Below are 59612 nucleotides of genomic sequence, written 5' to 3'. Positions count from 1 at the left end.
GTTTTTTTCCATTCTGCCCAGATTTCATCAAACAGCCGATCCCGCTTCGTCCGTGGTCCGATCGAGCTGAAATTTGGAGGATAGGTTCATGACTCAGTGTCGCACAATCTGAACGGTGGAGATTAGATTTTGAGTTCGGGAATAGTGTTTTGTACCCGTGAATAGTAACTGGGTTTTGGAACTCGCAGGGATTTTTTAAGAAGACGACGTTGAAACTTTGAACAAAAGTTTCTAAGGCAAGATTCTATCCTTACTCTTTCCCTTAGGCTTCATACTCTTTTCACTCTTAAATGATTCCAGGATTAATGAAGATTAAACCAAACTAAAATGATATCTGTTTTGCTATGAAACTGGTAGTTACAGTAGTGTTGTATGCTTGTTCAACCTAGACTAAGCATGTTTGTGGATGCATTGTGGTTCTGTGGTTCACGTTTTCCTTACCACTGCTAGTATAAATTATTGGAAGGATGGGTCTAGATGATAGCTATCTTAACTTCTGTAATAGCAACTGTTGGAACTTAAATACTAGGAGGATTTGAGTTTAACACTAGATCGGTTTTGTGGAACACTATAATTTGAGCATGTCTACATACATACTGTGAATATTGTTTTGATGCTTACATTATCACAGTTAGTATCAACTGTGGAGGTTAGGATTTTGTGATACATACCCTACATATCTGTATGTCATTTGTAAGGTGTTAAATGGAAGTTTTAATTAATTCTGTCTTTATATCAGACTAAAGGGAACAACTTAAATTGGGCATGTATATGTTGTTATTGTGACCCTGTTTATCAATGTTTATTTTATCACTGCTAACATTGAATGTTGGATGTTGGAATTTAGTTGATATATACTTGATTTATTGGTATTATTGACTACTGGAGGATTGGAAAGTAGGCACCGGTATGGGACGGTGGCATACTAAGGATGGGTTTGGTTTTTAAAACAATATCATTACCCACCTACTTGGAATAAGGATGGGATTAACTAAAAGTTAAGTCCCGTGGATTTGTATTGTCATGGCAACTACTTGTTGAGTGGCAATACCAGGGATTTTGGATGGATTTTATATATGTACTGATATGGTGCCTCGGTATGAGCTTGAGCCTCAGGACCGATGGCTAGGGAGCGTATATGCATCGGGATGTGTAGCTGGCTACGATGGTTGGAGGTGTACCCTGTTTAGGTATAGGTACATATGCCCACTTCGTGTGCGTTTTAGCATGTTACCTCTATTCAGGTTGAGACCGGCCTGTAGTCCAGTGAGAGTCATTTAGTGTGACTATATATATATTTACGGACTATCAGCTATTGTTGAATTGTTTAGGATGTACATGCGTATCGGGCCTCTGTTTGGATTGTAGTAGTATAGAACTTGCGCGTGGGCCTGACCCACTTCTATTTTTTCAGGTACACGACAGTTCCAGGCTTAGACGTGTTCGTGCTGAGCAGAGGTCTCTATTCACTCTTCCGGCGATGTAGGGCTCTCTCTATAGTTTTATTTCTGGACGTTTATTACAGTTGTTCTATCTTCCGTTTGGATGTTTAATAGGGGTCCACTAGAGATGGATTCCCAAGTTGTAAACTGATGGAGTTTTGGAGTTTGGGTTTGATGGATTTTAATAATTATAATTTTTTGCGGATTCTATTTTTAGTTTCTTCCAGCTTTAATTTCATTTCTTAATTTATTTTGTATTCCGTGTTCATTATAAAATATTAATTGTTTGATATTCCCTCGGGTTTGGGCCTGGGCCTGATCAACCCCTGTCTCGAATCCGAGGGGTATCACAGATATTTTGGAGTACTCAATTTGAAATTTATTTCATTATAAATTTTAAGTTAGTCCAACCAAACACTGGAATTGGTTATTATCATTTCATTCTTACACATTTCATATTTACAACCAAAAAATAGAATAAGAATGGTCATTCCATTCTGTTCCGATTCTCATTCTATTCCATTATTGCACACTAAATGCTACAAAATCATATAATTAAGTTTCATTAATTAAATTAAAAAAATTATGGCCTTCCTCATATTTTTAATTAACGAAACTTAATTATATTTTTAAAAATATGATTTTACAACGCCATAAAGAACAAAGTCCATGACAAAGTAAAATTCATAGCACACTATTGTTTATAATGGGACACTGTAATGTTTCCCATTTTTCCATTTTATCAATTTCGGGTATTTTTTAAATTTTTTGAATTTATTTATTTATTGCGTCGTTTTGTGTGTCGGACGCAGTAGGGTATGCCGTGTGAGTTTCGAGAGTTGTTTAGGGCATTTCGTCGAGTCCAGGACTCTCAGAAATGCATTGTTGGCCATTTAGGCATTTTTTAGATTTTCGGACTGAGAAGTCCCGGGTGGGATCTGCACCCGGATTTTTCGTACTTGAAATTTTTTTTCGAGATCATTACATTTCATATTGTATTAATTGGAGTGTGTTTATGTGGTTGTATGTTTAATTACATCATTATAGCATGTTTTAATTATATAATTGCACATGGGGGCATTTTCTCCCACATTGACCAAGGATGATACATAAGACCACAAGACCACATTTTTAGTCATTTTTCCTCTACTTTGCAGCCGAGAGCAGCCATTTTCTCTCTAAAACTCTCTCTTTCTTTCTCGATCTCAAATTTCGAGCTTCTATTTCACTTTCTTCTACTTAGAATTGAACTTTGCCATAAAAGGCAAAGTTAACGAGTATGACGAGGGATACGATTTGATTGGAGCCGATTTTCATTTGGGCCACTTTGGAATTTTTTATTTTGGGGCTTTTACTTGAATCTCGAGGTAGGGGATTCTAAAACTCAAATTCTTTGATTCTTGTGAATTAATCATTTTATATGTGCCACGATTATGTGAAAATGTGAACATGAAACTTGTTGGTTAGGGTTATTGTTGCAAGAAATGATACGCATGTTTTATGTGTCATATATATGTTGAAATTCATGCCTACGTGAACTATTGTGAAATGAAATGCTTGATGGATGATGTTACATGAAGTACTTGTCTAAATGTCATGAATGTTAAGTTAATGTTGGAAACGGGGTACATGAAACAAAAACTTTGAATAAAATTTAGAGTAGATTCCGCTAAGAATTTTTTGCGAATCTATAAACGAACACGTTCCTCTCTACAAGGAGATGAATATGGTATATTTATTTTTTCAAATCCGTTCCGGGTGAATAAAAAATTAGCTCCAAAGTGAGGTATTTGATAATCCTAAATGTATATGCAAAATGTGGGAAGTGCTTGTCCCACATAAAAAAATTGATAAAATCAATTGGAGTTTAAATAAGGCCTAAGGGCATCTAAGTTTTTAAGAGGGGGAGGACCTAGGCAAGCTTGGGTCCAAACCATCTACCACACGCGCGTGCCCCACCCAGTCCGGGCTTGGGCTTGGTTGTAAAGTATGTTTAACTTTTTATTAAATGAAATTGACCTGTGTTGGACTTTATTTTAAATTGTGGCTGGGCTTAAGTTGGTTTTTCATTTGAAAGGGTGTGACTGGTCTGAACCAGTGCACCTTGCACCTGGTTCAAACCAGTGCTTTAAATTGAATTCAAAATAAAATCAATTTTCAGTTTTCTATTTTGAATGAACCAATGTGACCCATGGTTGGACCCATCAGAAAAAGGCACTTTACTGCCTATATAAACCCTTCTTGGGTTTATTTCCAAAGCACACTAATTTAGAATTATCTTCTCTAATTATTAATTATCTTCCTCCTTTTCTCTTCTTGCATACATGGTCCGTGGGTTCGAATCTTAGTCTGTGAGAGAATACTACACCGAGTCGATTCGTCTATTTCTTCGGTTTGCAGTGCTACTACCGAAGGAAGACAAGTTGTTGTATTATGAGAGATAGACACCACTAAGTCCATTAGCACCATAGTGGGGTGAATCTGTCTTGAGGATATAAAATCAAATTCTAGCATCGACTTTTAATCAAGTTCTCTTATTTTATAGTTTTTATTTTATTTCTTATAACTATATTTTATAAGAAATTATATATATATATATATATATATATTTGTTTTATAATTATATATATATTATATCTTTGCATAACAATTAAATATTAATACTATAGTATATGGTATAGTTACACCATATATTTTATACAACAGTTAACTATGTGGAAATTAATGTATTAATTATCTTTTAAATATGCAAGCACGATTACATTTTAATGTATGAGATTTTATGTTGGTATAATGATGGCATTATTGAGACACTCGTGTATAGACATTGGACAAGCAATGGGGAATTGATTTTGAAATGAAAATAAATTGATTTGGGGAAAAGTTTTGAAAAGGTATTGTGAAAATCAGACGGCAATGAGACGCCTTGTAGGTGTCTGTAGCGTTATTGGGACCTAGAGGGAATTAGGGAGACTACCCTAGCGTGGTTGAGCTACCTAAGCCCCAAACGACGCTAAGGAGTTGCCTTAGGTCAGGGATGTTGAAGAATATCAGCGACCACAAGAACGAAAAATAACGAAGCAGAGGCGAAATAAGGATAAATGTTCTAACCAAATTCAGAATGATTTCGTTAGCGAATTCAATTATACAACATCCCTTTATCAATCTAAGTTTTAAAGTTTTGAAGTTGCTCAAATAGCACAAGAGGCACGCAAAGCAGATAAAGAAAAGACCAAACAACTAAGCTTCAAAGCAAACTAAGAGAGATTGAAAACAAACAAAGAGTTGAATAAATGTTAATCATGTAAAAAGATCCAGAATCGATGCCAACACAAGCAGGGAAAACATGGCTAATTGAATGCCAAAATGAAATATTAGAATCTATATGCTCACGCGGTAACCCAAGCTTTCCATAGAATTATTTCAAGCATTCCACAGGATTATCTCAAGCATCCATATGATTGTTCTGTTTTTCTTAATTGATTTTAATAATGGTATTATATTATTATTATTATTATTTTTTAAATTCATGTCGTATTGTATTATTTTTTATTTTTATAATTCATAATAACTATTGTATTGTTTAAATTTTTTGTATGATATAACCGGTTTAAAAATATAGACGTTAAAAAAAAGTTAAAAAATAAAATTTATTAAAATATTTTAAAATATTAAAATTTGTTTGGAGAGTAAAAGTATACCATTGAAGCATATTCGATAACTAAAATTTAGATTCTAAAATACTGACATGGTTATATAAAATGTTGACGTAACTATTGAAAAATGCTAATGGTACTCTTATTTAAAATAAAAAAATAAAATAAAAAGACACGACTGCAAATCACAAGCCAAGTCATCGCCGCCGTACCAACAAAAATATCTTTGATATTGACTGTTCTAACTTAAAAGACAGGCTCATTGACTGGTCTCTATTGGCCGATCAGTCTGCACGCGGTGTCGTGTCTTATTATTGGTGCTCGAGCCGACAAGCCAAGCCGTTCAGAACGAACAATGAGTTAAAAGATTTGCGGAATTGTGATTAACCAGTTCTCTGGGCGAACGTGTTCTAAAACAGTGGGGCTTATTCAAAAACTTAGGCCCAAACCTGCAAATTTGGGCTACTTCAAAGTATAATCCAGACAATTCAATTCATGTCTGTTTACAACATCATAGACTTAGCAAATCATTTGTTAAATAAGTGTATAATGTTGTTAAATAAGACCCTTAGCGAAATGATCTGACACGTATAATAAGAGTATATTAATAAAACATATACTCCGTATAAAACTATTTTTTCTTCCTTTCAATTAAACTAATAAAAGTATAAAATATTTTTCCATTCATTGTTTTTACCGCCATTCTATTCTCCTTTAAATCCTTTTTCATTATTTTTCTCACCCCTCTTACAAAAGTAACTTAATAGTTACTTCAAAATCTTGTGCATGTCTACCTTCTGAAAATAAAAATAATTCTTGTGTATGTCTAAACCGGTATAATCAAGTTAACGCATGGATATTTTAGAAAAGTAAATCTAAATCTCATTATAACTTTTCTCATCCATTTAAAAAAAAATTTGCTGCCTTTTTCTTTTAATGTGATTTTTTCAGAACAACATCTAAATTTTTAGATACAATTTTTTTTCTTCTTTTTTATATATTATGTTTTGCTGTGGTTCATTTGGCTTAATTTGATTAGAGAAAAATTTAGTGGTGACGCGTAAGCAAGTGCATCTCTTTTATGTTAACATTAACTAACTTTTTACTTATGTGTCACCATACGATTGGGCCGGGACCAATAGTTTTTGGACTACTTAATAATTCATCCATAAGTACTTAACTTTCCCACAAAAAATTTCTTCAGGGAAATTTTGTTTTATTGAGAAAAGTGTATTTATAAATTTTTTTTTTAAATAAAATATATTGGTGCATAAATTTTGATAAGAGTAGTATCATATTCTGTATATCGCTGAAGTTTTTTTATATTTATTTAAATTCTTATATTGTTTTTTCCATTAAAAATACAAAATTATTAAATAAAAAATTATTTAGACCAATTATCATATTAAATAAAAATATAGACAATTTAACTAAATCATAATTAACATTGATACTATCCAAACTATATAAAATAAGACTTTTTCACAAATTTTAAATTTTTTTTTTTTACTGATTAAATGAATGCAAAAAAAAATTATTTTGCTTCATTTCATATGCCTTCCCAAAAAAAATTAAAGATAAAGCAAAAAGATTTCTTACCACAGGATCATAAATTCACAACATCTCCGCCATTAAAAACAAGTGCTCATAACTTGTTTACTCTATTTATCGCACAAGAAGGAAAAAGATTTACCTTCCCAAAAAAAAAAAATTACTAGTACCTTCCAAAACAAAGGCAAAAGATTTCTCACCTCATAGATCATAAATTCACAATCATCTCCACCATTAAAAGACTGCTCACTTCTACGTGTTTCTTTTATGCATCGGCACTATTAGGAACGGCGCTTTTTATGTGTAGTCCACAGTAAAGACATATATTTCACATTTTTCATAGCCATTCACAGCTTCGTACCTCCGATCACTCTCTGTGCATCAATCAATGGCTAGTAATGGTGGTAATTCTGCAGCAAACGACGCCGTAGAGCTGGAATTCATGCGCAGAGAGGACTCCTCTTGGCACCCTTGCCATGTCTCTCTAAGGTTTGAGTCCACCTTTCTCAGCTTCTCTCAACTCTATTTTTCTGTTCGTTTACCTAGAAAATATTCGAGATAGAGTTGATTATTTGTTTTCAGTTCATGTCGTGATCGTATGACTCTCGTACATTGTAGATATTAGATAATTAGGGCGAGAGTCTGGAGACATTTGACATTTGTTCTATTAATTGCTGGAGAGAAAAAAAGACTTTCATTTTTCTATAAATTGTATAGTGCATTTAAATTAAATGATTGCATTCCGAGTTTTTTTTATTTTTTATTTATTTATTTTTTTTCCCTTTTTGTAACCCTATTTTACTAGTTTGATCAAATGCAATCAATTTATGCTTCAATTGCTTCTAAGTGGATGTGAATGAGTATTTCGTCTATAACTAGAAAAGAACTAATGCGATTTCGGTTAGATATTGAATTGAAAGATTGTTCCCAAATTATCCATTGACAGTGGTCACCGGTCACCACTTAAATTAATTCCCTTGCTTCGGCAACCTGAAACTGAAACAATATGCAGCACTTGTATAAAAAATGATTTCATGGCTCTTTATTTGTGCAGCTCTAGTGGTCTTATTGTAGACTATGGGGGCAATGACTCAGAAGATATGATAGTGGATAAAGAAGAAGCATTTGCGCGACTTCGTGTTCGTTCTGTTCCTTTACAAGGTGATGATTGTTCTTTCATCCAGGAAGGTGAGCATGTACTTGCCAACCAAAAGTCACAATCTAAGAATCTATTCTTTGATGCTGAAGTAGAAAAGGTACATTCTCTTACTTGGTCTAAAATTAGTAGTATTTGTGGTGTGTGCATTCAGTAAAATGGAGATACTGAATTTTGTCTTTTGCTAAAATATAATATTGTGATGATATAGTAGCACAAATGACGTTCTTGATGATAGAACAAGAGCATCAAATTGATGGTTTAGATTGGTCATTGGTGGCATCACTGTGAATGTGGTGATGGGACCTCACAGTTGGAAATGGGACCATTATGTATTGAAATACTGCTCCCTTCCTGAATAGTTTACCTGGGTAGTACTTTGCAAATAAAAGAAATATCTTATGTTTTGTTAAATTGGGGTAGTGATTTTATGGGCAAGATTTAGTAAATCATCAAATGTGTGACCAAGCTACTGCCTGAGCATAGCTGATAATTGGCCCACTGCACTTCAGGGGACAACTGAACAATGCAAAGAAGACATCTATTGTTGAGTTAACGACACGATTGATTGAATTTCAAACTTCCCAACTAGTGTTGTTAAAGGCGCGCCTAGGCTCCCGGCTCATTCAGGTTCACCTTTGACAACATTTACGCCTTTAAAATGGAATAGGAATATGCTTAATAGTAATTTAATTTTCAATTGTGCACCTCGCTTCACTTAGGCACGCGCTTCGTCTTGCGCCTAGGCTCCAAAGGACCTCTAGCACCTTGTGCGCCTTGAGCCTTTGATAACACTGTTCCCAACTAGCCATTAAGTTAGTATTCCCATTTGCCTGGTATCATTATCTTTTAAATTATATTGTTATATCTTACTCTCTTTTACTTTATAAATCCTAATCACTTTGTTTGACTACCATTAATCAAAATAACTTCATTGATTCTAACACGTCACTATTTTATGGTTGTATTAAACTTTTTTTTTTTTCCTAGTTGATTTTATAACTTAGAGGTTAGGAGGATTAATTAGGAATATTAAAAAAATAGTACACTGGATTTTGAATGGGAACAATTATTTTGGGACAACCAAAAATGGAAAGGTGGACACTTTTTGTGGGACGGAGGGAGTATATATGACTTTCTCAAATTGGAAAGTATTTTCTTTGGTGGGACAAATATGAAAGTATTGTTGATTATTAACAAAAAACTGGTGGAGCTGGACTGAACCGAACTGGATTGTATCGGTCTGGTCTGGTCCTGAACTGGTTCTAAAACCATAGAACCGTTAGTTAACAGTTCGGTTCTCGGTTTGGGGTCCAATGGGACCAGACTGAACCGAACCATTAACTAAATGTATAGATATATAATTAGATATATAATATTATATCTATAATATATAAATATAGAGATATATAATTATATATCCAATATTATACCCATAATATATAAATATAGAGATATATAATTATATATCTAATATTATACCAAGGATTGTTTTAGGACTGTATATCGAGGAGTGTTTTAGAACTGGAAGAATCTTGCAACCTTCATTATTAGAATTTTGATGGCAGTTGTAGGACTGTATATTCTGAAGTCAGCTAGCGACTGTGTTTTTAATGTCAAGATGCGTAGTTTATTGGAAACTGACAGGTAGATAGCACATTTCAATGCACAACAGAATCTGATTGTGTAATCCATTGCAAATGAAGATACAAGATGGCTGTGGTGCTGTTATTTTGTCCTATTACCACTCGGTTTCATTGCATTGTATTATTTTTATTTTTTTACTTTTATTTTTTTCTATACTTTTTTTAATTAAGGCTGTAATACGAATCAAGCTACTTAGAGCATCAGTCATACTTGGTTAGAGGCTTTCTTGAGATTCACCAGTGACATACGACTCTATAAACTTGAAAGGAAAGAAATATGGAGTAAACCTTTTCTCTGTATTAGCACACAATTCACAAGTTTCATGGGTTCTCTTTATAGGAGAGAGTACACGCACATAACTAGCTGCCTAATTAATAATTTCCTAATTTACAGCATTTGACTAATATTCTATTTACAGCAAATATCCTCCAAATATTATATTTACAGCTAATAATATTTGGTAGTATTACTACCGAATCTTTCCTTTTCAACACTCCTCCTCAAGCTGGTTTGAAGATATCCTCCATAGCCAGCTTGCCAATTAGTCTGTCGAACTGTCTTGTAGGAAGTTACTTTGTAAGCACATCTACAACTTGCTCGGTAGTAGGAATATACGGCATACAGATCAATCCTTTTTCGAGCTTTTCCTTGATGAAGTGTTTGTCTACCTCTACGTGCTTTGTTCTGTCATGAAGCACTGGATTGTGAGCGATTGAAATAACAGCTTTATTGTCATAGTACAATTTCATAGGCAACGGATTAGAGACCTTTAATTCATCCAGTAGTCTCTTAATCCATAACACCTCACAAATTCCATGAGCAATTGATCTAAACTCGGCCTCTGCGCTGCTTCTTTTTACTCCGCCAGGTGACAAGGTTACCTCCAACAAAGGTGTAGTAGCCAGAAGTTGACCGTCTATCAATAGCACTCCCAGCCCAATCCGCATCAGTATAGGCTTCAACTTGCAAATGCCCATGGTTTTTTAACAGTAAACCTCTTCCAGGGGACCTTTTAGGTATCTGAGAATTCTGTAGACTGCATCAAAGTGTTCTCGTCCAGGTGAATGCATGAACTGGCTAACCATGCTGACTGCAAAAGCTATATCTAGACGTGTATGTGAGAAGTAGATCAGTCTTCCAACAAGTCTTTGATACTGCTCTCTATTCATAACTTTTTCATCTTTAGAAGGCTGTAGCTTAAGGTTGGGCTCAATGGGTGTCTCGGCTGGTTTACATCCCAGCAGACCTATCTCACTAAGTAAATCAAGAACATATTTACGTTGATTCACAAATATACCTTCTTTGGATCTAGCAAACTCCATTCCAAGAAAGTATTTTAATGCACCCAAATCCTTGATCTTAAAGTCAGCTGTAAGTCTCTTTTTCAGTCTCTTCAATTCTTCATTGTCATTACCTGTCAAGACTATATCATCCACATAGACAATTAACACTGCAACCTTGCCTTCTCTACTATGTTTGTAGAACATGGTATGGCCAGCTTGGCTCTGACAGTAGCCACAATTCTTCACAGCTCTCCCAAATCTCTCAAACTAAGCTCTAGGGGACTGTTTGAGACCATATAAGGATTTTTTCAGTCTACAGACTTTATTAGGTCCCAATTTTCCCTCAAACCCAAGTGGTAGATTCATAAATACCTCCTCCTCAAGATCTCCATTTTAAAAGGCATTTTTTTACATCTAACTGGTATAATGGCCAGCTGAAATTCACAGCCAAAGATAACAAAATTCTGATTAAGTTTATCTTGGCTACAGGAGCAAAAATTTACTGATAATCAATTCCATAGGTCTGGGTGAACCCTTTTGCTACTAGTCTTGCCTTGTACCTCTCTATACTACCATCAGTTTTACATTTCACAGTAAAGACCCACTTGCAGCCTACTGTTCTTTTCTCCTTAGGTAAATCAACTATCTCCCAAGTACCACTTCTTCTAAGAGCGTTCATCTCTTCCATCACTGCTAACTTTCAATTCGGATCATCAAGAGCTTCCTGAATGTTTCTCGAGACAAACAAGTGTGAGATTTTTGATGAAAAAGCCCTATGAGTATGAGAGAGTTTTTCATAAGAAAGGTATTTGGCAATGGGATATTTTGGATTTAGATATTTGATTCGAATACCTTTCCTAACAGCTATAGGAATATCAAGGTCTAGTGGTTCTTGGTTAGGAGAAACAATAGGAACTGAAGATGAGTTAGGAACATAATTACCTGTGATATCTGGAGGTCCAGTTTCCGGAGGTTGAGATTGATCATTTCCAAGAGGAATAGGCTGACTTTGACTCTTTTGATGAGGTATTTTCCGAGTATAAAACAGAGGCTCAGTAATGGGAACTTTAGTACCCAGTTGTAGTGATTATTCCCCTGTTTCAGATATAGTAATGTCTGGCACTATATGACTAGGATTCCCTTTATTGTTTTCATTGGTTTTATCACATTGTTCCTGACTTTGAATTTCGGGAATAATAATAGGATAAGGTGAAGGAGTCAAAATCACACTTGGTAAAGGAGTAGGAGATAAATCCCAAAAAATTTATTCCATCACCTCATTCTCCCCATGAAGAGAATTTTTGGAAAAGTAGGATTTATTTTCAAAGAAAGAGACATCCATACTTACATAAAATTTTCTTGTTTGGGAATTATAGCACTTATATCCCTTTTGATTAGAAGCATACCCTAAGAAAACACATTTTTCAGCTCGAGGATCAAGTTTGGACCTAGTAGTATTGGGTATATGAACAAAAGCTATGCAGCCAAAAACCTTTAGAGGTAAATCCGAGTATATCCTTGATAATGGAAAAATTCTTTTGAAACATTCTAATGGCGTGCTATATTTTTAAACACGTGAAGGCATTCTATTAATCAAATACGAAGCTATTAAAACAGCTTCCCTCCAAAGATATTTTGGAACATTCATTGAAAACATTATAGCACGAGCCACTTCAAGTAAATGTTTATTTTTTCCTTCAGCAATTCCGTTTTGCTGAGGGGTATCCACACATGTAGACTGATGATGGATACCCTTTTCTTTCAAAAAACTCCCCAAAATTTCATTAAAATATTCGGTTTCATTATCGGTGTGAAAAATGCTAATTTTTGCTTGAAACTGAGTTTCAACCATTGTGTAAAAATTCTTAAATTTTTTTTCAACCTCAGACTTTTCATTCATCAAATAAACCCAACATAAACGGGTATGATCATCTATAAAAGTAACAAACCATTTTTTCCTAGAGATAGTAGTGACTCTTGAAGGTCCCCAAACATCACTATGTATTAAATAAAATGGTTTTGAAGAAGTATAAGGTTTTGGCAAATAAGTAGTACGATGACTCTTAGATAAGCAACAACTTTCATAATAGAACAATGAACAATCCAAACCTTTAAATAAAGTAGGAAACAAATGTTTAAGATATGGAAAGCTAGGATGTCATAGTCTTAAATGCCAAAACATTATTTGTTCATAAACAGAATAGAACTAACACTACTAAGGCCCTGAGCCTTTTTATTACTGGAGAAGTCCCCATCAAAGTAGTAAAGTCCATCTATTATCTTAGCACTGCCAATCTTCTTCCCCGAGCTGAGAGCTCCGGTCCTGAAATCACAGTAAGAATCACAGAAAATTACACGACAATTAGATTCTTTGGTTAGTTTATTCACAGACAAAAGGTTACAGGCTAGTTTAGGGACATGGAAAACAGATTTAAGATCTATATTCTCGGATAATTTTATCAAACCTTTTCCTGCAATAGGTGAGAAACTTCCATCTACAATTCTAATTCTTTCAAGGCCAGAACATGGTGAGTAAGTGCTAAAAAGATTGGAAAGGCTGGTCAGATGATTAGAGGCTCCAGAATCGATGATCCATGGAGTATAATTTAGACAACAAGAAAGAGCATTAAGTGCACTATCTGTTTGTGCAAGAGAAACACTAGGAATACCAGATGAGGAATTAAATTTCAGCACTTCAGAAGGTGATCCATCTGCTCCTTGCTTAAGGGACTTGTCTCAGCTTCATTAGCAGTAGGAACCGCACGCCTATTTCTATCACCAAGCTTGCTACTCTTCCAATTTGCTGGTTTTTCGTGGATTTTCCATCAGTTCTCCCCAGTATGGCGCGGTTTGTTGCAGAAGTCGCACCAGACCCGTGGCTTCTCTTCAGTTTTTCGCTGAAAATTGACTGCTTTATTAGCAGCAGTCTCTGCAACAATAAGGGCAGAATTCTCAACAGGTCCCTGGTAGTCTTCTTCCCCAACATTACATGTCTGCGGCTCTCTTCTCTTCGAACCTCAGCAAACACTTCACCAATTAGAGGAAGTGGAATCTTGCCAATGATCCGTCCTCGTACTTCATCAAATTCCACGTTGAGCCCAACAAGGAATTTGTAAATGCGATGAGCCTCCACGGTCCGTTTGTAGTGATTGGCATCTTCAGTGGATTCCCATTCATAATCATTGAACAGATCCATGTCCTGCCAAAGGCGCTTAAATGAATTGAAATACTTGGTGATCGAGTCTTCTCCCTTCCGAATCTCACCAAGTTTTAGAGTCAATTCGTAGATTTGAGACTGATTTCCCAAATCAGAGTACATTTGATTCATGTTGTCCTAGAGCTCCTTGGCCGTGGAATAGCACATATAGTTGGAGCTAATATCCTCGTCTATGGAGTTCACAAGCCAAGTCATCACCATTGAATTTTCTGCATCCCAGGTCACGTATGTTGGGTCCTCCGATGCTGGTGCCTTCTTGTCTCCCGTCAGGTACCCGATCTTTCCCCGCCCTCTGATGTACATCCGAACGGACTGGGACTACCATAAATAATTGTCACCATTAAGGCGAATATTGGTGATCTGAACCGAGTGAGAATCAGTACTGGGGGCTTGGGTTGTCGGATTGGTTAATTGGGTTGTGATAGGCGAGGTTGACATGGAGGAAACGTTAGACATGGCTGATCAGCGAAGAAATTGTGCAGAAAAGAAAATTAGGGTTTTTTTTTTTTTTTTTTAGAGTGGCTCTGATACCATATAAACTTGAAAGAAAAGAAATATGGAATAAACCTTTTCTCTGTATTAACACACAATTCACAAGTTTACACGGGTTCTTTTTATAAGAGAGAATACACGCACATAACTAGCTGGCCTAATTAATAATTTCCTAATTTACAGCATTTGACCAATATTCTATTTACAGCAAATATCCTCCAAATATTATATTTACAGCTAATAATATTTGGTAATATTTGGTAGTATTACTACCGAATCTTTCCTTTTTAACAAACTCAAACTTGGCTCAATGAGCATCCTAGAACTTTAACAAGACTTAACGACTGGAGCTCGAATTCCTTTCTGCTTGAGTAAAAGTATACTCGTAATATCAACGAGCCAAGCTCGAGCTTCATCTCGGAGCTCTTTTTTTTTTTTTTCAACCTGAGCTAGAGCATCCTTCTACTTGGCTTGACTCAGCTCGTGTAGAGTCCTAGTTTTGATTATCTGACTATTCTTTGACACTCATTTTTATTATTTTATCACTTGCTTTCCATAAGTAATGTATAACATAATGTTATGGGAATTCCAATGAAGTCCAGGTAAATCATACGATCCTTGCTACTTATGTCACCCCTTTAAGAAATTGTGTATTTGTGTGTGACTTTCATAGTGTACAATGGTCATCTACTTTGATGTCCAACAGATGTGCGGAAATGCCTTTGCCTTGCTAATTCTATTCACATTCGATCTCAATGATTACCAGGTACTAAGGGTAAGACACTCAAAGAAAGTCTACTGTCGATGTACTTTCTTGATCAAATGGCTTCACCAAGACCTTAAAGGAGGAACCTCGACTGTTTCATCCAGCTCAATCATGAAACTGGCTGCAAAAAGTGTCAATATTCATCCAACTGTTTCTGCATTTTTGAATTCTGTGAAAACCTCGAGTTGTTCTGGCACATTTTCAGCAACAACCATTCTTGAAGACAGTGACTGTGAAATGGATCTTCATGAATTCTTGGAAAAGCAAATAAAGGAGATAAGCAGTTCTGCTTATGCTTCCAATACGGAGATTTCAAAGGACATTTTGTTGGGTGTTGAAGGTAGGCACCTGCAATCATAATTATATCATTCTGATTAATATTACGGGGTCTGGTGCTTGTTATTTCTTTTAAAATTTTGGGTTTGGAAAGTTATCTTGTAGTTGTTAGCCTGTTATTGAAGACTGTCCCGATGCTGTTGTTAATATTGAGTGTATTGCGTGAGAGCCCGATGCTGTTGTTAATATTGAGTGTATTGCGTGAGAGCCTTAGTGCAGGAACTTGGTATCTCAGAACCTGTAACAGGTCTTGTCACTCGAGTAATATGAAGGATGTTCCATGTGATGGGCTCCACGTAGTGGAACCAAAAATAAATATGCTCAAATGATTCTGTACAAATTTTGTTGTTCTCTCTCTTTGGTCTATGAATTCTTTATTTGGTTTTCTGTTACAGCAACAATTTTCAGTAATTTAATAAAGTGATCTTGCAATGGACTCTATACCACATGGCCTTGAACTAGTGGTTAGCTATATTTAATTATTTACTGACGTGGTTTGACTGCTAATGACTAAAATTATAGTTGCTTATATTTCTACGTCTCTACTAAACATTCTACTGGTTCTTTCACTTTTATGTCCATAATTTGTAGTGATTTTACCGTCCTTTGAATGGGTGAAAACTACGAATTGATACATAATCCAGCCACTTTCTTTTGCCCAAATTTTGTGAATGCTCCTATGCTGTCTGAGCAATATGTCAAAACTGGCATAATACCATCAGACAGTTCTTTATAGTTTTGTGTCGAACCCATTTGTAATCAGGTTCTGATGCTCTGGTTGCTTGAATTTTCAGTATTCTATTTTGTCAGAAATATCTCATGGCCACGCATTTCTTATACAGTTGGTACCAAAGGACAAATTCAGTGCACACCTGTTGCCACATCCAAAGTAAACAAGCCAGATGTTAAAATTCCTCCCGACCCCAATCACTTGAAGAGGTCTACGCGTAGTAGGAGCAAAGCGCAAACTGAGAAGGAAGTCAAGGATCCACCACCCATTCAAGGAGAACTGTCAGGAAGTAGGTCTTCTCTAAATCCTCTAGCTGCTCGTGCAGCTCTTGCTTCATTAATGTCAAAATCACCTCAAAATCTTGAATTTTCAATCTACTATGAGGGAGAAAAGGGACGCAACTACTCATCGGATGATAATGCTCATAAGCATGTGGCTATGCATTCATTAAATGGGATTAAATCTTACAATTCTCCTATTGGGAACAGCTTGTCTATGACAGATAAGCACTTCTTGGAGACATCAGCTGCTTCAGTTCCATTTGTTCCGGACTCCAACAAAGTCGTGAAATCGCTATTCTCTACCTGGACTGCTTCAGGAAAGCCTCAACTCGTGGATGCATCTGCTGGAACACTGACCAAGGCTTGCGAAAATGAAAATAAGACCTCAGAAATCACTGATGCTATTGCAAGTTTTACATGTTCGATAGCAGAGAGGAAATTAGATCAGCCTAATAAAGCTACCAGACTTACTCGCTCAGCAATAAAGAGAGGTACTGGGATTCAGAATGACAATACTGAGAGGAAGACCTGTGTTGAAGAGATGGAATTACAATCTTCAACCAACACAAGAAGGTTTACTCGCTCTACAGTTTATAGAGAAAAGGAAAGTCAAACTATGGAATCTAAAAAAGGAATAAAAGAAATGATATCAGCTAAGTACACTGAGTCAGACTTTGCTGACAAAAATGTTGCAGTCCTAGAAGGCTCTGTATTGAAAGAGGAGAAATCAATAGCTTCATTTGATGCTGAGATTGAGCTACTCCCTACTGAGGAATGTAGCAGCATAGTAAAGAAAGAGAAAGGGAATAAGAAGCATGTTGATGAAAGGAGCAGCACTGATGCGCTAAAGTTAAGGAATTCAACCAGCACAAGAAGGTTGACTCGTTCAGCAGTTCATGAAGGGAAATGGGAAAAAGTTATGGAAGCTGAAGAAGGATTGAAAAAGGATGAATTAGCTCAAAATACAAAGTCAAATTCCTCTGAACCTTCTTCAGCTCAAAATACGAAGTCAAATTCCTCTGAAGGAAATGCTAGTGGCCATTACCATAATGTATTGGAAACAAAAGAACCGGACTCTTCACCACTGCTTGCTGAGGAAAGGAATAAGAAAGGGAAGATCTCCGGTGCTGTCAAAACCACTCCAAAAACTGAAGGTTTTGTGAACATCCTAAAAAATATGTCCTATATTTGTTTTATATTCTATGAAATTGTGGCTGAGTCCGACCTTATATCTATCTTCCCAGCTTATTTATAATCGTTTGCATATGCTACATGGGTCTTTTTATCTTTGTTTTATATTTGCAAATAGGGAGTATATCCTTCTTTAGAGCATGTACAATTTGGCTAACCCCATTATATGGGATAAAGGCAAGGATGATGATGATGATTTCTCACCCTTTTATTGTGTCATTTCTGATTTATCTTTCTGTACAAGTGATAATCCGTTTATACAACATTTTGACATAATTCAAGCATGTAAATAATGTAATAAAGATCGTATAAGAAACAGCCACTTACCGGCCGCCCAAATTTGGATACATCTGCACCTTTAGCTCTGTGATGACCTGGATAGCCTAAAATTTTGATTAAGAAAAAGTCACTAAAATGTCACAAAATCAACAAAAAAGTATATATATAAAAAGCATAAATTTCTTTGAGCATTTTGGTTCTGTTTTAGTCATTGTACTCTCTATTTAGACTTTTACTATAATAAGATTTAGGGTAAATGCTTTGGTCAAAATTGTGCTTAACCTTTCATGAGATTTGAACGAAATTGCCTTTTAGATCCAATCTGCTAACTATTGCGCAAGCAAGCACGAGAGAAGCTTGCAAAGTAGAAGTTTTGCCAGAAGCCAAATAAGGAAAGCAGAGCTGCCATAGAAGCGGTAGCTTCCCCGACCTACTAAATACAACAGTTGCAACCAGTTAGGGCCGTTAGAGAATATCTTATGTAATGCCAAATTTGCCCTTTATTAGGGTGAAATTACTGAGTTGCCAACTTTACCTTATTCTATATGACCAAAATGTCCATACTTTAATTTTTTACAATGCATATACACACTTTTACAAATTTGTAAATTATACAATTATAGGCATAATTAAATTTAATTTTTGTGAACTACGGAAGAAAACAACTTTTGTGTAATATTTGCAAATTTTAAGAAGTGAATACAAATTAATTGACATTCTATCCACGTATGTTGCATTGCAAATTTTAGAGTAGCATTAGCTATATGACTCTATCTACATATGTTACGTTGTATAAATGTATGCATTTAAAGCAGTATGCTATGGTGGTGGTGGATCTCTCATCATGGCCGTCCCTACTGCCTTGGTCAAGCAGCAATTAATCATATAATATCAACTCTGTTCTCTTTCCACTCCACACCTCAATCGCCAGACATTCTAGGAGGGAGAGAGAGAATTTGTAACTTTTTCCAAGTGATGTTTTATTTTTAGCCAAAGTTTTATTTAGTTTTATTTGAGGGTGCAACTTGCAAACCTCAGGAGTTCAGGTCTATTTACCATAATGGTTATCATAAACTGAATTTTTTTTTTTCGGAAATTCATAAACTGATTTTCTAGTTTTGCATTTGTTGCCTACTTTTGGCACTGACATTCTTCAATAATTGAACATATTAAGAACAATGCAAGTTAACATGAATTATTTGCATCACTTTTCAATGTGTCTGAATATTCCTGCATGTAACACTTTTCTGAAATGCATTAGATTCCCCTACACATTAATTCTTGAAATTCCCTTTCCTTCTTATTCTGATCTTCTTACTAAGTTTTGTTGTTACCTATAGTTTCTGAAGTCTATTCTAGTTAAATTCCCTGTCAAAACATGACCTACCAATTTTTTCTAATTGTGGAAAATTCCCTCACTAGGGATTTTGTTTATCTCAATTTTAATGCTACTGCACTCAATAAAAGATATATCCATACACATGACTTCCATGCTGAAGTCCTCCCTCTAATGTGATAGTCACTCTGCCTAGCACACATTTCAAGCGAGTAAAAAGCTTAACAATGACACTCTCACTAAGCTTCTGCCATCACAGACATTGGTTAGAGAGGCTGTCCTCACAGTTTCGATCCAATGGTTGGGAGGGTGCACAGCGAGAGCACCCCCATGATAGGCTTGTTCTTTAAGCCATATGAGCTTCTTCTGATAGACTTAATCATTCTGTCAAATTACGTTCCATAATGCCCAAAAAAATTGCAAATAGGTTTACGGTTATTAGTCATGTGATCCTTCCTGTTGGGAAGAGTACATTAGTTGGATTTGATTGGTACCCTCAGTCATGAGTGATACTTTATTGGCAGTAATGCTCAGTCACGATCTGTAACAACTAGACTAATCATGAAAATTTCCTTATATTTATGTAAATAATTGTGGAATAATTTAAAATGCAGTATGATGTTGCAGGGAAAGTTGCGGGCAGTGATGAAAGAAACCAAGGCGTGAAGAGGAAATCTTGTACTTCAAAGAAGCAGGAGTTGCGCTCTTCTTCCCGACTTAAGTTTCTCCCTCGGACTCGCTCACAGAACAAGTCTTAGCTTGGGAAGGATAGGAAACATGGCAGGTGCTCTTAACTTATTTTGCTTTTGATGCTATCTTGCTTTCCATGAACTCAGTTATAAAGAGGAATGATAATTCAAGATGAGATACTACTGGCTAGTGATGTTTATGCATATATAATAATCATGACAATGTCTTTATATGCATGCATTTTAGATAAATATCTGGATATAAAATTAACTGGACTCTTTATGACCTTGCTATCTGTCTATCGCTTTTATCTGTTTAATTGTGGGTTGAATAATGGAAGTCGAAGTTGTGAGTGGGGACTATTGCATGGAATGACTGGCATTTCAGTTAGATTATTACCATTTTCTGCTGAGGGCTTGATCATCGATAATGGATTTGTGCCTTGGGGGATTTTCAATGTTGATTTAAATTTCCACGGGACTATTAAATGTGATCTTAAACATTTAAACATTATTGATCAACTTGGTATATATCTAGATTTGATTGTTAATTAAATGCATGTTAATATCCTACAACTACTAAGTAAATTGTACAGTTTTCAGAAATTTTCTAGGCATTTTATATTCTTTTGGGTTAATTTTGTGCCTTGATGAGACATATACGAGCCTCGGAACAGTAAGCTTGCTCCATTGTGATCTAGAGGTCACGGGTTTGAAACACGGAAACAACATCTTCACATGCGGAGGTAAGGCTGCACACATTTAACCCTCCTTAGACCCCACAATGGCAGGAGCCTCGTGCACTGGGTTTGTCTTTTTTTTTTTTTTTTGATGAGACATATATGACCCCTTTTTTTCATCTTATTCTCTCATTTTTTCATTGCGCTTTGACATCACTATGATGGAATTATTCCACCTATTTTCAGCATTTGAATTGAGTATACCTCTTAAAATGGCAGTTGAAATTATTTTTTCCCTCTTTGCGGGAGAGGGATAAGGAACAAGGCCTACTTTTCCAACAAATCCTATCAGCTTTCAAACAACACAACAAAGTCCTAGTTTTTGATAAATATTTCCACATTAGTGCTAAATCTCTCAAATTTCCAATTGTACTCATTGTAATTTGTAATTATGATTTTTCTATTTTTGGTTTTCAGTTCGATGGTAGTTTTATTTAAAGTTCAAATTTATTTTATGTTTTAGTGAATTGATGAATATCATGTTATGACCAAATTTTTTTAAAGCAATTTAAATTTCAATTCAATTTATAAAATCTTGAACATAGATTAGCTTGTGATTTTTTAAAAATTTGCTTAAAAAAATGAAAATTACAATGAAAAAAGCCACTACACTATTAATAATTCATTTTTTTATTTACAAAAGGATTTGAATAACTTATCTTTTACTTTTAAAAATAAATTCATTATTTAATGATTAAAATTTATGATGGAAAAAAGGATCTAGTTGATAATAAAAAAGAAATAAAAAAACATGTTTGGATAGTTGAACAAAAGAAAGTTTTAGTTTTGGAATACATATCATGGGAATGATGTAAAGGAAAAAGATCGAGTGGTTAGAATTAATGTGAAAAAATATTTTACAAGCAGGACCTAGTGATTTAATGGTTATTATAATGAAAAAGTAGTACTTATCCATATTTTTTCCTTTCCCAATTCCAGATTAATGTTAGTCACCACTATGTTTCAAATCTAGGTTCCTTTGTGCCACATGAGATGGCATACTAGCTCTTTGAAATAGAGGATGATTCTGAGTAACAGCTTTAAAAGAAGTCCAAATTGGGTGAAAGTTGAAGTCAGAAACTTGTATAACGCCTTTATTTCAAACTAGATTTAAAACCCTTGTTTGAACCAACCACTTGAAACAGCAGCTTCTTTTAAAAGTCTCTACTTGAATTAGCAGCTTCAAAGTCAGCAGCTTTTCCTAACTGGTTCCTCACGAGGATTAAAGGATCCCTGATTTGGAACTAGTTTCGAAAAAACTAGTTTGAGATCCTTTGTTTCCCTCCCCCTTCTCTCAAAATTAGGAAATATTGTGGAGGAAAAAAATCTCTGAATTGAGCATATAGTTATACTCATTTCTTTATTGTCATTTAAATAAGTAGGAATTTGACTCTAGTTTGCTTGGCAAACTTGTGCTTTAAATGCTGAGGATCGAGCATGAAGATTCTTATGTATATTTGTGAGAACTTTATTTAAAGGGACCTACCTTTCAAGGGAATTTATCTGCCCTCCTGTAGCCATATGAGGTTAGTCTTTAAGATAAGACTCTGGCTACTAACTCCAGTACTCATTAGCTTATTTTAAAGCATATAACCACCCATTTTACTTGGTATTCATTTCTCCAAAAAATAAGATAACATGCATAACTCACAGCATTTTCAACTACAAGTTCGGTTAGGGCTTAGGGTAGCAGATCTGAGCCTGTGTTAGGTACTAGCCAAGTTGAAGGTCTATTTAATCTCTCTCTCTCTCTCTCTCTCTCTCTCTCCATCAGCAGGCAGTGTAGCTCTATATAATTTCATATACTTTTTGCCGTCCCATATTTGTTTCCTAGTGCTCTGTTTTTGGACGTAAGATAAAAGATAGTTGTCAATTATTCCACTTTATGCCTTATATATAACTGTATCCACTTGGAATGAATCTATGATGCCTGTGGCCCATAATTAGGAGGTAAAAACTATCAGGATGGGTTCCACAATTAATTGAGTTAGATATCTTTGTAGAAAAAAAAAAAAAAGGTTTACATTTTGGAAATGGAAGGGACTAGTGGAGTGTTTTTAACAAGAATTGCTATTCTTTACTTTATTAGCACTATCAGTATCATTATCCATATCGGTATTATTGCATAATTATTTTGTAAAAGATCTTTACATATTATAGCTAAATTAACTGCTGCAATATGCATATTCTATACTTATGTGCATTTTTCTTTGCTGATTTTTTACAATAATTCTCTTGAGACATCGCTTACCTATTCCATCTTACTAGTGAATCAGCATCCTTATACATTTCACTTGTGTAAAATCATGTCATTTATAGAGAAGTGTATGTATTATTTGTATCTTATTCATAGGACATAAAGTTGCTAGTAGATGTCCTGTGATTCAGATTGCAATGAAATTCTCTTAAAAGCCTAATTTTGTCTCCCTGATGAAGCCTAGCTCCTCATTACAGATCAACCAGGCCCTGTAAGTGTGCAATGCAACTAAGCTACTTTCGAGACCTAGAAAAATGATATGGTGATAATCCACAAGGCCAGTAATGTTGGTTCAAGTCTGTGTCATCAACCTTTAAGTTGTTTTACTGTTTGATTGATAGTTTGTCTCCATTTTCACCAAACTATACCATGTTATCTATCTGTCTGTTTAAAGAAGTTAATGTCACGTGTAGGCAATATGTCTCAGTAAGATTCATCCTTACACAATCTAATTGATAAATTAGATTTTGTTCTTTGTTTTTATCATCTGCATTAAAAATAAGTTCATCAAATATTCAGAATTATTCCATCAATTGTTGCATTATATTAGAACTTTATTGTAGTACTTCTTAAAGAAGCCAAAATTCACGGGTATGACACTTTTATGCCCACTTGTTTTAGTTTTTTCTATGCATAACAAAACATGGAAAAGTTATATATTCCAGCTGTTGAATTTACAAAAGACGAATCATACGAAGTGTATGAACAAACTAAATCAGATTTTACAATGAAAATACTGGCCTAATTATTCCATTTGCAGCATTGGTTTGGTAAAGAGGACAGCCCGAAATTATCAAATCATCAAGGTCAATGTAGGTTCTGGTCATGACTATTTAACTTTTAAAACAAGACTGTCTTGCTTATTATCCAACGTATGGCTTCTTCTATTGAAGTTCAGTCCATCATCTGCATGGTAGACGAGTTGGTAAACTGGCTTGTATGCAAGTAAAATTTAGAATTCCAAATGAAAATAGAGTTGATGATTGATTTGCTTTTGTTACAATGGCTACAATACAAACTTATTAGGTTTTTCGTACCAGAAGGCGGCGAGGTATGTGGCTTCAATATTACAAAACTTTTAATGAATTGAGGTAGTACTAGTTAAACTTTGGCAAACCCTAAGTCTAGGGCCCCTTATAGGGTCAGTATAACATTATTTGCATGTGGATCATGGAGAAGCAAGCTGTTCTGTCAATTTAGCTAACAGTAAAGGGTATTCTGGCATCTGGAAAATATTTGGGAATGTGACTCACTGTGATTGTGATTGTGATTGTGATTGTGATTGATCAGTGATTACAAAATTCATGTTGAGTGCTGATCAGAGAGAGCATATACACTGTACACAGCATTTGGCAGGTATTTGCTGGTACAACTCCTTTATTCATCTTCTGTTCTTACCATTTGGGAATGGAATCAATTGCAAGTGGATTTGGTATCAGCCTTGTCCTGCCAACTGATGTATTTGAATGTGCATTTAGGTGCCAAACGTTTGAGAACATTCTTTAGCACCCAATAATGAAGCCAAAAAAGAATTCTGCACAGCATTGGATTAGTGAACATTGCACTGGAAAAAGAATTAGGAGGGACAGTCACTAAATTAGGACCTGGCATTAGCATGCTATTTGTATCAGTGTGAATAGTTTGGATTTTTACTGATTTGGAAATCATCCCTGTCATGAAATGTCTAGATTGCCCCTTATTATTTTAATTGATTTCTGATATAAAATATCAGTAGCAAAATGACCAAAAAGCCCGTCTTCACGCTCTCTTTCTACCTTCTCATCTTCTGCACTCCTGAGAAACCCTAACCCTAATCTCCATTTGGGAAAAAAGGTTGAAATGAGACATGGATGGAGAGAGAGTACGGTGCGATTCTCAATAAGGGTTCTCGGCAAATTGGAATCGGTTTTTGTAATGGGGGTGTAACATTGATTTCTCCATCTATCTTGGATAGCAACAAGTGTTGTTTGATCCATCCAACACCAAACTCACAACTATTCAAACTGCTGGCTTTATATATGGACAGTTGTTCTCTCTGTAATGTCTGATCCATCCAACACCAAGCTCACAACTATTCGAACTGCTGAATTTATATATAGACAGTTGTTGCTCTCTCTGTAATGAACAAGTGTTGTTCACATTTCTCACCCCAAAACATACATTCCCCTTGGAATTAGATTTCTCTAATGGCTCCATTCTTGTCCTTCTATTGGTGCTTTGATTCGTTTCTTTATCTGTATCTTTGATCCCAAATTCAAATCAATGGAAACTGAGCAAACCCATTTCAGATTACTTGAGTAAGTCCTAGTTTATTCAAATTTTCATTTTTTTTGTTCTTCCAATAAGTTTAATGTCTTGATGTGAACTTTTTACCAGGAATGTCTATCTGGTTTATTTGATATGCAAAGTGCCGATATATATATATATTTCATTTTTCTTTGAGGGGTATTTTTCAGTTTGTAAATAAGGGTATTTTTGTGCTGGAGAAAGAAAAAGCATAATGTATTTTTGTCCGTACAAAGAGTCTTATTAGGATAAATTGATAATTTGATGAGTCAAAAGTGCCATTTTGTAAGTCAGTTTGTATATTAGTGTATTTTTGTGCTGGAGAGAAAGAAAAAGCATAATGTATTTTTGTCGCTAGTAAATTGATAATTTGACGAGTCAAAAGTGTCATTATGTAAGTGAAAGGGTATTCGGGACATTTTCTTTTTCTTACAACAAATTCACTTAGTTACATAATGGGGTTTTCTTTTTTCCATCTCTTCTTTTCTTAATAACTCAAGACACTAGAAGGGTTAAAACTTACATTTTATGGAGTATTTCTCTTCGTTAATATTTATTTTTTTGGGGATAATTTCAGTTACCTCTTGAGATTAGGTATAATTAAGTTTTAAAAATTACATTGAGCTAATGTCAGGTCCGGTGTAACACTTTTTCCCTTTTCACCTTCTGATGCAAGTCCATGCCGGTCAATGCCTTTTTTGGTTGGCATCATTCAATTTTGAACCTGAAGTACCATTTTTGCTATTATTATAATTACAAATATATTTTCATTCTCACTTTGTTTGGAATCAATTATTTTAGAATTTGGAAAATGAATTGAAATTAGAAAAGGAATGGGAATTAAAATGAAATTCCATTTCTATGTTTGGAACCAATTGAATTTGAGGTTGGATTTAAAAGGAAATTTGGAATAAAAATAATATTATACTATTTTTGCCCTTGTTTAAATGATAAATAAAATATTTATTTTATTGTCAAATATGCTTCAAAAGTTACATCAAATAGACAAACAAAAAGAAGGACTAAATGATATAACTGAAATATAAAATTTACTTATTTAACATATTTAACAGATCACGTAAAAAAAAAAAGAGTAATTATTTTTTAATTAAAAAACTAACTTATTAAACATCACTAACATACTTAAAAAAAACCACTAAAAAATAAAATAACGTTGATAAACAGTTATATGAGAGATGAGAGAGTAGTATGAAGTTAATTAAATATCGATGGAGATAGAAATATGCTAATATATATTTAATAAGATGGAGTTAAATGAGAAGAAAACAATTGGAGATTGAAATAAGTTAAGTAGATATTGTACCAGGTTAATTAAGATAATATCGTATTTATATTTCAAATCCCGTTAAATTCTCTCATTTTAGACAGGATTTGAAACACATCAAAAACAGTATTTGAAATTCCATAACTTTAAAATCTCATTCACAATCCAATGATTCCAAACACTGTAAATCCTATTTTTAAATCCAAATCCAATCCAACATTCCAAACACAGCGTTACTTTTCAATTCATAATTACCCATATATCCTCACGATCATAGTTTTTTTTTTAAAAAAATCAGAATTACCCTCTCCATACCGTATATACATAATAGATAAATATATCTATTTTCCTCTGTAATCTATATACAGACAAATATATAAATACCATATAACATAGTATATGTATACAGTAAATCACCCTATGTTGATCTGCGGTGTGTTGCAGCGGCTTCTTCTTCCTCCATGCCTTCTTGGTTGAGTTCTTACAGATCTGGCCTCTGACCCACTTCTTTTTTAGCCGTCATCCGCCACCGGAATCACTCCGGGACCGACCCATGGTTTGGATCGGTACAAGTCTTAGACGGATCCAAAAAGCGTGCCAGTGACTTTCTGTTCCAGGGTTTCGACCGCAGAACACGGCGGCGAAAACAAGAAATTGCAGATCTCGGATTCGCCAATTGATAAGAACTCGGCGACGGCAACGTAGAGGATGGCCGACGCTGAGGTCCTCATCGCCGCATCAACAACCACCATGGATGGTACTCCATCCTTTAGGTCGACCGCCGCTCCGACGAGGTCGATCTCACCAAGAAGCAGCGTACTCGCACTTATCCTCCACCCCGACAAGAACAAGTTCGCCTTCGCCGACTCTGCCTTCAAGATCGTCGTCGGCTCATGGGCTGTCCTCTTCGATCCGGCGCTAAAATTACTGTACAAGCTAGAAAGAGAGAGCGGGGGCTCATATTTTGGATCCGGACCATTCTCTAATGCCGGAACACTTGCAAGCCTCCGTTACCTGTCGGAGATGTCGCTGCTTTTGTTCCATGGCATCATCGGAGGTAAATAATTACGTTATGGCGGTGGTGGTGTCTATGACTGTCGGGGTAGCGGTGAAGATGGTTTTGTTGTGGCGACGGTGAAGATGGTGGCTTTGTTGAAGATGATGGCTTTGTTGCGGCGGTGGTGAAGATGATGACTCAGACGATATGTTCTGCAAATCTAGGGCTCAAGAAGGTCAAACTTCAGGAAAAAAAAAAAAAGAAAAGAAAAAAAGAAAAAAAAAGAAGCCCAATTTTCGGGAAAAAATATTATTAGGGTAAAAGAGTAATTTGATAATTAATTATTATTATTAATATAATATGAAAGTATATTAGTACATTCATAAAAATTTCTAACATAACTAACCAACATCGGAGGAACGTCAGTCTAATTTTTGCAACGTAAAAGATATTATCTATAATTACGCCTAACTTCAGAGGGTGAAATTATTCCTATTTTTTCTATTCCTTCCTCTTGCCAAACATGTCTCTTCATTAATATTATATTTTTATTTCCTTCCTCGCTGCCAAAGTTGCCAAAAACTGTAAAATGTTGTTACAAGTTGACACATGGCGTGTGAGATATTGGGAGAGATAAAAATGAATACGGATGTAATGTTCGATATTATTTTTATTTAACAATTGAATTAAAATATCTATTAAGTCATTTAGTTTGGACTGTTCACACTTTACATGATTGTTAAAAAATATTTTAGAAAGTTAAATATAATAGGTGAGGGTTCCAGTGGGTGTGTGTGAGTTTTTTGCCCATGACAAAAAACATAAAAATAAAAAATGTAAGAAATAAAAAATTTATGTCAGATGCATTCATATGAAATTAAAGTAACATATATATATATATCTTAAATTTTTTTTTCTCAATTTGGGACCCATCCAAAAAATGATGTGGGGGCAATAGTGAGGTTCTTTTTCTAATTTCAATGGGGACAATATTAAAATTTCATAGGTATATAATTTTTTTTTTTTTTAAATGACTAATATATACTAATAAAAAAAAATCAGTGGTGGCAAATGCCCCGATTGACTAGACTATATAATAATTTTATTATTTATTTATTTATTTTTGTCATTGATAAGAAACTCACACACATCACATTCACACGTCCATCGAACCCTCATCATCCACTTTAAAATATAGAGGAGATACCACGGGATCACAAAACCCTTGGTGACTAGTCTATATAACTAGTGAGTGTCATATTTCAATCCAGTGATTAAATAAAAAGAATTCATGTGACCTCTAAGTAATATTACTCTTAGTTTTCCATTAATTGTTATTTTTTCCTTGAATATATTAACTACTTTTAACACGTGTTTATTTATGTAATAGCAGTGAGGTCAATTTTGAAGTTGAAGAATTTTGTTAGGGTGTATTTACTACTCCCTTCGTCTCATAATAGATGTTTCTTATTGGGAGTAGAACTTTTTAAAAGGTTGCAAAGTTACCCTTTCAAGTTTAAATATATATATATAGTCAAGTTTGGAATTATTTAAAATTTTAAAGATATTTTATGGAAAGATGTAAAATATGTTGTTTAAATTTGATAAGTGGATGAGTATTTTGGGACAATTCAAAAAAAAAATGGATAACTATTATGAGGTGGGGGAAGTATTTTATTTTACTGTTTCTTGTAGGAAAAAGTATTCAAGAACATAGCAGGTCTAGGCACTTTACAAAGTGGTTGGGAAGATTATTTAAATAAAAACGTATATGCCTGCCAACTGAATTTCATACTATATCAATTTGTTCCCATTTTCTCTTGAAATACCCCATTAAACGTAAAGTAACCATCTACCTTCACAAATTCCAGTAAGTTTTACTATATATATTTTCTAAACACACTCATTAGCAACATATTTAGAAGTTAGGACTTATCCTTTAAACTAAGGGCTCCCATTTTGGATTAAGAAAAAAAACAAAGGTGGGGGAAGAAAAATACAGACAGAAAAAAAGTGACTCACTCTTCTCCTACAAAAACCTCATTTACATGCTTGCATGAAATAATGGAGTTCTTCATACAAAGCCTTTAGCTAACCCCATCTCTCCATCTACTAATTAACCCACAGGATGCCGGCGAGGGCGATGATGGCGGCGGACCAAGCCTGGGCGGTGTGGCGAAGGCGCCTTGGCTCTGCATTCCGGACGGCTCTGGCATGCGCCATGGTGGGGTGTATCACCCTCTATGGCCCATCTTCTCTTCAAAATCAGCTAGCATTTCCAGCTTTTTCCTATGTCACGGCTGTAATAATCGTGTCGGACGCGACACTGGGCGACTCCGTAAGAGGCTGTTGGCATGCCCTGTATGCTACGGTCCAGGTAGTGCCCCCCTCCATGTTGAGCCTATGGGTGCTGGGGCCGGCCCGGTTCTCATCGGTTGGGTTGGCGGCGATAATGGTGGCGCTCAGCGCTTTTGCGGTGGCGCTGCCGGAGTCCACTCACTTGATGGCCAAAAGAATTGCTTTTGGACAGATTGTGATTGTGTATGTGGGCGCTGTGATTCATGGAGACCAAACAGGAGCTGTGATGCACCCACTTCATGTTGCCTCGAGTACTGCTCTTGGGGCCTTTGCTTCTGTTCTTGCTTTGCTGCTTCCATATCCTAGGCTGGCCTGCTGCGAGGTAACATGCATACCAGTGGTTTTTACATGCCATTAGACTAGTAATAATGTGGTAACGATAATTTTGAATTTTTTTAAATAATTAGAATATCTATTCTTTTTTTAAAAATCAACTTTAATATTACGCAATTATTATTCCTCTCTTCTTCGCGTCCAATTTCTGTCTCTCACTAGTTAAATGGATTTTTGGAGAACAGATGGATCTTACTGAAATCGTCTAATGACTGTTTTGAATCAATTATTAAGTCCACTGGAGCAGCACCAAATTTGGTGCTTTCGTTGCTTCCGCATTGGAGTATAAAAAAAAATGACTTTTATAATTAAAAAGTCAATTTATTTTTCAAACTTACAACATATATATAAAAATGGTTTTATTTCTTTGCTTTTAAAAATCTTGTTATCAAACATTTGTATTAATAGCATTGAACACGTTTTAAAATAAAAACGTTGTTTTTGTTTCGGATTAAAACAAAAGTACAAAACAATCACAGATAAAATAAATAAATTAGTCACCGACAAATTAGGCGCGACTAGTTAAAGATTGGATTGTGTTAATTATTAAGCTTAACTAGTATAAGATGTAATTTTAATATTTAAAAGTGGAGGATGTAACTAAAATTTTTAAATATTAAATTACACCCTTTCTAACATTTTTAACTTTGAGATTAATAAACCCTTATTTTTAACTTTTAGATTAATAAACCCCTGAGCATATTAAACTAATACATTCTAATGAGATCAATAATGTCATTTAAGAATAATCAACATTTGTCGTTACACTCTTCTTATTCATCCACTTTTGGACGGAAGCAAAATGGTGATTCGGGCGAAAGGTTGTTTGTATCCCTCCTCCATACTGCTTCCCCTCTTCCTCTTCCTCTTCCCAAACATAACATTGAAAGCTTATTCTATCCGCGTCTCTTTCTTTAATCCTCATTGTACACTTATTCCACACCTGACTGTACTATTATTTAAATTGACCAAATATTCCAAGAGGAAAACAAAATAATGTTTGATTCCTTGTTAAATTCATGCATGTCGGTGGTGGCCACAAAAGGAATTGTTCAAATGCCCGGAATAAGATCACGCATAAGAGCTCTCCTCAAATTGACCCTCCGTTTTCCACATGCTACCAGAATATGCACCTCTTTCCACAATTCCACGGCAAGCAAGTTGTCCAATTAACTCATCCAATGCATCAATTACCAATTGTTGAAATCCATGAATGGAGCTTTTCAGGTTTTATCTAAACAAGTTGCGTCTGAATCTTGTTCCATGTCAAATCACGTGTGAATCTTGTTCCATGTCAAATCGGAATGGAGAAATCTTAGACTCATAACCCATTATAAGTGATACCTTGATTTAGTGTCACATCAAATATATGTCCGAATTCAGATCGTCACCAGACCCTCCTGGCAGCAAGGGGTGAGTCGGCTAAAATAATTTATCCCAACACAACGGGACATAGCTAAAACATAAACTACGTCTGAAGTGGCCAACTACAGTCTCTCCTAATTATTTTTTATTGAATATTGTATTTAGTACCATACATGTGAACCATCAATCTTAGATCCCTCATTCAGATAACTCTGATCCCTAATTCAGATAACTAGAATTCTGACAACCATGCACTTATCCATGAAACACTGCTATGAATAGTCAATTTGGACAATATTTTTCAAAAAAACATAAAAATGATTATAACTTAGGGTTACGGTTTCTTGCATGAATAAAGCATGCATATGTAAATAATTAAATGCCAGAAATGAGTAGCAGTCCGTTGCAGTATCTAAAGGCTTTTTTTGGTGCTTACAGGTAAGAAAACTATGCAGATTATATGCTGAAAATGCTTCAGAGAGGATTAATCTCTTTATGAAAGCCTTCTGTGCCCAAGACAACCCAACTGCAGTTGAGACAATTTCTCAGGCCAAGCCCTTAGCTGAAACTGGAACCAAGTTTCTTCAAAGCATCAAACTCATACAGGTAAAGCTAATAACATTTGGTTGGAACAAAGACGCCTTTGATTGTCACACCCAAAAATAATACTCTAGCCTGTGGCAGACCCCTACCAGTACATGTTAGCTTCTAGTTTTTTATTTGATTAGCTGAAGGAATTCTGACTATTTTCTTGTGAACAGGAAGGTGTAATGTGGGAAAGACCAAATATCAGACTCTTGAAACCGGGTTCCTTAAACCCGGGAGAAAGACTGCAAGAGATGGAAATGCCGATAAGAGGTATGGAAATTGCCCTAACTTCTCCTTCATTTCCTGTCTGTATTACAAATCAGGAGCTCAGTGAGATCTTGTTAAGAGTGGAGTTGCAAATTAGCCTAAAACTAGAACAAGCCAAGCGCTTTCCGCTTTTAGAAACAACAACAGCTCCAGAGATGAAGGGGGAATCTTTAGACCAGTTCCTCCAGTATCTTAAAATCAATTCCGCAACACAAAAATGCCTACCAGCTTTTTTCTTCTTGTTCTGTTTAAAACTCCTCCAAGATGATTCAACAATCACTCAAAATATTCAGCCTGTCATAGATAGCAGTCAGAAACCCAAGACCGAAGAATCAAGAGATTCACAAGAACAAGCCAAATACAGCTCCAAAAGAATCTGCACTAACTGGCACTGGATTCCAAGGAATGAAACACTTGTGTTTGCATTCAAGTGTTCGCTTTCTTTGGGTCTTGCTGTGCTATTTGGTTTGTTATTTAACAAAGAAAATGGGTATTGGTCGGGGCTTACAATTGCCATCAGCTTTGCAACAGGAAGACAAGCAACATTTACAGTTGCAAATGCTCGAGCACAAGGGACAGCAATGGGATCGGTGTATGGAGTCGTGGGTTGCTTCATTTTCCAAAGATTTTCCGACATAAGGTTCTTACCTCTTCTCCCTTGGATAATTTTTACCAGTTTTCTAAGGCACAGCAGTATGTATGGTCAAGCCGGTGGGATTTCAGCAGTTATAGGAGCGTTACTGATCCTAGGACGGAAGGGTTATGGGTCTCCTGGTGAATTTGCCATCGCTAGACTCACGGAGGCTTTCATCGGATTATTTTGTTTCATCATGGTAGAGCTTCTCTTGCAACCCACCAGAGCAGTAAATCTGGCCAAGAGTCAACTCTCACAGACCTTGGGTACGCTCCGAGAATGCATCGAGGAAGTAGTTCTCTGTTCCAGACAGAAGGAAATGCCAACCTCAATATTTCAGGCATTGAGAGAAAAGCAAAATAGGTTAAAAGCTCATATCACTGAATTAGAGTTATTCACAGGACAAGCCGAGTTGGAGCCTGATTTCTGGTTCTTGCCTTTTCGTGTTGCTTGTTACAGTAAACTCCTGAGGTCTTTATCAAAGATGGCAGATCTCCTGCACTTTATGAACTACAGTATGGAGCTCCTCCTACAAGCCTCACAGAGATGTGGGCCAGCTTGGATGGAGATCCAAGAGCACATGACCACTGATCTAGACATTTTCAGGAAGAACGTTGCGTCTTCACTAAAATGCCTGGAAAAGATCGCTTTGATCAAGTCTCTAACTGTCTTTGAAAAAGAATTTCAAGACAAGAAAATAAATCACAACCTTGAGTTGGGAAAAGCACTAAAAGCAAATGTATGCATTTTGAGTACAGATGAGGAAGAGGAGAAGATACTAAATTCTTTCCTTCAACATTCAACGGAAGTGACTGATCAAATACATTCTAACCAAATTGAGGAGGAGCCAAAGAGCCAAATGGTTCTTTGTTTGAGTGCCTTGGGGTTTTGCATCAGTGGTTTGATGAGAGAAATGAAGGACATTGAGAGAGAAATAAGAGAACTGATTCGATGGGATAACCCTACATGCTGCATAAATTTCTATGAAATTTGCCATAAGATTGATTCTTTGTAAATAAATCTACCACCGCATATTATCAATAGAAGGTGTGGGTCTGGTAGCGACAAATGACAATAGCATCACCATGTGTAAGAGATTGCTAAGGAATAACCAAAAAAAATATTGTGGCCAACTGTAACTATTAACATTACTAATCCAGATTTAAGATAGGATTGCAATGTTTAAGATTATAACAAAAAATATCAATGAAAAAATTGCAAGTCATAAGAAAGAATGTACCTGCTTCAATAAGTCAGACATTCAGGATTCAAACCGACAGAGCCCCTGTCTTATCACAAAGAAGTAAGGGCATGGATCACCGTGGGTAAGAGATGTTGCTATGGTATAAGCCACAGAAAACATTGTGGCCAACTGTAACCCTTAACATCACTCATCCAGTTTTAAGGTATGATTGCACTGTTCAAGATAATAACAAATATCAACGAGAACCACATGCTTTAACAGGAACTTGAACAAATAACAAGTTATAAGAAAGGATGTAGCTGTTTTCAATATTTCATAGGGTTCAAAATTAGCAAGTTTCAAGATTTAAATCAACAGAGAATCACAAGGGGCGTAAAAGCATGTATCTTTCAACACCCAATTTGTAATTGAATGAGAGAAAAAAAAAACAGAGAAACGAGTAATCAATCAAGCTGGAAATCAAATGGGTAAGATTCTATTGTGGAATTGAGACAAGGAAACCTTGCTTAAAACTCCTCTGATATGATTTTTATTTTTATTTTTATTTATTTATTTATTTTTTGGTAATATCTTGTTGAAGAGAAATTGCCTGTAGCCCAGACCACATCAGACCACATCATAATTATTTCCTACGCAAACAGCCAGCACCATCTTAATTATCACTGTAAGCTCCATGACACTATCACCAACCCATATAGCAAAATCACCAACTTCACTAGCATCACCAAGACTCAAGAGTAGAGTCAGTCATTTGAGGTGGTCAATGTCCCATTAAAAGTAAACAATAATGTTAAAAACTTAAATGTAAAGAATACTTTGGTAAAGAGTCTTCAATATATCTATAAAATAAAAGCAGTCAGATACAGTTCATCATTGAAAAAAAGATCCAAATGCGGTACATTGTTGCGATATTTTAACTACGTTGAAACATACCCATTTGTTAAACAACTACATGACAAAACTAAATTGACATGCCTATTGCAGTCGCACAATATATATAAACCCTCAGTTGCCTTCATATTTTGGGTCAGCCATCACGAAATGATAAGCAATCACCAGCACGAATATAAAGATACCAAGAAAATTGGCAAAGAAGCCCAGGTCCTGATCGTCAATCATCTGTGATGCCACACGCAAAAATTGCAAAATATATTAGAACCATTATTCGGAGCACGGTGAGTTGAAATGGGGTACACTAGAAGTAAAAAAATCGATGACAGCCAAACTATCCAAACGTTAAGGTTACATACATCACAGGTGGAGTCTATACTACACGCGAATTGGCATAGAGATTATAATTTAGTTTGCAGCTAATTTAGTGAAAGAAACTCCAATTACTTAAGAGTCAGTGACCTATTATACCATGTATAACCTATAATTAGTGAAATACTAAAACATAATCACTTCTTTGTTCAATTTAAGGAGAGGATCATTTCTCATTTTTCTAAGTACTTGTACCCACACAAAATTGTACATGTACACAATTACAAAAAGAATATATTAGATAACAATGCAAATCTGGAAAGTGGAGCAATTCAAATAGTACACTTTATCTATATATATATAGGTATCGAACAACAATCATGCAACAAAAGCTAACAAAAGATTTGGTCTTGATTGATAAAATTAGAATGAACCCCATATATAAAATTAGAATGAATGAAAGATCTAAATAAAACCCTAGAATAGACGGTAATGCTTTGAAGGCGATGGGATCAAACGGAAGCAATGGATCTAAATTGTCTAATCTTAGGGTAAAGGCGATTGAGCATCTTACACTGGCCGCCGATTGCAGATTCTCCTGGATCCGATGCTGCTAGTCGATGGCACTCGTCAATTCTCTCTCTGAACCAGTGATGAATATATATAGAGTCAATTTTATATATACACGCACGTATATCTCTCTATAACGGAGAGATGAAGTACGTCGTCGTTTTTCGTGGGAAGCCCGTTAAAAGAAATACTAGTAAATCTTTGGGCCTATTTGTTTTGTGACTCCGACAAAAGTTCCACTACTCACTCGAAAAACATAAATTTGTTTTTAAAGAATCATATAATTGAAATTTTAAAAAACAATTTTCATAAAACTGAATTTGTTCAGTTGTTTTGATTTCAATCATCACCAAACAAGTAGGTTAATCCTCTCACTTTCTCACAAGCAATGGGGAAAGAATTTTTTTTTTTTTTCCCTCCTTTAAATGCAAATATTAATTGTTTTCTTTTATTGTTATTATTATTATTATTTTGAATATTTATAATCACTGAGCTAGTGAGCCCACTAGTCTAAACAAAAATTCTTCTACTGAATTTATAATAGAGGATCAAGGGCAAAAAACACAACACCCCTCAAATATGTTTATAGTGCATATCATACCCATCCCGTGCAAAAAACACCCCTTTTAATTTGGTGCAATCAAGTTTCTCTGACACGTTTAAAACTAAATTTGACAAAGTACCCTAAGTCAACAATTTTATAAAATATATAAAAATACAAAATTTTGTAAAAAGACCAAAAAGGACAATAAAAAGGACAATTCTGCAATCGATTTTCAATTTGGTGCAATCAATTTTGCGCACCCATTCTGCAACTGGATCTGGGCATCGAGATTGTCATAGAAGATAGTGAGCTCGGAGGCGACCGTGAACTATGACGAATCCATAGCACCCAGACAATTGAGACCCATTAAGCCGTGAACTATGACCCGATTGAGGCACATGACGCCGACGAAACAGAGACCAGAAGGCATTCCATTATTCTTAGCATTCTGTCTTGCCAAGACAAGATAAGTGGAACAAACAGAGGGTTTGAAGGAATTTGTTGACCAGCAGTGTAAATAACTAATAAGCTAAGTGTGCGTATAAGTTAAGCCAAATGCAAAAGGCACACACTAATGGAAGCGGGCAGTAAGGGGAATGGGGCTCCTTACACATCAAAATGAAAGAAAAATAGTATAATTGGGGATGAAGGGTGAACCATGTAGCTTGGGGAGGCAATGGTGGAACTTTTCACATCCCGCTTGTAAGCTCAACGTCAGATCAATGGTGGTGGTGATGGTGTTGCCACCGCTTCACTGCTGCCTTTGGTTACTCCTCGATGGCGAGATGTCGGATTACAACATCGATGGTGGAGCCGCCGCCACCCACACTATCCCCAAACCCACAATTGGGCAACAGAAAACAATGGAGAGAGAGAATGGAAACGAAATCGCGTCATATCATCACCACCTCTATAACGACCCGAACCCGTGGGTCATAATTGTTAGCCAGGTTCTTACTCGAACCTGAGAATATCCAAGGGTAAAACGGTAAACTAAGGTGTGGTAATAAATAATATAACTCTAAATGAGTCTAAATAAGTCATCATAAGTCATAAGGGTCATTTAAACCCATGACACAAGGTCCTGGACATAAGAATGAGGATTTTACACAATTGCCCCCTTCGTTTTCAAAGAATTCTGGAGCAGTTTACACTAAAAAGTTAATAACTCTCTCTATGATTGGAATATTTGAGTGAAATTAATTTCATTGGAAAGCTAACTTAAAATCCTTTTAGTTAGACTCAAGTTTGGCCTAATATGGAATTCAAATGAGTGAGATATGATCATTTGAAATTCGGGATTCAAAACTGTCACAATTTCATTTCGGCAGACCTGTGAATGCTATACTGGTCGACCGAAATGACCCACCGGTCGACTGGTTGTGACTCTGGAGTGTCCTAGGCTATTAGTTTCAATTCTAAATGATACCGGTCAACCAAAATAGCCCAAAACTACGAGTTTCTCACTGTTTAAGTGCCTAAACAGTTTGGCAACCCAATGGCTTCACTTGATACATCTAATATGGTTAAAATTTGTTCCAGAACATCCATAAACATGCTCACATTGATAAGATAATATTCGTACATCATAATGAGATCAAATTATATCATTATACATCAAAATAAATTCAATTACATTGAACATAGATACACGAACTTCAATTTATAAACTTTCTAACTATGTCAAACATGTGAAGGCGTCTTATCCACTTCGCCGCTTCTAAAACCCTGAAAATGTTTAAGAAAAGAGGGGTGAGCACTACCGCTCAGTAGAGATGCCTAAATGGCGTATCCTAAAGTCAAATAAGTATGGCACATAGCATAAAAAAGCATAATAAAATGAGTGAATTTCAACACATTTTCCATTATCCCACACAATTACAATCTGAATAATGACTTTACTTTAGCAACAATTTAACAAAAAGTCCTCATTAACAACTAAGCAACACATATGTAACATTGATCTCAATTTAAACAACAATTTAACAAGCAATAATCATAAACGATGTAATCCAATTTAACCAAATTCATGTAAAATTTCAGCATGCTTTTAAAGGGAAACACACTAATCACTTACAAGGACTTAGGACTACACAAGTTAGACAACCCCTACCTCAAAGTGTGCTAGCCAAACAAGCCCTTAAAATTTCAGCATGCTAATGGTTTGCCACTTGTCACCTTGTGGGTGGCTACTACTTTTTGGTTAGCTTACCTTTTTGCCATTGCACTTCCATGTCCCATTAAATATCTCCCACCAAAATAAATACACACACACACATATATATTCAGGTGAAATGACTACAATGCCCCTCACTTAAAATAAGAAAACTGGGAGAAGTTCCCGAACCCAAAAATCGTATTGACTTCCGAAAATTCTAAAAATAGTCCCGTCGCCTCTAAATGACTTAAAATAAATAAAAATTACATTTCTAAAATTATCAGCTTAAGAAAATGACCAAAACGACCCTCGGGGCCCGTGTGAAACGCAAAACAAGGAATTGATTAAAATAATCCAGGAAAATCAAATAAATTCCAGGAAAAATAGAAAATAGGAAAAATTGGTAACATTACAGCCTTATGGGCCTTTTGCCGCTGCAAATCCGTCTCCTCCATCGGTGGTTTCCCCTGTCACGTCAATTGAGTTGCCGTTGAACAAGAAGGACGGGACGGCAGTGAAGGCTCAGCGACGTGAAGGCTCGGAGTGGCGAAGATAGTGGATATCAATTCCCTTTCATAGACCCATTGATCCTGGGGTTCGCAATCTTGGCATCGAGATCAGCCCACCGCCACCTCCACCTCCAATCCACAACCCACAAGCCATTGATACCGCCAGTGGTACCCTGATTCACAGCCGCCGTGTATATATATAGATATATATATATGTGTGTGTGTGTGTGTGTGTGTGTGTGTGTATATATGTATGAATGGATGAGATTGATGTGTGTGTGTGTATATATATATATATATGGATATGTGTGTGTGTGTGTGTGTGTGTGTGTGTGTGTGGTGTGAGGAGGAGGAGGAGGTTGTACCATCAAGCAGTGGTTGAAGAAGAAGAAGACGGGAGGAGCTGATGGTGGTGGGAGAAAGAATCGGTGAATCGCAAAGAGTATATAGAAAATGATAGGTATTTTCGGAAGACTAAAAGGGCAAAATGGGTATTACAGTAATAATTTATGTTAGATTTATGACAGAGGGGTAATTTTGCACAATTTCAAAAGATTAGGAGTGTTTATTGCACACTTTTTCAAATAAAGGGGTAAAAATGATACTCAGAGTATACTCGAGAGGTGTTTTTTGCACTTACCCCTTTATAATAGGGTAAATTATACACGGGTAGATCGTTTCTCCCTTAAATATTAGTATTTTCTTTGGTCGACCAAAATTTATAAAATAACAATTTTACCATTCTCTTATATGAAAAGACAATGGGGACAATGGGGTAAATTATACTGACCACTCGCTAAGATTTGGACAAATTACACACGAGTCACATGAATTTTTAGATTAACAAATATTTGCAATATAATATTTTATTGTAATATAAGGACATTACTGATTTTTCACACACAAATTCATCTCTTGACATTTGGCGAATATATTTGGGGAAGTCAAAGTGATAAACACGAACAGTCTCTCTATGTGTAATTTATCCAAATTCGAGAAAAAATTCGTGTAATTTTTTCTTTAAAATACTAACAGACCATTTGAACTTCGCCGATGATTTCATAAATTTAACTTCGTCGAACAGTTTAGTCAACTTACAATTTGAATTTATACAGCACAGTTATGTTCTTTTTCAGTGGTTAAGAATAATCATAATTGTTAAATCAATATTCGGTATTAAAATAAGCCTTTAGCTTAAAGTTTGGTCATAGTGAACAGATCAATCCCACTAAAAAGAAATTTTGATCTAAAGTACACCTAATTTACAGGTTAGCTTAATTCAGACGAAATGAATATTTGAATATTTGTTGGATTATAAAGTGGTGAAACTAAAACTTTTTATTTTTTCTGAACTATATTAATATGGTGTGAACATATTAAAGTTTGGTCATAGTGAACAGTTCACTCTCCTTATTGGTAAAAAGTGGTGAAATGAATAAAAAGTGGTGAAATTAATTTCATCTAAATGCACTCTCCTTATTGGTTTTTTTGAAAAGTATACAATTGATTTCCTTATGGTGCATCCCTGTACTCTTAATTAATCTTGTTGAAACTCAAAGGTTGAAGTACCTCTTTGCTAATCTCTATTTATTTCCCATGTATTATTTATTTATATATTTTTGGTAGCAAGAAACTCTTTCAAAAATCAGTGAAACTCTCTCTTGCTAACACATGGCAATCTTTGTGAATACAAAGATTGCCATAAAAATGTTTGGGCGTTCCAACCTATGAAGCATGGACATAATATGAGATGCGTATACTACAAGTACATACATGACAATACAACAAATTTTTTAAAAGCATGATGCCTCATAAATGAGTCCAAAAATATCTGTGAAGTATCAATTACATCTTAAATTCTTTTTAAATTTCTATTTTCAAATTATGGAAATTTTAAAAAATATGAGCACTGAGTGTACGATATCCAATCCTGATATACTTCTCTTAAATAAAATAGTTATCTGTGCTTCATAGGTTTGAACCTAACAAGCTACTATAGATCTCACACCCTTGGAGCAAAAGTCCACGGCAACAACACTTGGACATTAGATATCAATTAACGGTAACTTGGAAACTTAATTTGAGTCAAACACATTTCATCTTTATTGGTCAGCTATTTTTTTTTTTATTATCTCTCCCAAGAAATTTTTCACATTCCAATTAAATAAAAAGAAAAAATAAAAAGTTTTAGTGGGATTGATCTGTTCACTATGACCAAACTTTAATATGTTCACACCATATTAATATAGTTCAGAAAAAATAAAAAGTTTTAGTTTCACCACTTTATAATCCAACAAATAGTCCATTTTGTAGGAGAGAGAATGAAAAGGAAATGAAGAACTTTTCCTTTCTTTGGTTATTAAAAGGAAACAGCAAGAGGAGTAAAGTAAATCCCTTCCACCAAAAGCAGGAGATACCCTTCTCTTTTAACATTTTCATCATATAAAAATAAATAACATAACATAATAGATTATAGTGCCACAATCAAGAAAAATTATAACATCAGTCTCCAGCTTATTATCACTAGTTGACACACAAGAAATGTATTAATTTTGGGTCAATTTTATTCCACTTGTTGCTTATGTGTCGTCACCATGTGATTGATCTGAACGAATAGTATTGTCCAGCCTCGTACAATAATTTATCCATAATCATGTAATAAAATTTGATGAAGGGCAATACAAAAACACCTTGGATGGTGTGGGGCATTTACAACTTGTGTTTAGGTACAAGAGAATTAAATTCATGATTTATATTGTTTTTTAATTATGAGAATGTGCAGAGACAAGCTTAGATAGATCTCCTAGCCAGTTTTGATACATGAAGGCAACTGCATAAGCTTCAACCAATATGCAATAAATTATGCAGTCATCTCCAGCCAAAAAAAAAAATGTTCACAACAGCAGCAACAAATTCCTTTCTGACTTGCCCTGCAACTTAAATGGTAATCAACTGCTTCAGAATGTCATCTGTCAGTTTGCTGGTTCAGTTCCTGAAGGTGCTGCCGGTCCCGGGGGATTTCTTGGTCTTGCATATTCAGCAAAAATTACCCATCCATCAATGAGCTGCATAACCAGAAATAGCCATTTAACTGATCCAATATATTGGGCCATGAAGATATTGATGAGAATTGCATCAATATATATATATATATATATATATATATATATATATATGTATATATATATGAGTGAATCATTCATGGGAGGGCCTTTAACTACTGTTCAACTAATGGAACTAATATGTTCACCAATTAGAACTCATTCATGGGAGACCACTTAACTCCTGTTCAACCAGTGAAATTAATATGTTCACACCATTTGAAGGAAAATATTATGGAGAAAAATCATTCAAGGCAGAGCTTTGGCATACATTTAACCACAGAAACCCTTTTCTTGTCTGTTATTTGAATGACGCCAGTGGAGACTAATTCCTTCGAACTAATGAAGATAATACTCCAGTCTTCCCATTTTGCTTGTTCCAGACTGGTTGAAACAGGATTTCAGAGCAAGCTCTGACCAACTATCCAATCCAATCACTACTCTCACAAAGAACAAATAAATATTTACTGAAGTACTCCAACATCTAAGTTGATTCTCTGGTGGATGTGTCTCGTTTTATTTCTTAAAGATCATTTCTCCATGTATTTAGATCTCTGTTATCTACGCTGCAAACGAAATCTATACAGCTAAAAACAGCTGAAAATAATGAAAGAGATGGACAAAGAAAAATTCTGACAGCTGGGCAATCATCAAGATATACTTGGCGTTTGCATTATCAATCAAAAAATTAAACCACCAGGGGAGTTAGTAGTCTAACCTATGAATCCATTCCCTTAATTCCTGCCTCTGCGCCTTCTAGAGTGGCATATCTCACAAATCCAAATCCTTTTGAACATCCAGATGTCCGGTCTGTCACTACTCTGGCTAAAAGACAGAATAATTATCAATGACGTTATTTCACGTCTTCACTTGTAATTCAATTTAGAATTCATCTCAGCTTTCCTGAAATTCAAATTTTTTTTTTTTTTTTTGGGAAGGTAAAATTCAATTCTTCTATAAAGACAAATCTTATGTTTCTGAAAACAGTAACAATTTTCCTCCACGGTTAAAAGCAGTAAATTAGCATGGACACAGGAAATGGACATGCAGACATGGCAAATCCTACAAAATGTAGGACATGGACAAGGCAAAGACACGGCAAAAGAACATATATTCTTTATATAAGAATCATAATTTATATGATATAAATATTATATGATTGTTACATGAATTTGTAACTTACAAATCATACAATTATAATTATCCCTGTCACGGAGAGAAAGACATAATAAGGACACAACTTATATTTGCGTGTGTGTGTTGGTTTATGCATGTATATATTATAGGCAGGTATACAAACGTACTCTGGTTACTCCTCCCCTACTCCATGCCCACCCCTTCCATAAAACTTAACTTGTTTTATTTTTTCAGAAAAATTATTGAACTTTGGACAAATTTTAAATAAACCTTCAGTTTGATTTTTCTCACAATTATACATTCTTTTAATGTTAAATAAAGACTAATCCAATGTTCAGCGTTCATCAGTCACGTGTTATAACATTTTCAATAAGTGCTGTCATGGTCCGAAATTAAGAACTTAGAAGTGTCTATGTTTCTTACGTAATGCAAGTTCCGCAAAATCCACATGAGAAGAAAATGTCCTTGTGTGTGATGTTTTCTGTTAACAAGCAAGTCAATTTCCTTGTGCATGTGTATGCATAACATGCTTCTGTGTGTGTGTGTGTGAGAGAGAGAGAGAGAGAGAGAGAGAGCAGAAATAACAAACTAACAAGCAAGTAGTGAAAATATTTTAAATAAAGTTACCATGTTCAACATCCCCAAATTTACAGAATGCTTCATTTAGTTTTTCTGATGTAGTTTTCTTGTTCAGCCCTGTAAGCATAAATACAGAATGAAGCCATCAGGCTTTAGTGAAGCAACAATCCATGAGTCTAGAAGCACAAACTTTAACCTCCCCCCATCCCCAAGGAGAATAAAAACAAGGAAAAAATGGTGGGAAATTTAAGTTTGCAAGATAATACAACACCAGCATGCATGCAAGTATATCCTTAACATCACAGGATCAAATTGACTATCTGATGATCATTCAAAAAACTTAACCAATTTGATCTCTATCATGACACATTTAAAGTGGCTAAAATACTCATTCTAATTCTTCTATTTTAGATAAGTACTGTTTATGAGATGGTTTTTGCAAAAAACAATAATATAAAAATATATTACAAAAAAAAAAAAAAAAAGTGGGGGAGCAAAATGTGCTGAGTCAACTCTAAGTTACCTTGACCCCAAGGGGATAACATAATGACAAGGCTCTTACCTCACATCTTGGAGGTTTGGGGTTCGAATCTCTTGTGGACACTCCCAGCGAATATTTCCAGCAATTCCAGGGGCATGTGGGATGGGCTATTGCGTGTGCCCGGTGGTACTATAGGGAGCTCTAAAAGGCCTGACACCACCATCATTGACAGACAATATATATATACACACACAAATATATATATGTATGTATGTATGTATGTATTTATAGTGCCCTTCATAAATGTCAAAGCCTTGACTTGAGTGGCATGTCCACCCCCTAAAGGGGAGGTTGTGGGTTCAACCATTCAAACCCCAATGGGGATTGACCTCGTCATCATCTTTGCCAACCAATGGCGTTGGCCACATCAATTCCCTTTTCCACTCTTTTCAAAGTGTTAGCCTAGTGCATGAGGCTCCCGCCATTGCGGGGTCTAGCAAGGGTCAGACATACGCAGCCTTATGTCCACATGGAAATGCTGTTTTCGGTTTCGACTCCAGGTCACAATGGAACAACCTTGTTATTGAGACAAGGCCCACCCTCCCCTATGGGGATTTACCTATCGGGGGCGGGGGAAACAATATCAATTAATTGGAACTAACTACCCGAGAGAAAAAACATGTACATCTACTTGGCCATCTCCCCTACAACTGAGTAGTCCGATTCACTTTCTACATAGCATGTCAATGAAAAATCTTTCTTGAATGTCCGTAATTGGAAAAATGACATCCATCTCAAAAAAGATGCTCACACTTTCAGATTGTCATTTAAATGAAACCTTAACAGGATCACATACCAACAAATGAAACCTTAACATTGCCAATTAACCAGCATACATACCTAGCAATCATTTGAATTGATGTAAACTATTGACATGCTAAAACGTAGCATCAAGTCACCCAATACAAAATCATTTATTTACTATCACATTTCAGAACATCAAGCGACTACAGAACATTTATTAATTTACCCAATTCTTAACCTCAACTATTTCACAAAGCGGTTGCTGTCAGGCTCAGACTTGCACAGTGGCACTGATGATCAAGCATTACCGCCGAACCGGACAACAACCCTCAGCTGCAGATCATTGCAACTCTTTCTTCTTCCTTTTTATCTCTCTTGTTGGAAATCTCCAAATTAAATGAAACTTCAAATGGGATCGACGAGAATTCCCTCTATGATCCAATATTGGTTCTCCCCATTGGAGAACCTATTTTAAAAAATACTCTTGTTCATTTAATGATAATTTCAAGACTTCTTATATTTTTTTTTATCGTATTGTACGCCTATTACAAATGCAAACTCTCTTTTCTCCGTCTCTAGCTACCCAACCTCAAAAAAAGAAACAGAAATGCTATAGACGCAGATATTGCAAGAAAACGAAGTATCTAATATGTGTATATTTTGAGGACATAATTAACCTGAGACGAAAAGGGTTGTTGAAGGAGGCGTATTAGCAGCAACAGCCGAAGCATTAGGCTGAGATGAAAAGAGAAATCGCCTGAGAAGTCCTGCTCTAAACGCCATTTTTGGTTGATTCTGTATCCTCGTAAGAACTGAGCTCGGGGAAAATGTAGAACCCTAAACCCTAGATAGGATGAGATATATATAATGTGTGCCTCACCGTTTCAATCATTTTGTACCCTCCGCTTGGGAGGGAGAATGTGGGATCCCAACTTACTTTTTGATTGAGGGTGATCTGGGCATCATATTTCAAAACAATTCTGTTTTATTTTTTATTTTATTTTTTTTCTAAATTACATTAGAACTCTTCCAATTTTTTTTTTTTTTTTGATAAGAATTAGAACTCTTCCAAAATGATGGTTGGATTTTATTTTGGCATCCACAACTCGCCCATCTTTGTACCTACATAATTTTATTTTGTAAGGATAAAACTAAAATTTTGTATTAAAAATAATTTTAAAGTTTTTTTTTTTTGAAACCGATTGTCCAAGATATTATTATTATTATTTTCCTAATTGGTACTCACACACATATGTTTCCACTAAAGCTCGAACTCCTGACCTCCCTTTGAGGTGTAGGGACTTGATACCGTTAAGCCACAGGTCTGTTAATATTTGTATTATTTATTGACAACAAAATATTGCTTGACTCCATTTATTTGAGTCTTAAAATTTTTGTCATTACTCTTTGTTTTTTCATTCTAAAATTACTTTTCAGCAATATGATTAAAGAACAATTATTTCAAAATTGCAAGTTTATCACTATATTCACCATGCTATTTTTATAATGAACTCCCTTTCTTCTCCAATTTATTTGTATTTATATTTTTTTAACAAATAACTCATACATTCAATTTGCTTTCATGTTCAATCTTTTACTTTAAAATTTACAAGAGATGTTATAAGTTACAATATCTCACACCTTAAACGAAGATTTCTTATTTATGTACAAAATGGGATGTAAGACTTGAGAGAAGGTGAACTTGGAGACCCTTCAATAATAGAAACATTTTGCATTAAACTAACTCTTTTTATTAGAGTCATGATGTAGTGATGGGGGTACATGCCACCTCTCAGATTTGTCTAATTTTAGGACTTTATGTCATGATTTGATAACAAGAAGTCCACAACAACTCACTATTTTTAGTCAATGAGTAAGAACTGGCCTTAGTTTTGATACTTTTGAAATTCAAATCACCAATTTATAATATATGAATGAAATATTAGTGTTATAATGCAATGCTTTGTGGTATCATTTGAGATTAATAATTAGTTTCTTCATATTTTAGATTAACTCTACATTCCCGATTTAGAATGGGGTGGTGTATTTAATTTTATTTTTGTTGTAAATTAAATTGACTTATAATCGATCGAAAAATTATTATATAATTTTGAATATGATGACATATAAATAAATTTGTCAAAACTTTATTCAATTTTATGCTTGAAGGTGAGCAATAAATTGATGGAACCAATAGCCCAATACCATATAATAGTTTCCTCCTTACTGACCTGGGACTTATTGTCATAACGGGACTAATTTCAGTGGAATAAAAGAAGTATACCAAAATAATAATAATAATGATGATAATAGTCCTCATTGTGATTCGAACACCGGACCTTTTTAAGAAACGAACAATCGCGCCACAATTGAGTCCACTCGTTCACTTACTTTCCCGCGCCATTACATCTCAACCGCCTCAGGGATTTGAGTTTTCAGCAATGCCCTTCAAAACCCTAGAAAAAAGCGAAACTTGCTGAAACCGTGTCTACAGTACGTTTCTATCTCCATGGCCTCTGCTTCTACATCGAATCAATCAATCGACAGCAACAATGCTTCGTTATCTCATTTTCAAAAAACAGTAAAGTTTGATTCCCGAAACACTTTCAAATCAAAAACCCATTTCATCCCATGATATATGTTTGATTTTGTTTTGATTTTCATCTTGTTTCCGATAATAAAAGGTTTGCTTGCAAGATTGGTGGTTCATTAAGGTCGAAACGGACGTCGGAGAGAAGAGACTCGCTATTGCTGGGTTTACTTCTGGAGAGTAAGGCCTTCCTTTCTTAGGGTTATCTTATATTCACGATTCATGGTGACGTTGCTGGGCAAAATGCATGGTAGTAGGAGAAATTGTGCTTCTTGTATATGGTTTTGATGTTTTGAGCTTAGAGTGGTAATTTCGTAATATTTGGCATCACTGTACTTGTGAACACCATTTCGAATTTGAGGTTTCGTGATTAATATGATTTATTGGTTTGCATTTATGTGTCTCATCTTTTAAAGGGGTGTGCAATGCTTACCTCATGCTTGTGCCTTTGGCAAGTAGTTGTGATTGGATCGAGGGAGGGGATCTATGGACCATCCGGTGCCCCAAAGGCACCAAAATGGTGCCATGGCGCGAAGCCCACGTGGGGGCTGCATGAGACTTTATTAGAGCTAGGAATTTAGAAGAACATAAGACCTCAAACATGGTGAGAGTAAGAGCACGCAGTATGTGATGGCCACTTTCTTTACTTCAGTTGTGTCCACAATTTTTGGTTACATTTCCTTTTCTTGTTTTTCTAAAACTCTTTAGGTTTTAAACTCTGATAGTCTATAATATGAAACCTTGCTTTCCCCACTTGGACCATTCTGTATCAGTGGAAGTGTCTTGCATACAAGATTTTTGGCATAAATGGACAAAGGTTTAAGGTTTTTTTTTTTGTTCGTAGTTGGTACTCACACACACATGCCTCCACCGAGACTCAAACCCCTGACCTCCCTTTGGGAAGTAGGGGTCCGGAACCGCTAGGCCTGGCCTGTTAGTGACAAAAAGTTTTACAGTTGTTTTGTTATTTTATTGATATATCATTATTCTTCTTCCCATACACTGTTTATACAAATTACAGCCAGGTGCACTTTCTGGATTATAACGAGCTTTACTAACAACTTACTGCAGCTTCCACATTTTAACTTGCTTTAGATTTCTAGCAGATACGGAAATTCTATTATTTCTGTTTTCTGGAATATATTTACTTGCTGTAGGCAACAAGCTCGGCGAGTTTTCTCTTCTGCACCAATCCATAGGAGATTCGATGTCTTCACTCTTGAGACAGTTGATGGGATATTCATAATTACTAAGGGCTTCATAAACAAGGTCCGCACAGAAGAAAATGGGTTTCCTGCCGAGGTATGATAAGCATGGTTTTAAGTTAATCAAAGGTTAGGTAAAGAATATGATTATATGAATGGCAGGTGTCAGAGTTTCAATGAGAGGGATATGAATGTGGATTGGGGGCATTTTCCTTATTTTATTTTATGTTTTCCCCTTCAATTAGTGACAGGTGTTCCTGTGCTTGTTGTTTTTTATAAAATTACCAGACAACTAAATCATCATGTGACGAGTGTAGGGACCTCATTCTCACATCATAAGGATATAAAATGTTCAATGAAATGCCTTTTAATTGCCAACCTTTTTTTTATTTACTCGTTAGAGACTAATTAATCTTAGCTATAGATCCGTTTTAGCTTGAGGTGTTCCTAAGTTTATTTTATATCAAAGCGCCATACAACTAAATCATCATATCACTATCACGTGACAAGTGTGGGGACCACACTTCTAGGCCCCATTTGGGGGAGCTTCTTGAAGCCTCAAAAAGCCCTTCCAAGTCAGAAATGTTTATTTGAAAAAAATTGTGATGTTTGGTTACACATATGTAAAGGACTTTCTCGAAAAGTTAATGGTCAAAAAGCCCATTTTAGAGAAGTAAGAAAATGTTACTTTTGAAACCTCCTTTTAAGAAGCCAATTTTTTTTAAGGATAAATTTATCATTTTACTAATTTGCCCATGTACTTTTGATAGATTGACAATATTGTCCTATATTCTTTCTTGGTCCTTCATTCCATCACTACCACCTTCTATCACCACCACCATTGCCCTCGCCTTCCACCATTGCTTCCTTCACACATTTTATTGGAGGCTTGCAATAATTGTCTAGGATGAAGGATATTATTGTCAAGAAAAAAATAATCTATAAGTAAAAGTAAATTTAAGAAATGTGCTCGCCAATCGTCTTTTTCTTACGAATTCCTTTTAATAAATTCATTTCACGAAGGCCTTGTCGATGAAGGACTTTTAATATGAGAAAGTTCTCCCAAATGGGGCCCTAATTTCTATGTTTGTAGAATGTTACAAGAAACATTCATCGGTGCCAAGTTTTTTCTATTAATAATGGAAAACCAAAGTTTTAGGTGACTAAACTACTGATGTAGAAAAACAAGTAGCCAAAACTAAGTATAAAATGTTAATATATGAACTACCTTACTAAGATCTTTGCTGGTTAGTTGGACTCTTGGAGCAAATTTGTCACTTTATCATTGAAGGTGCATGAAAATGGCTCAATATGTGAAATTAGGAAGCTGGCATGGTTGGGGAAGTTGATGAGACAACCGGTGGCAAAGTTGTCCAATTGCAGTTACTGACTCTAGTGGTCAAAACATTTTTGTGGAGTGTCATAGTGCTTCACAGTGCCACAGTTGTGTTCTGGAGCCTTGGTGACTTGAAATCAAAGCAATCAAGAAGCTGTCCAAGTGCTGTTTGATTTGTGTAACTAAGGTGACAATTCAGATGCATTACTTGAAAGATGAACTCTGCCTGTGGTTAAGTTAATATGACTTATGGCTTATATTTTCTTGGAGTCTTGGCACCATAAGTTCATCTAAAGACTCATGTCGCACAAGCATTGACTCTGCGAAACTAAAGAATTATGATTCTGAGAAACATGATAATGTTTATTATTTTGTTCATAGTTAATCTAGTGAGGGATGGTATGTCAAACATGAAGTTATTGTAAGGCAAATAAAACGAAATATATAAATAATTTATCTTCGTCATATTTTTACTTTTGAAATTTTGATGAAGCTTTCGCTGATGAGTTGTAAAATACATCAAAATTTTGCGCGCCTGGATCCTTGAACTTTATGGTTGCATTTACATGTTTATTTTAGAGTTTAGACATGATACAATATTGCAATTTGATTTTGTCAAAATTCCAAATGAAGTTTCTATATTAAATCTTACCCTGAACAGGTCTTCAATCATTTTGTTTTTGGATTTCCTCCATACTGGGAGGAATATGCTGAAAAGTGTTTTGGAGGAGGATTTACCAACGAGGCTGTTTCAAGAAGTAACTTGAGTCATGACAAGTTATCCACACATTCAGGAGGTATTATACACATGCCATTTTGTTTTGTTGATGTTGAGTTACTATGCAGAATTTTGTCTCAGACATGATAATTCTGAAATTCCTATGTTAACATTTTCTCTTCTGTTATGCTGAAAATTTGTAGCTGTTGCTGGCACAAAAGACTATAGTGAAGCAACTCCAAAGAAAAATGAGAAGCTTATTGGTGAAGAAAGCCATGGCAGTGATAAAATGGGTGTGGGATTAGAAGACTCTGGAATAATCTTGTCAGCAATGGAGCAACACAGCCTCAGGGATGGTTCTTGGAATATAGTTTCATTTGAAATTACGAAAGCATGTCCTTCTCAAGTTGTGCCTAAGATAATCATTGGTGATGCCTTGAAAAGTTCTGACCTGCATAATAATGTGACTGACTTCTTAAGTTGTGTTGAAGATGAAACAATTTTTGATATTGGTTCAAGTTCTTCTATTGGTGTCAAAGGTACCATAGGAAGCTGTTCTTTAACATCAAAAGATGAGGGCCAAGATGATCGATTAAAGAGTGCTGTAGCAAATGTTGGGATTGAATCAGGAGGCAAAAGTATCTTGAATGTCTTTAATGCTGGATTTCAAGAGCCTACAGACGATATAACTGTAAGTAATTTAGATGCTGGGTGTATCAAAGATGGTTCTGTTATGATTTGTGGCTTTCTCATATTGATATTGATCCAAAATGGGAACAAAATCATGGAAACATTATGTTTCAGGATGGTATGGAGGGCGAAAACACAAAAGAGTCTGTCAAGTCCTCCATTAGGATTGATGGCGCAATCCGTAAAGATGTTGACAAGAAAGAGAGCAATGCTAAAGAAGCAAATGCATCTAGGAAGAAGACTCAAAGGAAATTTACATATGTTAGTAAGCTGTTCTTATTTTTGATTTTCAAATTATTTTGTTCTCCTTTATTTGATGAGCTTATCTTACTAATATTAAGCCCTCCCTTATTGTGGTATTGTCATTTTTTATTATGTGAATTTGATATTGCTAAATTGGAACATAGCGCTGAAAAAATGATGAGCTAGAATCAACAGATTAATTATTTGAAAAGTTATTTAACTGAAATCAAAAGTAACGGTCTTCGCTTCATCAAGATGAATTTGTTTTGCAGATAATAAGTGGCACCATTGACTATGTCCAATGACATTGCTAATAATGACGTGACCTGTTCTTTATCACTGTGATTGGACATCAATATTTGAGAATCTAGTGCAATTATTATGTCAGTAATTAAGTATTCATCGGGACTATAGACTTTAGAGCCCGTTTGGAATTGCTCCCCTACCACTAAAAAGCGCTTTCATCTAAAAAAAAATTGCCGGTTAGATTTGTTTGGTGACAAAAAAAAGTATTTTTAGATGGTAGAGATTTTGTTAAAAAGGCGCATTTACTTGAAGCTAGAAATCATAACTTTTAGAATTGCGTTCTAGGTAGAGGTACTTAACTACTTTTTTTAGACCATCTAATCCCTCTGTTTTTTATATAAATACAATTCTATCCCTTGTATTATATATTGATTATGCAAAAAAAAAATCTGTTACTGCTGATTAGCGCCACCGATCTGCTTCTTCTCCGCCACTGTTCTCATCGTATCTGGTAAGCCGTAGAGATACTATAGGCCCCGTAGAGTGAAAATATAGTAAATTAGTGTACCCATATAGTAAATTAGTAATAAAGTGCTTTGAGACAACATTGTTTCCAAACAAATTTAAAAGTGCTTTAAGTATAAAAAATACTTTATACAATTCATTGCCAAACACATAACATACTCGTTACTGACAACAGTTTTGTGACAGCTCTACTACTAAAAACGCTTTCATCATTCTAACAGCAATCGCAACAGGCTCTTACTAGTTCTGGTACCTTTATGTTTTGGTGTGCTATCGGCTTTTAGTGTCTTATGATGAACATGATACTGTTTCCAAGGGTCTTTGAGATGGTTTTTATAAGTAAAAGAGGGTCAAAATTATCTCTCGTAAAATTATGTCTTAAAATAATGTATAAAAAGGAAAAGATTTATTCTATGCATAGGGCTGCAATCGAGCCAAGCCAAGCCGAGCTATAATGTGCTCGAGTATGGCTCGGCTCAAGTGATAGAATGCTCAAGCTCGGCTCGAGCTCGAGCCGAGCCGAGAAATTTTGGTTCAAGCTCTGCTCAGCTCTGTTCAACGAGCCTCGAGCCGAGCTCGAGCTATTTAATTTTTTTTTTTTTATAGCATCTAACAGATCTTAAAATAAATAAAATGAGAGAAATAGATTTGCAGCAATAAAAAGAGAGAAGTTTGAGAGAAAAAGAGAAAGAAAGTGATAAATTTGATCGAAAATTAAACTTACCAATGTTGATTTTAATGGAAAAAGTTGAGAGATGCACAGATCAATAGTAAACCCCAAAATCTATACTAAAAATCTATTTGGATGAAAGACAATTAATACATAAAAATCAAATATAATAAGAGAAAGAGAGAGAAGTAAGATTCCATGACAAAAAACAAATTGTTGAGTGTGTTGCCGTTGCTGCGTGGGCTACTTATAATTTTAGAAAAAAGAAAGATGATTAGGGTTAGACATAAGACATGTGCTTGGGTTTGATTGCACAGATGGGCTTGTGTTTGATTGTACAGATGGGCTTGGTTTTTGTTTTAAAATGAATAAATGGTAAAATTGGGTCTAAAATATAACTAAAAAATTTAATAGGCTTGTGTTTGATTGTACAGATGGACTTGGTTTTTGTTTTAAAATGAATAAATAATAAAATTGAGTCTAAAACATAACTAAAAAATTTAATGGGCACGTGGACTAAGCCTTCGTAACATAAAATTATATATTATAATTGGATGTGTGTGTGTGTATATATATATATATATTATAATTGAGCCCACACAAAATTGTACATTTACACAATTACGAAAAAAATATATTAGTTAAAGTGGAGCAATTCAAATAGTACAGTTTATCTATATATATATAGGTATCGAACAACAATCATGCAACAAAAGTTAACAAAAGATCTGGTCTTGATTGATAAAATTAGAATGAACCCCATACATAAAATTAGAATGAATGAAAGATCTAAATAAAACCCTAGAATAGACGGTAATGCTTTGCAGACGATGGGATCAAACGGAAGCAATGGATCTGAAGTGTCTAATTTAGGGAAAAGGCGATTGAGCATCTTACACTGGCCGCCGATTATAGATTCTCCTGGATCCGATTCTGCTAGTCGATGGCACTCGTCAATTCTTTCTCTGAACCAGTGATGAATATATAGAGTCAATTTTATATATACACGCACGTATATCTCTCTATAATGGAGAGATGAAGTATGTCGTCGTTTTTCCTGGGAAGCCCGTTTAAAGAAATACTAGTAAATCTTTGGGCCTATTTGTTTTGTGACCCCGATAAAAGTTCCACTACTCACTCGAAAAACATAAATTTGTTTTTAAAGAATCATATAATTGAAATTTTAAAAAACAATTTCCATAAAACTGAATTTGTTCAGTTGTTTTGATTTCAATCATCACCAAACAAGTGGGTTAATCCTCTCACTTTCTCACAAGCACTGGGGAAAGAATTTTTATTTTTTTTCCCTCCTTTAAATGCGAATATTAATTGTTTTCTTTTATTGCTATTATTATTATTATTTTGAAAATTTATAATCACTGAGCTAGTGAGTCCACTAGTCTAAAAAAAAATTCTTCTACTGAATTTATAATAGGGTCAAGTGCAAAAAACACCCCTCAAGTTTTAATTTGGTGTAATCAAGTCCCTCTGGCACATTTAAAACCAAATTTGACAGAAGTACCCTTAGTCAACAATTTTATAAAATATATAAAAATACAAAATTTTGTAAAAAGACGAAAAAGAACAATTCTGTAATCAATTTTCAATTTGGTGCAATCAATTTTGCACACCCATTCTGTAATTCAATCTGGGCATCGAGAACATAGCCTCATCCAACATTAAAGATGACCTTGAGTATGTTTTTCTCTCTCATGAGAGTTCTTAGGTGAGCTGAGGTTTCTCTGTGTGATCAGAGCGTTTTTTCTCTTTTCTTCCCCTGGGTGTTTTCAAAGTTTGGGTTTCTTCCCCTGGCCATTTGTTTGTCCACGTCAGGTTTTTGTCTGTGGTCATGCTTTCTGTGGCCATGCTTTATAGGTTATGGTTGGTTGATGCAAGGGATTTCCTATCGTCGGCTTCGCTATTTAGGAAAGGCGAGTTGTTTTCATGGTCCCGCGTACCGGAATTCCTTTCTTGTTTCAGGTTGTTGCGCGTTGGACGTGTTCTTAAAGCAGGTTGGCTGCTCATTTCTCTTGCTCTGTTCAGAGCTGCTTCTCCTCCGGCCGCAATTGACTATGGGTCGTGGTTTCTTGTTGCCGGTCATTTCTATGAGGATGGTTATCCTTCGGCGCTTCGAGTTTCTTATGTTTTTTATTCTTGGTGGTGCTTTGTTTCTGACGATGCTTTCCTTACTGGTGCTTTACCGGCGTTTGGTCAATTCCCTTGGTTTGGTGATTGTGTAAGCGTTAGGGCTCCTCAGTTTTCTCGGCGTTTCCTGTGGTGTCTTTTCTCAATCCTTCTTATGCGTGTTGGTGCTGGACATCACATGAACATTGTCAAGCCTTTTTGTTTTGTGCGGTCAGGATTGTGCAGGGTCTTTCCGTATCTGTTTGTATTACTTGTTTTGTATTGTCGAGGCGTTCTCCAGTTGTGCACTGCACTGTTATGTGTCAGAAAGGGATGCAACAAGTTAATAGCTGGTTTGAGGTCTGTGGCGTTGCCGTCACGCAGCTATGCTACCATAAGCTTCTGGAGTTCGCTTTTTTCTTTGCGTGGCTGTTGTTGCAATATGAGTATCATTATAATGGGACCCATGGTCTTTTCTATTTTCAACATGATATGGGCCACTTTGAGCAGTGGTTTGCTTTGTCCAGGGTCTTTTGTGTGTTGTCTATTTTCTAGGGATGGTCTATGTATGTTTGTGGTATCTGTCGTTTGTAAGTTTATGGTTGTTTGTGTTGCTCTATTATAAGTGCCGTTAGGCTTTGCCAGGGAAAAAAAATAAAAAATAAAAAATAATAATAATAAAAAAAAAAATTGGGCATCGAGACTGTCATAAAAGACGGGTAGCTTGGAGGCGACTGTGAACTATGACGAATCCATAGCATCCAGAAAATTGAGACCCATCAAGTCGTGAACTATGACCCGATTGAGGCACATGACGCCAGTGAAACAGAAACCAGAAGGCATTCCATTATTCTTAGTATTCTATCTTGCCAAGACGAGATAAGTGGAACAAACAAAAGGCTTGAAGGAATTTGTTGACCAGCAGTGTAAATAAATAATAAGCTAAGTGTGCGTATAAGTTGAGCCAAATGCAAGAGGCACACACTAATGGAAGCGGGAGTAAGGGGAATGGGCCTCCTTACACATCAAAATGAAAGAAAAATAGTAGAATTGGGCATGAAGGGTGAACCATATAGCTTGGGGAGGCAATGGTGGAACTTTTCATATCCCGCTTGCAAGCTCAACGTCAGATCAGTGGTTGTGGTGATGGTGCTGCCGCCACTCACTACCGCCTTTGATTACTTCTCGATGGAGAGATGTCGGATTACAGCATTGATGATGGAGGCGCCGCCACCCACACTATCCCCAAACCCATAATTGGGCAATAGAAATCAACGGAGAGAGAGAATGGAGACGAAATCACGCCATATCCTCACCGCTTCTGTAACAACCCGAACCCGTAGGTCCGAATTGTTAGCTGGGTTCTTACCCGAACCCGATAATATCCAAGGGTAAAACGGTCAACTAAGGTGTGGTAATAAATAATATAACTCTAAATGAGTCTAAATAGGTCATCATAATTCATAAGTCATAAGGGTCATTTAAACTCATGACACAAGGTCCTAGACATAAGAATGAGAATTTCACACAATTGCCCCTTTATTTTCAAAGAATTCTGGAGCAGTTCACACTAAAAAGGTTATAACTCTTTCTACGATTGGAATATTTGAGTGAAATTAATTTCATTGGAAAACTAACTTAAAATCCTTGAAGTTAGACTCAAATTTGATCCAATATGGAGTTAAAATGAGTGAGATATGATCATTTGAAATCTGGGATTCAAAGCTATCACAATTTCATTTTGGCAGACCTGTGAGTGCTACATCGGTCGACCGAAATGACCCACCGATCGACCGGTTGTGACTCTGGAGTGTCCTAGGCTATTGGTTTCAATTTCAAATGATACCAGTCAACCAAAATGGCTTACTGGTCGACCGAAATAGCCTAAAATTGCGAGTTTCTCATTGTTTAAGTGCCTAAACAGTTTGGTAACCCAATGGCTTCACTTGTGACATCTAATATGGTTAAAATCTGTTCCAGAACATCCATAAACAGGCTCACATTGATAAGATAATATTCGTACATCATAATGAGATTAAATTACATCATTATACAACAGAATAAATTCAATTACATTGAACATAGATACATGAACTTCAATTTATAAACTTTCTAACTATGTAAAACATGTGAAAACGTCTTATCCACTTCGTCGCTCCTAAAACCCTGAAAATGTTTAAGATAAGAGGGTTAAGCACCACCGCTCAGTAGAGAATGCCTAAATGGCGTATCCTCAAGTCAAGTAAGCATGACACATAGCATAAAAGAGCATAATAAAATGAGTGAATTTTAACACATTTTCCATTATCCCACACAATTATAATCTGAATAATGACTTTACTTTAGCAACAATTTAACAAGAAATCCTCATTAACAACTAAGCAACACACAGGTAATATTGATCTCAATTTAAGTAACAACTTAACAAGCAATAATCATAAACGAAACCTATAGTCCAATTCAACCAAATTCATGTAAAATTTTAGCATGCTTTTAAAGGGAAACACAATAATCACTTATAAGGACTTAGGACTACACAAGTTAGACAACCCCTACCTCAAAATGTGCTAGCCAAACAAGCCCTTAAGCTTCCTAATTTTCGAAGCCCCTCTAAACCCTTGCATGAATGGTGTTAAAAGAAAGCCCCCTTCATGCTTGTAATTTTCCCTTTTATAGCTTCACCTAAATCCTAACATAAGTCACTCAAAATGAAACTTGAAAGTATGTAGACATGAATATAGAAATATAAAGAGAGAGAGAGATTCATTATGCCGAGGAGAAAAGAAGAGGAAAATGTTGTGGTCAACTTTTGACCTTGTGGCTAATGGCTTGCCATTTGTCACCAGTGGCTACTATTTTTTGGTTGGCTTACCTTTTTGCCATTGCACTTTCAATGTAACTTCTTCCATGTCTCATTAAATATCTCCCACCAAAATAAATACGCACACACACACACACACACATATATATATGCATGTGAAATGATTACAATGCCCCTCACTTAAAATAAGAAAACCGGGAGAAGTTCCAGAACCCAAAATCATATTGACTTCCAAAAATTCTAAAAATTGTCTCGTCGCCTCTAAATGACTTAAAATAAATAAAAATTACATCTCTAAAATTCTCGACTCAAGAAAATGACCAAAACGACCCTCGGGGCTTGCATGAAACGCAAAACGAGACAAGGATTAAAATAATCCAGGAAAGTCAAATAAATTCTAGAAAAAATAGAAAATAGGAAAAATCGGTAACATTATAGCCTCATGGGCCTTTTGCAGCTACAAATCCGTCTCTTATATCGGCGGTTTCCCCTGCCACCTCGATTGAGTTGCCGTTGAGCAAAAAGGACGGGACGGCAATGAAGGCTCGACGACGTGAAGGTTGGGAGTGGCAAAGAGAGTGGATCTCGATTCCCTTTCGCAGACCCATTGATCCTGGGTTCACAATCTTGGCATTGAGATCCACCCACCGCCACCTCCACCTCCAATCCACAACCCACAAGCCATCGATACCGCCGATGGTACCCTGATTCGCAGCCGCCGTGTATATATATAGAGATATATGTGTGTGTGTGTATTTATATATATATATATATATATGTATGAATGGATGAGATTGATGTGTGTGTGTGTGTATATATGAATCTCATCCATTCATATATACACACACACACACACATCAATCTCATCCATTCATATATATATATATATATATATATATATATATATATATTGTGTGCGCGCGCGTGTGTGTATATGGTGTGAGGAGGAGGAGAAGGTTGTACCATTAAGCGATGGTTAAAGAAGAAGAAAA

General features: G+C 35.5%; 4 protein-coding genes and 1 pseudogene across 6 annotated transcripts; 3 read left to right on the top strand and 2 right to left on the bottom strand.

The window, feature by feature from the left end:
- Window positions 1–6769: 6769 nt before the first annotated feature.
- On the top strand, window positions 6770–23530 carry LOC132313150 (uncharacterized). Of its 2 annotated transcripts, XM_059811828.1 has the most exons (6): window positions 6770–7138; window positions 7704–7905; window positions 15211–15550; window positions 16389–17711; window positions 19991–20143; window positions 23247–23530. In XM_059811828.1, the coding sequence occupies exons 1-5, from the start codon at window positions 7038–7040 to the stop codon at window positions 20119–20121; spliced, it is 2097 nt and encodes a 698-aa protein (XP_059667811.1). In that variant the 5' UTR covers window positions 6770–7037; the 3' UTR covers window positions 20122–20143; window positions 23247–23530. The 2 variants fall into 2 exon arrangements, with proteins under 2 accessions (XP_059667811.1, XP_059667810.1); XM_059811827.1 differs by lacking the exon at window positions 23247–23530 and having other exon boundaries at window positions 6774–7138; window positions 19991–20323.
- Window positions 23531–29465: 5935 nt separating this feature from the next.
- LOC132313148 (uncharacterized) lies at window positions 29466–34362 on the top strand. Of its 2 annotated transcripts, XM_059811824.1 has the most exons (4): window positions 29467–30297; window positions 32112–32279; window positions 32435–32531; window positions 33060–34362. In XM_059811824.1, the coding sequence occupies exons 1-4, from the start codon at window positions 29746–29748 to the stop codon at window positions 34175–34177; spliced, it is 1935 nt and encodes a 644-aa protein (XP_059667807.1). In that variant the 5' UTR covers window positions 29467–29745; the 3' UTR covers window positions 34178–34362. The 2 variants fall into 2 exon arrangements, with proteins under 2 accessions (XP_059667806.1, XP_059667807.1); XM_059811823.1 differs by having other exon boundaries at window positions 29466–30297; window positions 32435–34362.
- Window positions 34363–35181: 819 nt separating this feature from the next.
- On the bottom strand, window positions 35182–35485 carry LOC132313149 (dolichyl-diphosphooligosaccharide--protein glycosyltransferase subunit 4A). Its single transcript, XM_059811826.1, has one exon. It carries the CDS (start codon window positions 35483–35485, stop codon window positions 35372–35374), a length of 114 nt encoding a protein of 37 aa, XP_059667809.1. The 3' UTR covers window positions 35182–35371.
- Window positions 35486–41986: 6501 nt separating this feature from the next.
- Window positions 41987–46704, bottom strand: LOC132315050 (organelle RRM domain-containing protein 2, mitochondrial-like; annotated as a pseudogene).
- Window positions 46705–47869: 1165 nt separating this feature from the next.
- On the top strand, window positions 47870–59328 carry LOC132314671 (uncharacterized). The gene is made up of 7 exons (XM_059813502.1): window positions 47870–48033; window positions 48137–48222; window positions 49200–49344; window positions 51245–51380; window positions 51505–52252; window positions 55551–56311; window positions 59078–59328. The coding sequence occupies exons 1-7, from the start codon at window positions 47962–47964 to the stop codon at window positions 59326–59328; spliced, it is 2199 nt and encodes a 732-aa protein (XP_059669485.1). The 5' UTR covers window positions 47870–47961.
- The last annotated feature ends 284 nt before the right edge of the window (window positions 59329–59612 follow it).

The sequence above is a fragment of the Cornus florida genome, unplaced genomic scaffold (genome assembly GCF_030987335.1).
Source record: "Cornus florida cultivar Cherokee Brave unplaced genomic scaffold, ASM3098733v1 CherokeeBrave_3.0.0_Hap2_Chr06, whole genome shotgun sequence".
NCBI lineage: Eukaryota > Viridiplantae > Streptophyta > Magnoliopsida > Cornales > Cornaceae > Cornus > Cornus florida.
This window is presented reverse-complemented; position numbering and strand designations above follow the sequence as displayed.

Coding starts and splice junctions, on each gene's coding strand:
- LOC132313149 (XM_059811826.1), bottom strand. CDS start 35,485: ATGATTGACGATCAGGACCTGGGCTTCTTTGCCAATTTTCTTGGTATC.
- LOC132313148 (XM_059811823.1), top strand. CDS start 29,746: ATGCCGGCGAGGGCGATGATGGCGGCGGACCAAGCCTGGGCGGTGTGG. Junction 30,298..32,111: donor CTAGGCTGGCCTGCTGCGAG/GTAACATGCATA, acceptor TGGTGCTTACAG/GTAAGAAAACTATGCAGATT. Junction 32,280..32,434: donor AAAGCATCAAACTCATACAG/GTAAAGCTAATA, acceptor TCTTGTGAACAG/GAAGGTGTAATGTGGGAAAG.
- LOC132314671 (XM_059813502.1), top strand. CDS start 47,962: ATGGCCTCTGCTTCTACATCGAATCAATCAATCGACAGCAACAATGCT. Junction 49,345..51,244: donor AAAATGGGTTTCCTGCCGAG/GTATGATAAGCA, acceptor TACCCTGAACAG/GTCTTCAATCATTTTGTTTT. Junction 56,312..59,077: donor ATGGGCCACTTTGAGCAGTG/GTTTGCTTTGTC, acceptor GGCCTTTTGCAG/CTACAAATCCGTCTCTTATA.
- LOC132313150 (XM_059811828.1), top strand. CDS start 7,038: ATGGCTAGTAATGGTGGTAATTCTGCAGCAAACGACGCCGTAGAGCTG. Junction 7,906..15,210: donor TTGATGCTGAAGTAGAAAAG/GTACATTCTCTT, acceptor AATGATTACCAG/GTACTAAGGGTAAGACACTC. Junction 15,551..16,388: donor CATTTTGTTGGGTGTTGAAG/GTAGGCACCTGC, acceptor TTTCTTATACAG/TTGGTACCAAAGGACAAATT.